Raw genomic sequence first — 72,089 nt, forward strand, 5'->3', positions numbered from 1 at the left:
TGGTGTTGTACTGTTTTGTAGAATGTGTTCCTTTCTGTTCTGCATCCTGGAAAGAGAAGATAAAGAACTGATGAAGTTAGTGTAAGATTGTTCAGCTATACACAATCTTTTTAAATAGATTATATGTGGAACTCTGTTTAATGACTGCCAAGCTGTATAATAATCATTTTCTTTACTGAACATAGCAAGTGCTAACCTTTGGTAGAATTGTTCCTAAATAACATTATTAAAAGGCATCAAACCTGAAAAATGAACATTGTCCAAGAAATAATTTAATATCATTCAAGAGAAGAAATGTACAAAGTGTGTTCCTTCAGAGTTAAACATGTCAAAGGCTTCAAAAGAAAAAAAATCTGGTACTTACTGACACCTGGAAGGTCACAGCCAGCTCTCTGTTCCTGACGCCCTAGTTGCACTAGAGATTTCTCAGGCACAGTTATAGAAGGTAGTAATCCTAGGCTGCTTTCAGTGTATTTCCCTCTTCACCATGTTTTATTCTGCCAGATTCTTCCCTCTGGGAGCTGTGCTCCAAGACACATCACAATGAATAACTCACTGAGCAGGCAGACGCATTAATGTAGCTATTCAGTTATCCATTGTGATATTTCTTTTAAGATAACTTTAAAGCGCTTCATTCTTTGTTCTATGGGGCATACGGCTGTGCACACATAGAATTATAGAATTGTAGAGTTGGAAGGGACCCAAGGGTCATGTAGTCCAACCCCCTGCATAGGGTGTATGGGTTGGGGAGGGGTAATACCTCCGCTGGTACACACATGATTCTTCTTGGGTAGTTTGGTCCCCTTTGGTCTCCACCCTCCACTCAGCTGTCACCGGTGGCTGTCAGAAGCTGTCTTCTGGGACAACTCCTGCAGTTAAGCTGGTGCCAAATGTATTGCTGTTTTCCTCTCAACCACATCAGTGAGGTTGAGAAGGGGGGGCAGCCTAGAACTTCCATTCATTTTTGCCAGTTCAGTTTAATTGTTCTCTGAGACAAAATGATGCCAACAAATATACTGTAATGGGTAAACAGTTTCTTGACCATATTATGTAACCTGCTGCAAACAAACAAGAATTCATGCTCAGTTCCCCATCATTTTCCAGTCACAAATCCGAGATTGTGTCCTTGGTCCCTCAACCCCCCCCCCCCCGCCACATGCCAGAGCTTTCTCCATGAAAACCCACTCTTTCAGGCAGAATCAGAGCAAATGTCAATTCGGGTTTCCTGAGGTTTGACATTTGCTCCAATTCAACTTTAAAGAGTGTGTTTTTATGAGAAAGCTCTGGAGGTGTTGGTGTGGATGCATTCAGAAAAGAAGCTTTAAATTGCGGACAATGTCTGGAAAGCATGGAGAAAAGGTAAGTGTGGATGATGCATAACCTTGCCACAAACTGTACAAAGAAATCTGTATGAATGCTCAATAAATAGGCAATTTAGAACTGACTTTAGTAGCAAGCTGCACCACTAAAATTCTTTTTTTTCCCAAGAGAGAGATGTGTGTGATGATAGATAATGATAGATAGATGATAGATTAGATAGATAGATAGATAGATGATAGAGAAAGGAAGGAAGGAAGGAAGGAGGAAGAAAGAAAGAAAGAAAGAAAGAAAGAAAGAAAGAAAGAAAGAAAGAAAGAAAGAAAGAAATTCTACATTGGCCTTTGAAACGACTACAGGGGTGATTTTCATGAATGACTGAGACTAGGCTTGGTTTCACCAATTAAAGTTGTTGTTGGCAGCATGTGGTATACATAGTACAGTGGTAAAAGGTACAGTGGTAGGAGTGGGGAGAACCTTTGTCCCTTTCTTTCCACTGCTGTCAGTCTGGGTGTAGGCCAGTTAAGCCAGAACTAGCAAGTAATCTCCTCTCACCCCCCCACCTCCTTAACATGCTCTGCCCCCAAATGGGTGGTTTCAGAGGATCCAAGGCAGATAATGAGGAGGGGAGACACAGAGAGCACCTAGCCTTCCTGGATCTTCTCTGACCCCAATGTAGCTTTCTCCTCTTTGGCAGACTCCAATCTTATCACATGTAGCATGACTCCAAAATGTTGTAGATACGTAAGTGGAAAATTCCCTTTGGGTCTGGCAGCAATACACACGATAATCCACACAGTTATTTTGATGAAGTTTATTAAGATCTAAGCAGAAAGTCCGAGGACAAATGGAAGACAGAAAGTTGTTTCAACAAGATAAAAGAATAAAAAATCCACCCACAGGTTATCCCATGCCTGCCAATCATAGTATCGTAGAACCGTAAACTTGGAAGGGAGACTGAGGGTCAACTGGTTCAACCTCCTGTAGTACCTATCTTACTGCAGCTACTTATAATCAGCCTTTGGGTCTCATTCTATGCAAAGAAGCAGCATTGACTGCAGACCCTCCAATATTTCTCCAATGAAAAGAGGGTCATCTTCTATTATTATTTATTATTATTAGTATCTTTAGTGTTGTTGCTGCTGCTGCACTGCTGCTGCTATCGTTATAAATCCCCTGCCCATATGACTGGGTTGCCCCATCCACTCTGGGTGGCTTCCAACATATATAAAAACTGAATAAAATGTTTAAAAACTCCCCTGTACAGGGCAACATTCAGATATCTTCTAAAGGCTCTATAGTTACTTATCTAATTGACTCGGGGGTTGCCTAACTCCATACCTCCAACATTTCTCCAATGCTAATAGGGACATCCTAAGGAAAAGTGGGACATTCTGGGATCAGAAACAGAGACATCTTCTGTAAATCCAGGACTATCCCTGTAAAAAAGGGAAATGTGGAGGGTCCATGATGGTCAAGTAATATGACCAAGTAATTGGGACAGAAGCACTAGCATCATAATCAGAAAAACACATGCAATAAACCCCACATCTGAATGCAGCTTGGCAGAAGCTCCCCAGAGTTTCAGGGAAAAATCTTCCCCAGCCCTGCCTGGACTGAACATGGGACTTTTTGCATACAATGCATTCAGTTTACCCTTCGGCTCCGATTGTATTGGATGAAGAGACAGGAAACTTTCTGTCAGAGAATGACTTTCATATCAATTTATACTAGGTTCCATGCTTAATCGAAAATGATTCCCACTTCCCCCAATAGTTTTCCTTCCATTGCCCAACTCAAATTGTTTAGTTAGGAATCATCAACCCTCACTGAGATATCTTTTGGGGGATTTCTGGTGATTTCACTAGGAGGGAACCACAATCTTTCCTCACACAAATTTATTTACTATAAATTATCCAACTGTTTGAGCTGCTGGGTAGTTAAAGGCAAGGTTAGATGACAAAAATTGCCATTTATATCAAGGGTCATATAATAAATCACAATTAACTTAATCCCATTAATTTTAAGGGGACCACAGTTCTCCTAAATCATTCTGGATCCAAGCTAATGCATTCAGAAATTAGTAGGTACAAGTCCCTACCTATTTTGGAACTCCCACAATACGTCAGTTCATTTTTATCACCCAAAAGGTCTTCTACCCCAGATTCTTCTAAAGGAATGTTTTTCCTCTTTATTCCTCAAGCTGTATATGAGGGGGTTCAAAATGGGACCAATAACAGTATAGAAAAGGGAGAGAAATTTGTCAGTGTTTGGTGAGTAAGTGGAATTGGGCTTCAAATATGTAATGCAACCAGAACCAAAGAACAAGGTCACCACAATGAGGTGTGAAGAGCAGGTGGAGAAGGTCTTCTTCCGACCTTCAGAGGATGAGATCTTCAAAATAGTGGTTATAATGCCAGCATAAGATATCAAGATCAAGATAAAAGGCAAAGTCACAAAAATCATAGCCACTACAAGGACTGCAATTTCAATCCTTGAGATGTCCCCACAAGCCAATTTCAGCAAAGGAGGGATGTCACAAAAGAAGTGGTTGATCACATTGGAGCCACAGTAGGAGACAGTAAACACCATACTGGTGTGTCCAAAGGACATCAGAAACCCACTTAGCCAAGATGCCACAGCTAAAGTAATAGAAACTTTTTGGCTCATCAGGACATGGTAGTGTAAGGGCTTACAAATGGCAACATATCGATCATAGGCCATTGAGGCCAGGAGGAAACATTCTGACCCACCAAGGAAGAATATAAAGTAGGTCTGCAGAGCACATCCGATGAAGGAGATGGATTTATTTCCAGAAAGGAGGTTTGCCAGCATCTTAGGGACATTCACCGATGTGTAGCAGATCTCCATAAAAGACAGGTTTCTTAGGAAGAAATACATGGGGGTGTGGAGGGCAGGGTCAGCCAACGTCAGAAGAATGATGAGAAGGTTTCCTGCCAGAGTGATGGTATAGAGTACCAGGAAAGTGGAGAACAATGCACTTTGCAGGTTTGGATCATCAGAAAGACCCAGGAGGATGAATTTAGCTGGTGCTGTACCGTTTTGTAGAATGTATTCTTTTCTGTTCTGCATCCTGGAAAAAGAACATACAGAACTGATAAATTTAGGACATTATTGCTTGGCTGTACACAATCTTTTTATATAGATTATATGTGGGATTATTTGTTCAAGGACTGTCAGGCTGATCAGGGAACGATCCAAAGGCACATACTGCACTCTTTAACTTTATTGGAATCAATAGGATTTAGAGGGGATCTTATAATAAAAATTCTAAATTATACCTAAATTATAGCCTCTGTGCCTTGTTCATATGGGGAGGTATACTTTTAATAATCATTAAAGAGATTTTGCTGAACTTTCCATCTATATACTCATCATTTTCTTTATTAAACATAGCTAACCTTTATTAAACAAGTGATAACCTTTGGTAGGATTGTTCCTAGCTAACATTATTAAAAGGCATCAAGCTTGAAAAATAATCATTGTCCAATAAATAATTTAGTATCATTCATGAGAAGCAATGTACAAAGTGTGTTCCTTCAGAGTTAAACATGTCAAAGGCTTCAAAAGAAAATGATCTGGTACTTACTGAATACTGGAAGGTCACAACCAGCTCTCTGTTCCTGACGCCCTAGTTGCACTAGAGATTTCTCAGGCACAGTTATAGAAGGTAGTAATCCTAGGCTGCTTTCAGTGTATTTGCCTCTTCACCATGTTTTATTCTGCCAGATTCTTCCCTCTGGGAGCTGTGCTCCAAGACAGATCACAATGAATAATTCACTGATCAGGCAGCTTCATTAATGTAGCTATTCATCTATGCACTGTGGTACTTCTTTTAAAATAATTTTAAAGCTCTTCATCCTTTGTTCTATGGGGCATATGATCGTGCAAACATAGAATTATAGAATTGTAGAGTTGGAAGGGACGTAAGGATCATCAAGTCCAAGCCCCTGCATAGGGTGTGTGGGGTGTTTGGGGAGGATTAGTACCTCTGTTGGTACAGACATGATTCTTCTAGGGTAGTTTGGTCCCCTTTGGACCCCACCCTCCACTCAGCTGTTGCCTGTGGCTCCCAGAAGCTGTCTTTTGGGACAACTCCTGCAGCTAAGCTGGTGCCAAATGTATTGCTGTTTCATCCTGACTACATCAGTGAGGTTGAGAAGGGGGTCCTGTCATCTGGGTAGCCCAGAACATCCATTCATATCTGCCAATTCAGTGGTTTGATTGTCCTCTGAGATTGATTCCAAAAAATATACTGTAATGGGAAAACACTTTCTTGACCACATTGAATAACCACCTGCAAACAAACAAATATTAATGCTCAGTTCCCCATCATTTTCCAGTCACAAATCCGAGATTGTGTCCTTGTTCTCTCCCCCCCAACCCACATGCCAGAGATTTCTCCATGAAAACCCACTCTTTCAGGCAGAATCAGACCAAATGTCAATTCGGGTTTTCTGAGGTTTGATATTTGCTCCAATTCAACTTAAAAGAGTGTGTTTTTATGAGAAAGCTCTGGAGGTGGTGGTGTGGAAGCATTCAGAAAAGAAGCTTTAAATTGCAGACAATGTATGCAAAGCATGGAGAAAAGGTAAATGTGGATGATGCTTTACCTTGCCACAAACTGTACAAAGAAATCTGTATGAATGCTCAATAAACAGGTAAATTAGAACTGACTTTAGTAGCAAGTTGGACCACTAAAATTCTTTTTCCCCCCAACAGAGAGATGTGTTTGATGATAGATAATGATAGATGATAGATAGATAGATGATAGATAGATAGATAGATGATAGATAGATAGATAGATGATAGATAGATAGATAGATAGATAGATAGATAGATAGATAGATAGATGATAGATTGATAGAGGAAGGAAGGAAGGAAGGAAGGAAGGAAGGAAGGAAGGAATTCTACATTGGCCTTTGAAACGGCTACAGGGGTGATTTTCATGAATGACTGAGACTAGGCTTGGTTTCACCAATAAAGGTTGTTGTTGGCAGCATGTGGCATACAGAGTACAGTGGTAAAAGGTACAGTGGTAGGAGTGGGGAGTGTTGGGATACTGCCAGGGAGACAAAGTCCATCATGACTCCACGTCGTCTCCGGACGTCCATCGATCTCCCGTAGACACGCAGTATCAGCAATTAGCGACACAAGCTCCAGAAATAGCTTGCCACATTCCAGAGGTGATGCACCCTCTATCAGCAGATAATGCACAGCGAAAGATGCACTCAGGAGAGCATTATTTACAAGTTTATTCAGCGTTGATCAGAACAAAGAAAACATGACTGCCTGCTTCAGTGTCTCAGACACAGAGAGAGAAATGAAAGCAAAGACACAACAGAAACATCCTGTGAACAGGAAATACACAGGCTGTGACACAAACATCCTGCTCCCTTTTAAGGTGGTATGGAAATATCCTAACATCCTCCCCCTTTCCGTGTAACCTGTAGTACCTGTGGTTCAACCCAATTGCAACCTCTGTACATAAACCTTAAGTTGTTCTCTGTTAACAACCTTAGACAACAGATCAGCAGGAATTTCATTTCCTGGCATGTAGGACACCTGAATGACTCCTTTCTGAATACACTCTCTTGCACGATGTAGCTTAATCTGCAAGTACTTGGTTCTTTGCTTGCAACTCTCTGAGTTCAGCAAAGCCAAACAGGATCTATTGTCTTGATACACTTGTATAGGACATTTCACAGAAACTCTGATGTCCTTAAACAGTTGCATCAACTGTTGGCACCGGGAAAGTTTGGAAAGATGGATTTCCGCAACCCCAAAGAGACTGTGGAGTACGCTTTGGAATACTTCTTGGTTTATAAATTGAAATATGAAGTTTGGGCAAGCGTTCTGAAGAGGATTAAAGGAGACGTTGGGAAAGAAGTTCTTTGGGACTCAATTTCAGGCTGGAAAAGAAACTTGCAGGCAGTCCAGGGAGATGATTTAAGAGCCTTGGACATAAGGGAACCGGGTTGAGGGAATTAATTCGCTGACAGGAAAGACTGATAAAATTTGTAAAAAGGACTGGCAGAATCCGAAACCAGGGGGAAGAGATGGTGGGGAAAATTGGGAACCTTTAAAAATAGTATTTAGTATAAATATGGTATGATTAAGAACTTTTGGGAGATGGTGGAATGATTCTATCTGGCTTTAGTGGAAATAAGATAAAGATTTAAGATATTAGGATATAAGGGTATATGATATTAGGATTTAAGAGTATAAGATCTAAGGTCTTTTCTTTTCTTTTTTTTTCATTTAGTGAATTGGAGTTTGGATAATTTTTTTTTAGATGCTTACTTACTTTGTGATGCTGATGAGAGAATAAGGTTTAAATGGATTAAGGTAAATAAGTGAGTAAGCAGTGAAAGATGGAAAGAATTTGCTGATCTGATTAATAACTGGAATACAAAAAGGGAGGTGGGAGGAGGCCGAAGAAATAAGTTATTGAAAGATGGAATTTGAAAAATTGAATTTTTTTCTTTTTGAATGTTTTTGTCTCTTGTTCTTTTTTGTGTGTTGGTGGGGTGGAGGGAGGGTGTTTTTTATGTATCTTTGGGTTTTTGCTTTTTTCCCTTTCCCCCCTCTTTTTACTTTGTTGTATTTGATCTTTTTGTTTCTGTAACTCTGTTTTTGTATTTGTGGAAAATCTAATAAATATTATTTCAAAAAAAAAATAAAATAAAAATAAACAGTTGCATCAACCATTCACAATACATGAGTGAAAATGACAGTGCATTGAGTTCTGCTTCACAGGAACTTAGGCTTACTGTCGTCTGCTTCCTGCACAGCCAGTCAAACAGACAGTGGTTGTACATGTAGCATACTCCAGAAGTGCTTGTACCATCTGTGGTGTCACTTCCAAAACTTGCATCTGCAAAGATTTCAAGACCTCCCTAAGAGATGTGTTTGATGATAGATAATGATAGGTAGATAGATAGATAGATAGACAGATGATAGATCAATAGAGAAAGGAAGGAAGGAAGGAAGGAAGGAAGGAAGGAAGGAAGGAAGAAAGAAAGAAAGAAAGAAAGAAAGAAAGAAAGAAAGAAAGAAAGAAAGAAATTCTACATTGGCCTTTGAAAGGGCTATAGGGGTAATTTTCATGAATGACTGAGAATAGGCTTGGTTTCACCAATAAAAGTTGTAGTTGGCAGCATGTGGCATACAAAATACACTGGTAAAAGGTACAGTGGTAGGAGTGGGGAGAAGCTTTGTCCCTTTCTTTCCACTGCTGTCAGTCTGGGTGTAGGCCAGTTAAGCCAGAACTAGCAAGTAATCTCCTCCCCCCCCCACCTCCTTAACATGCTCTGCCGCCAAATGGGTGATTTCAGAGGATCCAAGGCAAGTAATGAGAAGGAGAGACACAGAGGGCACCTAGCTTTCCTGGATCTTCTCTGACCCCAATGTAGCTTTCTCCTACTTGGCAGACTCCAATCTCATCACATGTAGCATGACTCCAAAATGTTGTAGACACAGGGGGCCACTAGGGGCGCATTGGAAGATGGCTGACAATACCATCTCTCTGACCCATACGGGGTAATTAAGAGGCTGTTATGGGAGTAGGCAGCCTCCCTTGTTGCCCCAAGGAAATGGGGAACACTGCCCTTGCCTGCTGTGCCCATAAATCACCCCCTAATTCGAAAGAAGCAGGTGAGGGCACTAGGCAGAATGCCCCCGTGTGGACCTCGGCTCTCCTGTACGCTGTCTCTGATCGCGCACTAGCTGCAGCAATTTGGAATAATTAATTACAAAAGAATCAAATGCACATATTTCAAGTGAAGAAGGGGAGTGAAGTCTGCTAATTTAAGTGACCTCTGCGAAAGAAGACGACGAGTTGGAGAAACAGGAATATTTTACGATGAAGATGCACCAAAGGCTGGATATGTTGACAACGGGACTGAATGGGGGGAGACCTTTTTTACTTTCCTTCTATGTGATTTACAAGAACCCCTCCTCATTAGAATCGTCGGTTGAACTGACACAAGCAGGTCTGTGTGGAAATAAACTTTAACCAAAGGTATGCTTTATGGAGATCGAGAAGCAATAAGAGCTTTTGGAATGGCGCAGCAATTAATTCAGAGTCGCCATCTTATAGCCAGGAGGAGGAACAGATTTATAGCCGGGAGGAGGAACAGACTTGTTTTCAGACTGCATTCCTGGTGAATCTCCTCAAAGGTTTTGAGAAAGGAGGCAGATTGGTGAAGATTAATGACGCTAAGACTGTTTTGATGTATGGAAGTGATGTTATATGGAAAACGTCTGGACATGGCTATTGGATTAAAAAAAAAATAATCCACGCAGGATTACAAACTGTTCAAACCAGCTTGCGGAGACTATCAGAGGTCACAAAGAGAAAGGAAAGATATATGAAAATAACAACAAGAGATGTGGAAAAACAATAAGAAAGGACTGGATAGTACTGTGAACATCATAAGGTTAGATTTGTGGACATTAAAACAGAAGCAAGAAGCAAGAAGTTGATTGGATCCCCTTTGGAACTTGAAATATGGGTACCCCCAACAAAAATTTAAAATTCGGCTGTGTAATTTGGAATTTATGTAATTTGGTTTGATTTGATGTGATTGATCGGTTAATAAAAAATTATTCTTAAAAAAAAAAAATGTTGTAGACACACAAGTGAAAAATTCCCTTTTGGTCTGGCAACAATACACACGATAATCCATGCAGTTATTTTGACGAAGTTTATTAAGAGCTAAGCAGATAGTAAGAGAGCAAATGGAGGACAGAAATTTGCTTTAACAAAATAAAATAAAAATAAGAAATCCACCCACAGGTTATCCCATGCCTGCCTATCATAGTATCATAGAATCGTAGAGTTGGAAGGGACCCTGAGGGTTAACTGGTTCAACCTCCTGCAGGACCTATCTTACTGCAGCTACTTACAATCAGCCTTTGGGTCTCATTCTGTGCAAAGTAGCAGCATTGATTACAGACTCTCCAATATCTATCCAATGAAAAGAGGGACATCTTCTAGTATTATTATTTTCTTTAGTGTTGTTGTTGCTGCTGCTATCATTATAAATCCCCTGGCCATATGACTGGGTTGCCCCAGCCACTCCGGGTGGCTTCCAACATATAAAAAAACTGAATAAAATGTTTTAAAACTGCCCCATACAGGGCAACCTTCAGGCTCTATAGTTACTTATCTATAGTTACTTACTTATTGGCTCAGGGGTTGCCTAACTCCATACCTCCAACATTTCTCCAATGAAAATAGGGACATCCTAAGGAAAAGTGGGACATTCTGGGATCAAATCAGAAACTGAGACAGCTTCAGTAAATCCAAGAGTATCCCTGTCAAAAAGGGAAATGTGGATGGTCTATGATGGTCAAGTAATATGAGGGATGTTGAAAGACAATGGGCTATATGACAGCAGTTCACTTCTAAGAGTTTTGATCCAGGTAGGAATTGAATGATATCTGGCATTGTCCAGACGATCACAAGGCAGTCAGTAGCCAGGGGAATGCCAATCAATGCTAATTTAGACTCTGCAAATTTTGGAAATTAATACAGAAAAAATGTGGTTTTGGGGTTCTTTATACTAGCTGATTCAGACAAATGGAAACGCCTCTGGAACAGAAGCATGCTAGGAGAAGTCCAAAGAGAGCAAATTATTGCGTTTGAGTTCATGTGACAAAATGTGGGCAGTATCCCTGCATATAATTCATTCCTGCCATTTAAAATCTAGTGCAGCATGGTGGAATAGCATTTTTTTAAAAAAAAAGAAAAAAAGAAGACAAAAACCCACAGTTCTGGAATGCAGCAGCTATTGAAGTGCAAAAGGGATGTTAGAAATTAGGACAGAAGCACTAGCTTCATAACCGGAAAAACACATGCAATAAACCCCACATCTTAATGCAGCTTTGCAGAAGTTCCCTAGAGTTTCAGGAAAATTCTTTCTCAGCCCTGCCTGGACTGAACATGGGACCTTTTGCATACAAAGCTTGCAATCTACCCTTTATAGCTGGGGCTCTGATGTTAATGGATGAAAGGACAGGAAACATTCTGACAGAGATATTGTTATATTAGGTTCCAAGCTTAATCGAGGATGATTCCCACTTACCCCAATAGTTTTCCATCTATTCCCCAACACAAATTCTTTAAGAGAAATCCTCAACTCTCGCAGAGATATCATTTCAGGGATTTCTGGTGATTTCACTAGGAGGGAATGAGAATCTTTCCTCACAGAAATTTATTTACTATAAATTATCCCACTGTTTGAGTTGTTCGGTAAAGGCAAGGTTATATGAATTAAATACCAATTTAAATCAAGGGACATATATTAAAGCATAATTAACTTAATCCCATTAATTTTAAGGGGACTACAGTTCGACTAAATCATTCTGGATCCAAACTAATGCTTTCAGAAATTAGTAGGTACAAGTCCATACCTATTTTGGAACTCCCACAATACAGATATGTCAGTTATGTCAGCCAAAACGCTTTCTACTCCAGATTCTTTTAAAGGCATGTTTTACCTCTTTATTCCTCAAGCTGTATATGAGGGGGTTCAAAATGGGACCAATAATAGTATAGAAAAGGGAGAGAAATTTGCCAGTGTTTGGTGAGTAAGTGGAATTTGGCTTCAAATATGTAATACAAGCAGAACCATAGAACAAGGTCACCACAATGAGGTGTGAAGAGCAGGTGGAGAAGGTCTTCTTCCGACCTTCAGAGGATGAGATCTTCAAAATAGTGGTTATAATGCCAGCGTAAGACATCAAGATCAGGATAAAAGGCAAAGTCACAAAAATCATAGCCACCACAAAGACTGCAATTTCAACCCTTGAGGTGTCCCCACAAGCCAATTTCAGCAAAGGAGGGATGTCACAAAAGAAGTGGTTGATCACATTGGAGGCACAATACGAGACAGTAAACACCATACTGGTGTGTCCAAAGGACATCAGAAACCCACTTAGCCAAGATGCCACAGCTAAAGTAGTATAAACTTTTTGGCTCATCAGGACGTGGTAGTGTAAAGGCTTACAAATGGCAACATATCGATCATAGGCCACTGAGGCCAAGAGGAAACATTCTGACCCACCGAAGAAGAAATCAAAGTAGGTCTGCAGAGCACATCCAATGAAGGAGATGGATTTATTTCCAGAAAGGAGGTTTGCCAGCATCTTAGGGATATTGACTGATGTGTAGCAGATCTCCAGAAATGACAGGTTTCTTAGGAAGAAATACATGGGGGTGTGCAGGGAAGGGTCAGCAAATGTCAGAAGAATGATGAGAAGGTTTCCTGTCAGAGTGATGATATAGAGTACCAGGAAAGTGAAGAATAATGCACTTTGCAGGTTTGGATCATCAGAAAGACCCAGGAGGATGAACGTTGCTGGTGTTGTACTGTTTTGTAGAATGTGTTCTTTTCTGTTCTGCATCCTGGAAAGAGAACATAAAGAACTGATGAAGATAGAGTAAGATTGTTTGACAATGCAGAATCTTTTTATGTAGATTATATACGGAGTCTGTTCAATGACTGCCAGGCTGTATAATAATCATTTTCTTTATTAAACATAGCAAGTGCTAACCTTTGGTAGGATTGTTCCGAAATAACATTATTAAAAGGCATCAAACTTGAAAAATAAACATTGTCCAAGAAATTATTTAGTATCATTCATGAGAAAGAATGTACAAAGTGTGTTCCTTCAGAGTGAAACATGTCAAAGGCTACAAAAGAAAACAATCTGGTACTTACTGAAGCCCTGGAAGGTCACACCCAGTTCTCTGTCCTGACACCCTAGTTGCACTAGAGAATTCTCCGAAACAGTTATAGAAGGTATACACTGCTTTCAGTGTATTTGCCTCTTCACCATGTTTTATTCTGCCAGATTATTCCCTCTGGGAGCTGTGCTCCAAGACAGATCACAATGAATTATTCACTGAGCAGGCAGATTCATTAATGTAGCTATTCAGTTATCCACTGTGATAGTTCCTTTAAAATAATTTTAAAGCCCTTCATCCTTTGTTCTATGGGGAATATGACCGTGTAGACTTAGAATTATAGAATTTTAGAGTTGGAAGGGACGTAAGGGTCATCAAGTCCAAGCCCCTGCATGGGGTGTGTGGGGTGTTTGAGGAGGGGTAGTACCTTGTTGGTACACACATGATTCTTCTGGGGTATTTTGGTCACCTTTGGTCCCCACCCTCCACGCAGCTGTTACCTGTGGCTCCCAGAAGCTGTCTTCTGGGACAACTCCTGCAGTTAAGCTGGTGCCAAATGTATTGCTGTTTCATCTCGACTACATCAGTGAGGTTGAGAAAGGGGTCTTGTCATCTGGGTAGCCCAGAACATACATTCATTTCTGCCAGTTCAGTGGTTTGATTGTCCACGGAGACAGACTGATGCCAACAAATATACTGTAATGGGAAAGCACTTTCTTGACTACATTGTATAACCTCCTTCAAACAAACAAGAATTAATGCTCAGTTCCCCATCATTTTCCAGTCACAAATCCAAGAATGTGACCTTGGTCCTGCCCCACCACCTCACATGCCAGAGCTTTCTCCATGAAAATCCACTCTTCCAGGCAGAATCAGAGCAAATGTCAATTCAGGTTTTCTGAGGTTTGACATTTCAACTTTAAAGAGTGTGTTTTTACGAGAAAGCTCTGGAGGTGGTGGTGTGGAAGCATTCAGAAAAGAAGCTTTAAATTGCAGACAATGTATGGAAAGCGTGGAGAAAAGTTAAGTGTGGATGATTCTTTACCTTGCCACAAACTGTACAAAGAAATCTGTATGAATGCACAATAAATAGGTAATTTAGAACTGACTTTACTAGCAAGCAGGACCACTAAAATTCTTTTTTTCCCAACAGAGAGATGTGTTTGATGATAGATGATAATGATGATAGATAGATTATAGATAGATAGATAGATAGATAGATAGATAGATATAGATAGATAGATAGATAGATAGATAGATAGATAGATAGATAGAGAAAGGAAGGAAGGAAGGAAGGAAGGAAGGAAGGAAGGAAGGAAGAAAGAAAGAAAGAAAGAAAGAAAGAAATTCTACATTGGCCTTTGAAAGGGCTACAGGGGTGATTTTCATGAATGACTGAGACTAGCTTTGGTTTCACCAATAAAGTTTGTAGTTGGCAGCATGTGGCATACAAAGTACACTGGTAAAAGGTACAGTGGTAGGCGTGGGGAGAAGCTTTGTCCCTTTCTTTCGACTGCTGTCAGTCTGGGTATAGGCCAGTTAAGCCAGAACTAGCAAGTAATCTCACCCCCCCCCACCTCCTTAACATGCTCTGCCCCCAAATGGGTGATTTCAGAGGATCCAAGGCAAGTAATGAGAAGGAGAGACACAGAGGGCACCTAGCCTTCCTGGATCTTCTCTGACCCCAATGTAGCTTTCTCCTCTTTGGCAGACTCCAATCTTATCACATGTAGCATGACTCCAAAATGTAGACACATAAGTGGAAAATTCCCTTTGGGTCTGGCAGCAATACACACGATAATCCAGACAGTTATTTTGATAAAGTTTATTAAGATCTAAGCAGAAAGCAAGAGGACAAATGGAAGACAGAAAGTTGTTTCAACAAAATAAAATAAAAATAAGAAATCCACCCACAGGTTATCCCATGCCTGCCTATCATAGTATCATAGAATCGTAGAGTTGGAAGGGACCCTGAGGGTTAACTGGTTCAGCCTCCCGTAGTACCTATCATACTGTAGCTACTTACAATCAGCCTTTGGGTCTCATTCTGTGCAAAGTAGCAGCATTGATTAAAGGCTCCCGAATATCTATCCAATGAAAAGAGGGACATCTTCTAGTATTATTATTTTCTTTAGTGTTGTTGTTGTTGTTGTTGTTGCTGCTGCTGCTGCTGCTGCTGCTGCTATCATTATAAATCCCCTGGCCATATGACTGGGTTGCCCCAGCCACTCTGGGTGGCTTCCAACATATAAAAAAACTGAATAAAATGTTTTAAAACTGCCCCATACAGGGCAACCTTCAGGCTCTATAGTTACTTAAGTATAGTTGGCTCTATAGTTACTTATCTATAGTTACTTACTTATTGGCTCGGGGGTTGCCTAACTCCATACCTCCAACATTTCTCCAATGCAAATAGGGACATCCTAGGGAAAAGTGGGACATTCTGGGATCGAATCAGAAACTGAGACAGCTTCAGTAAATCCAGAACAAATCCCTGTCAAAAAGGGAAATGTGGAGGGTCTATGATGGTCAAGTAATATGAGGGATGTTCAGAGACAATGTTCATTTCTAAGAGTTTTGATCCACGTAGATCTTGAATGATATCTGGCATTGTCCAGACAATCACAAGGCAGTCAGTAGCCAGGGGAATGCCAATCAATGCTAATTTAGACTCTGCAAATTTTGGAAATTAATGCAGAAAAAAGGTGGGTTTGGGGTTCTTTATACTAGCTGATTCAGACAAATGGAAACGCCTCTGGAACAGAAGCATGCTAGGAGATGTCCAAAGAGAGCAAATTATTGCGTTTGAGTTCATGTGACAAAATGTGGGCAGTATCCCTGCATATAATTCTTTCCTGCCATTTGAAATCTAGTGCAGCATGATGGAATAGCATTAAAAAACAACAACAACAACAAAACAACCCACAGTTCTGGAATGCAGCAACTATTGAAGTGCAAAAGGGATGTTAGAAATTGGGACAGAAGCACTAGTTTCATAACCGGCAAAACACATGCAATAAACCCCACATCTGAATGCAGCTTGGCAGAAGTTCCCTAGAGTTTCAGGAAAATTCTTTCTCAGCCCTGCCTGGACTGAACATGGGACCTTTTGCATACAAAGCTTGCAATCTACCCTTTATAGCTGGGGCTCTGATGTTAATGGATGAAAGGACAGGAAACATTCTGACAGAGATATTGCTATATTAGGTTCCAAGCTTAATCGAGGATGATTCACACTTCCCCCAATAGTTTTCCATCTATTCCCCAACACAAATTGTTTAAGAAAAATCCTCAACTCTCACAGAGATATCTTTTGGGGGATTTCTGGTGATTTCACTAGGAGGGAACAAAAATCTTTCCTCACAGAAATTTATTTGCTATAAATTATCCGACTGTTTGAGTTGTTAGGTAGATACAGGCAAGGTTAGATGACAAAAATTGCCATTTAAATCAAGGGACATATATTAAAGCAAAATTAACTTAATCCCTTTTAATTTTAAGGGGACCACAGTTCAACTAAATCATTCTGGATCCAAGTTAATGATTTCAGAAATTAGTAGGTACAAGTCCCTACCTGTTTTGGGACACCCTCAATACAGATATGTATTTTTATCATTCAAAAGGCTTTCTTTCCCAGATTCTTTTAAAGGCACGTTTTACCTCTTTATTCCTCAGGCTGTATATGAGGGGGTTCAAAATGGGACCGATAACAGTATAGAAAAGGGAGAGGAATTTGCCAGTGTTTGGTGAGTAAGTGGAATTGGGCTTCAAATATGTAATACAACCAGAACCATAGAACAAGGTCACCACAATGAGGTGTGAAGAGCAGGTGGAGAAGGTCTTCTTCCGACCTTCAGAGGACGAGATCTTCAAAATGCTTGTAATGATGCAAGCATAAGACATCAAGATCAGGATAAAAGGCAAAGTCACAAAAATCATAGCGGCCACAAAGACTGAAATCTCAACCCCTGAGGTGTCTCCACAAGCCAATTTCAGCAAAGGAGGGATGTCACAAAAGAAGTGGTTAATCACATTGGAGCCACAATAGGAGACAGTAAACACCATGCTGGTGAGTCCAAAGGACATCAAAAGCCCACTTAGCCAAGATGCCACAGCTAAAGTAATATAAATATTTTCGCTCATCAGGACGGAGTAGTGTAAGGGCTTACAAATGGCAACATATCGATCATAGGCCATTGAGGCCAAAAGGAAACATTCTGACCCACCAAGGAAGAATATAAAGTAGGTCTGCACAGCACATCCGATGAAGGAGATGGATTTATTTCCAGAAAGGAGGTTTGCCAGGATCTTAGGGACATTGACTGATGTGTAGCAGATCTCCAGAAAAGACAGGTTTCTTAGGAAGAAATACATGGGAGTGTGCAGGGCAGGGTCAGCAAATGTCAAAAGAAAGATGGGAAGGTTTCCTGCCAGAGTGATGATATAGAGTACCAGGAAAGTGGAGAACAATGCACTTTGCAGGTTTGGATCATCAGAAAGACCCAGGAGGATGAATTTAGCTGGTGCTGTACCGTTTTGTAGAATGTATTCTTTTCTGTTCTGCATCCTGGAAAGAGAACATAAAGAACTGAAGAAGTTAGAGTAAGATTGTTCAGCTATACACAATCTTTTTAAATAGATTATATGTGGAACTCTGTTTAATGACTGACAAGCTGTATAATAATCATTCTCTTTATTAAACATAGCAAGTGCTAACCTTTGGAACGATTGTTCCTAAATAACATTATTAAAAGGCATCAAACTTGAAAAATAAACATTGTCCAAGAAATTATTTAGTATCATTCATGAGAAAGAATTTACGAAGTGTGTTCCTTCAGAGTGAAACATGTCAAAGGCTACAAAAGAAAACAATCTGGTACTTACTGAAGCCCTGGAATGTCACACCCAGCTCTCTGTCCTGACACCCTAGTTGCACTAAAGATTACTCAGGCACAGTTATAGAAGGTAGTGAGTGATCTTAGGCTGCTTTCAATGCATTTGACTCTTCACTAAGTTTTATTTTGCCAGATTCTTCCCTCTGGGAGCTCTGCTCCAAGACAGATCACAATGAATAACTCACTGATCAGGCAGATGCATTAATGTACCTATTCAGTTATCCATTGTGATATTTCTATTCTATTAACTTTAAAGCCTCTCATCCTTTGTTCTATGGGGCATATGGTTGTGCAGACATAGAATTATAGAATTGTAGAGTTGGAAGGGACGTAAGGGTCATCCAGTCCAACCCCTTGCATGGGGCATATGGGTTTGGGGCAGGTGGTACCTCTGTTGGTACACACATGATTCTTCTTGTGTAGTTTGTTCCCCTTTGGTCTCCACCCTCCACTCAGCTGTTAGCTGTGGTTCCCAGAATCTGTCTTTTGGGACAACTCCTGCAGTTAAGCTGGTGCCAAATGTATTGCTGTTTTCCTCTCGACCACATCTGTGAAGTTGAAAAAGGCGTCTTGTCATGTGAACAGCCCAGAACATCAATACACACTGCTCAGGCTTGTGTCCAGGACGGCCCTTCAATTCTGCCAATTCAGTGGTTTGATTATCTCCTGAGGCAGACTGATGCCAACAAATATACTGTAATGGGAAAACACTTTCTTGACCAAGTTGTATAACCTTCTGCCAACAAACAAGAATTAATGCTCAGTAAATACCTGATGTTGTCTAAGGGTTTATCTATACTAACCTTTCCCCCATCATTTTCCGGGCATAGGTCCGAGATTTAAATCTCTGCATCCTTGTGGGATTTTTCCCCCCTACACCAGAGCTTTCACCATGAAAACCCACTCTTCCAGGCAGAATCAGGGCAAATGTCTGAAGAGTGGATTTTCACAGTGAAGCTCTGGGGAAGGTAATGTGGAAGCATTCAGAAATGAAGCTTTAAACTTTCAACCCTGTCTGGAAAGTGTGACGAAAGGATAAGTGTGGAAGATGCCTAAGCTTGCCACAAACTTTGTACAAATAAATTAGTAAGAATGCTTAATAAACAGGCCATCTCGAACTGACCTTAATATCAAGCTGGACCACTAACATCCTTTTCCCCCCAAGAGAGAGATGTGTTTGTTGATAGATAGATGATAGATAGATAGATAAATGAAAGATAGATAGATAAAGTAATGGTTTGGCTCTCCCACAGAAGCGGGACACTGATAGTAATTATCTCAGGTTTTTTGCTCAAATACATAAATCACTCCGGAGCTCCTTCACTCTGTGTCTGACTCCAAGTTCACAGTTGCCAAGTCTAAACTCCACCCCTTCCTCTTCCTCCAACAGGGGAAAAAGCCCTTTCGCTTTCGCTCTTTACCCCTCCTCTCACTGACCTTCTCGGGCATTTGAGTTTTTGGGCTGGCTATTCCCAGCCTCCCTCCCTCTATTTCTGAGCTAAGACTGCTATTTTGTGTATCTCTGCTCTGGCTCCCCTTTCCTTGCTCACTATGCTCAGGGATCAGGTTACCACTGCTATCTGCTGCCTGCTCTCTGTTTTCTGAAGCCATGCCGCTAGGCTGTCCCTCCTTCCTCTCACATTCCAGCTCACATTCCAGTGTCCTTATCTCTCTTTGTCTGTTCTCATTCCCAGTCTTTGACAGCTCTGGAACGAAGCTGACAATAGATAGATGATACATACATATGATAGGTAGGTAGGTAGGTAGGTAAAAGGTAATGGACCCCTGGATGGTTAAGTCCAGTCAAAGGTGCCTATGGGGTTGTGGTGCTCATCTTGCTTTCTTGCCGAGGAAGCTGGCATTTGTCTACTGACAGCTTTCTGGGTCATGTGGCCAGTATGACTAAACTGCTTCTAGTGCAAGGGTCACCAAGATGGAAACCAGAGCGTGCAGAAACACTGTTTACCTTCCTGCCCTAGCAGTACCTATTTATCTACTCAAGCTGGTATGCTTTCGAACTGCTAGGTTGGCAGGATCTGGGACAGAGCAAGGGGAGCTCATCCCATCACAGGGATTCGAAATGCCAGCCTTCAGATAGGCAAGCCCAAGAGGCTCAGTGGTTCGGACCACAGCACCACCCGTGTCCCTGCGGTAGATGATAGATAGATAAATAGATAGATAAATAGATAGATAGACATGCAGATTTGCATATTCTTCATTGGCAATTATAAGTCTTTGAAAGGGCTACGGGGTGATTGTAATGAATGACTGAAACCAGGCTTGGTTTCACCAATAAAAGTTGTAGTTACCACCATTTGGCATACAAAACAAAGTTGGCAAAAGGTACAGTGGAAGGAGTAGGGAGAACCTTTGTTCCCTTCCTTCCACTGCTGTCAGTCTGGGTGTAGGCCAGTTAAGCCAGAACTAGCAACTAAGCTTCCCCTCCACCTGCTTAACATGCTCTGCCCCCAAATGGGTGATTTCAGAGGATCCAAGGCAGGTAATGAGTAGGGGAGACAGAGAGAGCACCTAGCCTTCCTGGATCTTCTCTGAGCCCAGTGTAGCTTTCTCCTCTTTGCAGACTCTAATCTTAACACATGTAGCATGACTCCAAAATGTTGTAGACACACAAGTGAACAATTCCCTTTGGGTCCAGCAGCAATACACACAATAATCCACACAGTTATTTTGATGAGGTTTATTAAGAGCTAAGCAGAAAGTAAGAGGACAAATGGAAGACAGGAAGTTGCTTCAACAAAAAATAAAATAAAAATAAAAACCCATCCACAGGTTATCCCATGCCTGCCTATCATAGTATCATAGAATTATAGAGTTGGAAGGGACCCTGAGGGTTAACTGGTTCAAGCTCCTGCAGAACCTATCTTACTGCAGCTACTTATAATCAGCCTTTAGGTCTCATTCGGTGCAAAGTAGCAGCATTGATTGCAGACCCTCCAATATTTATCCAATGAAAAGAGGGACATCTTCTTCTATCATTATTATTATTATTATTATTGTCTTTAGTGTTGTTGTTGTTGCTGCTGCTGCTGCAGCTAACATTATAAATCCCCTGGCCATATGACTGGCTTGCCCCAGCCACTCTGGGTAGCTTCCAACATAAATAAAAACTGAATAAAATGTTTAAAAACTTCCCTGTACATATATCTTCAGATATATTCTAAAGACGCTATAGTTACTTAACTAATTGGCTCGGAGTTTGCCTAACTCCATACCCCCAATATTTCTCCTGTGAAAATAGGGACATTCTAATGAAAAATGGGGCATTCTGGGATCAAACCAGAAACTGAGACAGCTTCTGTAAGTCCCGGACTGTCCTTGTAAAAAAAAGGAAACATGGAGGGTCTGTGATGGTCAAGTTATATGAGGGATGCTGAGAGACAATGGGCTATATGGCAACAGTTCACTTCCAAGAGGTTTGATCCAAGTAGGTCTTGCATAACATCTGGCACTGCCCAGACAATCACAAGGCAGTCAGTAGCCAGGGGGATGCCAATCAGTGCTAATTTAGTCTCTGCAAATTTTGGAAATTAATGCAGAAAAAAGGTGGGTTTGGGGTTCTTTGTACTGGCTGATTAAGACAAATGGAAACACCTCTGGAACAGAAGCATGCTAGGAGAAGTCCAAAAGGAGGGAATTATTGCATTGTGAGTTCATGTGACAAAATGTAGGCCGTATCCCTGCATATAATTCTTTCCTGCCATTTAAAATCTAATGCAGCATGGTGGAGTAGCAAGTTGTTGTTGTTGTTGTTGTTTTAAAAAAACCACAATTCTGGAATGCAGCTGCTATTCAAGTCAAAAGGGATGTTAGAAATTGGGACAGAAGCACTAGCATCATAACGGAAAAACTCATGCAATAAATCCCACCTCTGAATGCAGTTTGGCATAAATTTCCCAGAATTTCAGGGAAAAAATATTTCCCAGCCCTGTCTGGACTGAACATTTTGCAAACAAAGCATGTGATCTACCTTTGGGCTCCGATGGTGGAGGATGAAGGGACAGGAAATTTTGCGTCAGAGAATGACCTTCATATTAAGTTAAAATAAGTTCCAAGCTTTATTGAGGATGATTCCCACTTCCCCCAATAGTTTCCATCCATTCTCCAACACATATTGTTTAGGATGAATACTCAACCCTCTCAGAGATATCTTTTGGGGGATTTTTGGAGATTTCACTAGGAGGGAACCACAATCTTTCCTCACACAAATTTGTTTACTATAAATTATCCCATTGTTTAAATTCCCGTTTAAATCAAGGGTCATATATTAAATCACAATTAACTTAATCCCATTAATTTTAAGGGGACCACAGGTCTACTAAATCATTCTGGATCCAAGCTAATGCTTTCAGAAATCAGTAGGTACAAGTCCCTACCTATTTTGGAACTCCCAGAATATGTCAGTTAATTTTTATCACCGAAAGGGTCTTCTATCCCAAATTCTTTTAAAGGCACCCTTTACCTCTTTATTCCTCAAGCTGTATATGAGGGGGTTCAAAATGGGACCGATAACAGTATAGAAAAGGGAGAGAAATTTGTCAGTGTTTGGTGAGTAAGTGGAATTGGGCTTCAAATATGTAATACAAGCAGAACCATAGAACAAGGTCACCACAATGAGATGTGAAGAGCAGGTGGAGAAGGTTTTCTTCCGACCTTCAGAGGACGAGATCTTTAAAATGGTAGTTATAATGCCAGCATAAGACATCAAGATCAGGATAAAAGGCAAAGTCCCAAAGATCATAGTCGCCACAAAGACTGCAATTTCAACCCTTGAGGTGTCCCCACAAGCCAATTTCAGCAAAGGAGGGATGTCACAAAAGAAGTGGTTAATCACATTGGAGCCACAATAGGAGAGAGTAAACATCATGGTGGTGTGACCAAAGGACATCAGAAACCCACTTAACCAAGATGCTCCAGCTAAAGTAGTATAAACCTTTTGGCTCATCAGGATGTGGTAGTGTAAGGGCTTACATATGGCAACATATCGATCATAGGCCATTGCGGCCAAAAGGAAACATTCTGACCCACCAAGGAAGAATATAAAGTAGGTCTGCACAGCACATCCGATGAAAGAGATGGATTTATTTCCAGAAAGGAGGTTTGCCAGCATCTTAGGGACATTGACTGATGTGTAGCAGATCTCCATAAAAGACAGGTTTCTTAGGAAGAAATACATGGGGGTGTGGAGGGCAGGGTCAGCCAACGTCAGAAGAATGATGAGAAGGTTTCCTGCCAGAGTGATGATATAGAGTACCAGGAAAGTGGAAAATAATGCACTTTGCAGGTTGGGATCATCAGAAAGACCCAGGAGGATGAACGTTGCTGGTGTTGTACTGTTTTGTAGAATGTACTCTTTTCTGTTCTGCATCCTGGAAAGAGAACATAAAGAACTGATTACTGTAATTTAGGATATGATTGTTTGGCTATACAAAATCTCTTTATATAGATTATATGTGGAACTCTGTTCAAGGACTGCCTAGCTGATCAGGGAATGATTCAAAGGCACATACTGCAGTGTTTAACTTGATTGGAATCAATAGGATTTAGCAGTGATCTTATAATAAAAATTCCAAATTATACCTATAGCTTCTGTGTCTTGTTCATATGGGGAAGAATTTTTTAAGAATCATAAAAGAGATTTCTCTGAAATTTCCATCTATATATGCATTTCCATCTATATAGTTTTCTTTATTAAATATAGCAAGTGCTAACCTTTGGTAGGATTGTTCCTAAATAGCATTATTAAAAGGCATCAAACTTGAAAAATAAACATTGTCCAAAATAATTTAGTATCATTCAAGAGAAAGAATTTACGAAGTGTGTTCCTTCAGAGTGAAACATGTCAAAGGCTTCAAAAGAAAACAATCTGGTACTTACTGAACACTGGAAGGTCACACCCAGCTCTCTGTTCCTGACGCCTTAGGTGCACTAGAGATTTCTCAGCCACAGTTATAGAACATAGTGATCCTAGGCTGCTTTCAGTGTATTTGCCTCTTTACCATGTTTTATTCTGCCAGATTCTTCCCTCTGGGAGCTGTGCTCCAAGACAGATCACAATGAATAACTCACTGATCAGGCAGATGCATTAATGTAGCTATTCAGTTATCCATTGTGATATTTCTTTTAAAATAAATTTAAAGCGCTTCATTCTTTGTTCTATGGGGCATATGGCTGTGCAGACATAGAATTATAGAACTGTAGAGTTCGAAGGGATGTAAGGGTCATCTAGTCCAACCCCTTGCATGGGGTTAATGGGGTGGGGAGGGGTTGTACCTCTGTTGGTACACAAATGATTTTTCTTGGATAGTTTGTTCCCCTTTGGTCCCCCCCCCCTCCACTCAGCTGTCACCTGTGGCTCCCAGAAGCAGTCTTCTGGGACAACTCCTGCAGTTAAGCTGGTATCAAATGTATTGGTGTTTTTTCTCGACCACATCAGTGAGGTTGAGAAGGGGGTCTTGTCAACTGAGCAGCCCAGAACATCCATTCATTTCTACCAATTCAGTGGTTTGTCCTCAAACAATCAGATTGATTGAGACAGATTGATTCCAACAAATATGCTGTAATGTTAAAACACTTTCTTGACCATATTGTATAACCTATTGCAAACAAACAAGAATTAATGCTCAGTTCCCCATCATTTTCCAGGCACAAATACGGGATTTAAATCTCTGTGTCCTTGGTTCCCCTCCCCCCCATGTCAGCGCTTTCCCCATGAAAACCCACTCTTCCAGGCAGAATCAGAGCAAATGTCAATTCGGGTTTTCTGAGGTTTGACATTTTCTCCAATTCAACTTTTAAAAGTGTTTTTTCATGAGGAAGCTCTGGAGGAGGTGATGTGGAAGCATTCAGAAAAGAAGCTTTAAATTGCAGACAATTTATGGAAAGCGTGGAGAAAATGTAAGTGTGGGTGATGCTTATCCTTGCCACAAACATTGTACAAAGAAATCAGTATGAATGCAAAATAAACAGATCATCGAGAACTGACCTTAATAGCAAGCTGGACCACTAAAATCCTTACTTTCCCCCCTAAAAGTTAGATCGTTTGATTAGATAGATAGATGACAGATAGATAGATATAGATGATAGATTTGCATATTCTCCCTTGCCCATTCTAAGTCATTGAAAGGGCTACAGGGGTGATTGTCCTGAATGACTGAGACCAGGCTTGGTTTCACCAATAAAAGTTGTAGTTACCACCATTTGGTATACAAAAGAAAGTTCATAAAACGTACAATGAAAGGATTGGGGAGAAATTTCGTTCCCTTCCTTCCACAGCTGTCAGTCTGGGTGTAGGTCAGTTATGCCCGAACCAGCAAGTAAGCTGCCCCTCCCCCATCTGCTTAATATACTCTGCAGCCAAATGGGTGATTTCAGAGGATCCAAAGCAGGTAATGAGGAGGGGAGACACAGAGAGCACCTAGCGTTCTTGGATCTTTTCTGAGCCCATTGTAGCTTTCTCTTCTTTGGCAGACTCCAATCTTAACACATATAGAATGGCTCCAAAATGTTGTAGGCACATAAGTGAAAAATTCCATTTGGGTCTGGCAACAATACACACGATAATCCAGACAGTTATTTTGATGAAGTTTATTAAGAGCTAAGCAGAAAGTAAGAGGACAAATGGTAGTTCAATGATAACAACAATAGAAATAATTCCACAGGTTATCCCATGCCTTGCTATAATGATAGCATAGAACTGCAGAGTTGGAAGGGACCCTGAGGGTCAACTGGTTCAACCTCCTGCAGGACCTATCTTACTGCAGCTACTTACAATCAGCCTTTGGGTATACCGTAATTCTGTGTAAAGAAGCAGCATTGATTTCAAACCCTCCAACATGTCTCCAATGAAAACAAGGACACCCTATTATTATTATTGTTGTTGTTGTTGTTGTTGTTGTTGTTGTAGTTGTTGTTATCAATCCCCTGCCCATCTGACTGGGTTGCCCCAGCCAATCTGTGTGGCTTCCAACATATATAAAAACATTAAAAAACACATTCCCTATACAATGCTTCCTTCAAAGGCTGTATAGTTACTTATCTCCTTGGCTTGGGGGTTGCCTAACTCCATACCTCCAAAATTTCTCCAATGAAAATAGGGACATCCTAAGAAAAGCGGGACATTCTGGGATCGAACCAGAAACTGAGACAACTTCTGTAAATCCAGGACTATCCCTGTAAAAAAGGGAAATGTGGAGGGTCTATGATGGTCAAGTAATATGAGGGATGTTGAGAGACAATGGGCTATATGGCAACAGTTCAATTCCAAGAGGTTTGATCCAGGTAGGTCTTGAATGATATCTGGCATTGTCCAGACAATCACAAGGCAGTCAATAGCCAGGGGGACGGCAATCAACACTAATTTAGTCTCTGCAAATTTTGGAAATCAATGCAGAAGAAAGCTAGATTTAGGGTTCTTTATACTGGATGAAATAGACAAATGAAAACACCACTGGAACAGAAGCATGCTAGGAGAAGTCCAAACGGAGGGAATTATTGCATTGTGAGTTCGTGTGACAAAATGTGGGCAGTATCCCTGCATATAATTCTTTCCTGTCCTTTATAATGTAGTTCAGCATTTTAGCAATTTTTAAAATATAAAAAACACCACAGTTCTGGAATGTAGCTGCTATTGCAGTGCAAAAGGAATGTGAGAAATTGGGACAGAAGCACAAGCATCATAACTGGAAAAACTCATGCAATAAACCCCACCTCTGAATGTAGCTTGGCAGAAGTTCTCCAGAGTTTCAGGTAAAAATCTTTCGCAGCCCTGCCTGAACTGAACATGGGACCCTTTGCAGACAAAGCTTGTGATTTACCCTTCGGCTCCGATGGTTGGGGATGAAGGGGCAGGAAACTTTCTGACAGAGAATGACTTTCATATTAAGTTATATTAGGTTCCAAGCTTAATCGAGGATGATTCACACTTCCCCCAATAGTTTTCCATCCATTCCCCAATACAGTGGTACCTCGGGTTAAGTACTTAATTCGCACGGGAGGTCCGTACTTAACCTGAAACTGTTCTTAACCTGAAGCACCACTTTAGCTAATGGGACCTCCTGTTGCTGCCGCACTGCTGGAGCACAATTTCTGTCCTCATGCTGAAGCAAAGTTCTTAGCGGAGTCTGTAACCTGAAGTGTATGTAACCTGAAGCTTATGTAACCCAAGGTACCACTGTACAGAATGTTTAGGAGGAATCTTCAACCCTCTCAGAGATATCTTTTGGGGGATTTTTGTAGATTTCACTAGGAGGGAAGCACAATCTTTCCTCACACAAATTTATGTACTATAAATTATCCCACTGTTTGAGTTGTTAGGTAGATACAGGCAAGGTCAAATGAATTAAATTCCCATTTAAATCAAGGATCTTACATCAAAGCATAATTAACTTAATCCCATTAATTTTAAGGGGACCACAGGTTTACTAAATCATTCTGGATCCAAGCTAATGCTTTCAGAAATCAGTAGGTACAAGTCCCTACCTATTTTGGAACTCCCACAATATGTCAGTTCATTTTTATCACCGAAAAGGTCTTCTATCCCAAATTCTTTTAAAGGCACCCTTTACCTCTTTATTCCTCAAGCTGTAAATGAGGGGGTTCAAAATGGGACCGATAACTGTATAGAAAAGTGAGAGAAATTTGTCAGTGTTTGGTGAGTAAGTGGAATTGGGCTTCAAATATGTAATACAAGCAGAACCATAGAACAAGGTCACCACAATGAGGTGTGAAGAGCAGGTGGAGAAGGTCTTCTTCCGACCTTCAGAGGACGAGATCTTCAAAATGGTGGTTATAATGCCCGCATAAGACATCAAGATCAGGATAAAAGGAAAAGTCACAAAAATCATAGCCACCACAAAGACTGCAATTTCAACCCTTGAGGTGTCCCCACAAGCCAATTTCAGCAAAGGAGGGATGTCACAGACAAAGTGATTGATCACATTTGAGCCACAGTAGGAGACAGTAAACACCATGCTGGTGTGACCAAAGGACATCAGAAACCCACTTAACCAAGATAGCACAGCTAAAGTAGTATAAACTTTTTGGCTCATCAAGACAGGGTAGTGTAAGGGCTTACAAATGGCAACATATCGATCATAGGCCATTGAGGCCAAAAGGAAACATTCTGACCCACCAAGGAAGAAATCAAAGTAGGTCTGCAGAGCACATCCGATGAAGGAGATGGATTTATTTCCAGAATGGAGGTTTGCCAGCATCTTAGGGACATTGACTGATGTGTAGCAGATTTCCAGAAAAGACAGGTTTCTTAGGAAGAAATACATGGGAGTGTGGAGGGCAGAGTCAACCAATGTCAGAAGAATGATGAGAAGGTTTCCTGTCAGAATAATGATATAAAGTGCCAGGAAAGTGAAGAATAATGCACTTTGCAGGTTTGGATCGTCAGAAAGACCCAGGAGGATGAACGTTGCTGGTGTTGTACTGTTTTGTAGAATGTATTCTTTTCTGTTATGCATCCTGGAAAAGAACATACTTGAACATGAATTTAGGATATGATTGGTTGTTACAAAATCTTTTTATATAGTGTATATGTGGAACTCTGTTATAAGAGTACCTAGCAGATCAGGGAATGATGCAAAGTCACATAGCATACTTCTAAAACAGAAGTTACTAAGTTCTGGTTCTAGCATTGTCTTCATATTATACCTTCTATGCATTATATTTAAGCTTTCATGAACACTTTGAAAAATGAGTGGAATATAAGTAGTTGACGTGCTTTTAACTACTGTTATCTCGTGTAAATTTTATATTATAAATAGGTGATCTAGCTACATCAGTTTTAAGCCCTGTTGTTTTCATTGCTAGAATAGAATAAAGTATTTAACTGAAATCAATAGAATTTAGAAGTGATCTTATAATAAATATTCTAAAGTATGCTTATAGCTCCCATGTCTTCTTAATATGGGGAAGTTTTATTTTCATAATCATTGAACGATTTCACGGAAAATGCAATTCATATAATCATCAATTTCTTTATTAAAAATAGGATTTATAATTGGTAGGATTTTTCCTCAATAAATGCATCAAACTTGAAAAATAATAATTGTCCAAGAAATAATTTAGTATCAGTCATGAGGAGTGTACTAAGAGTGAAACATGCCAAAGCCTTCAAAAGAAAATAATCTCATACTTACGGAATACCTGGAAGGTCACACCCAGCTCTCTGCTCTTGACTCACCAGTGGCAATAGTGATTTTTCAGCCACACTGATAGAAGGCGGGGATCTTAGGCTGCTTGCAATGTATTTGCCTCTTCACCAGCCACAATGGCCATGTTTTATTTTCCCATATTCTTCCCTCTGGGAGCTGTGCTCCAAAACAGATCACAGTGAATGACAGTTGGAGTGGCCACATGCGTTATTAAGGTTATTCATTGTGACAGTTCTTTTAAAATCCTTTGCTTGAAGGGACATACGATTGTACGGACATACACAGGTCTCTGTACACATTTGCTGGTTTGCTGCATGTCACCACTTTAGTGCATGATTTGTTTGCTTCAATCCTTTATCCACCTACCTGAATGTGAGCCTTTTTGATCTCAAGGGAATTTACTTCTGAGCAGAAATGTACTGGAATGCACTGTTAGTGTTTCTCCACCCCCCCCCCTTTGCTTAATATTGACTTATAATATTTGCTTTTAATTTTCGCATATCACTTTGAGTGATTCATACAAACAAAATGGAAACCAGCAACAGCACTTGGATGTGAACCCAGCCCATTGTTAGGAGTGTTTCTTTCCTGATATCACATAGCGATATTTTGTTTTTCTTATTTTCAGCTCCTTTGTTTATTTCCACCAAACTGAAAGGAAATTTTCTTCTAATGTGTCTAAACCATTTCGGAGTCATGCTGCGTGTGTTTAAATTGGGGAATGATGAAGAAAAGAAGGCCACATTGGGCTCAGAGTACAGCCAGGAAGGTTAGGTCTTCCCTGCTTATTACCTACCTTGGGTCCTCCCTATCTGGGGAAAATCACCCCTATCTGGGGGCAGAGGGTGCTAACCAGGTGTGGTGACAGCTTACTTGATAGCTCTGGCCTGACTGGCCTATCCAGACTGGCAGTTGTGGAAGGAAGGGAATTAAAGTTCTTCCCTGCTTCCATTGTACTTCTTACTGACTTTGCCTTATACATCACATTGGGCCAACTACACCCTTTCTTGGTGAAACCAAGCCTGGTCTAAGTCATTCATGAAAATCACTCCCTGTTGCTCTTTCAAAGAGTTATAATGACCAATGTAGTCATTATATACACACACATATAATCCCCCAGACATGGAGATTATAAGAAATCTTTTGAAATAAGAAAGTAAGGATTTAGGTGGTTCAGCTTGCTTGTAAGGTCACTTCTAGATGACCTGTTTATGGAGAATTCATCCTGACTTCTTTGTACAAAATTTGTAGCCAGGTTAGGCAACATCAGCTATTTATTGAGTATTCATTCTGGACTGCTATATGCATTGCCCATGTTTGTACCCTATGGTTGTCACTTAGGTGCTGCCAGGGATACCAATTTGAATAAAATATTGGGGGGGGGGGCAGAAAAATCCTGCCCCACATCATTGATCACATGGCATGGCATACTCACACCATTTAAATGGCAATACCAATCAACATTTTTTTGGGGGGGGGCTCAAATATTTTATTGGAGAGGCTGAAGGGACCTTGGCCCCTATGAGTTGGCTTCTGATAATTGGAACCCAAAGTCCACCAGTCCCTGGGGCAAGCCTTGATTCACTTTCACAGATTGTCCTGATTCAGTCCACCAGTCCCTGGAGCAAGCCTTGATTCACTATCACAGATTGTCCTGATTCAGTTCAGGATTGTGAGTCTTTGTGGGCTGTATGCACAGACCTAATGAATAGCTGCTGATGTTTCTAAAGGGAGAGAAAAACTTTATAGGCAATTTAATATATGATGTATTTTTTATGATTTTATTTATTTATTCAATAAAAGTTATACATCGCTTGATTGTAAAGACAAACTTCAAAGTCATTAACAAAGAGAATAAAACAATCAGGAAAAACAGTTAATATCAACTACTGAAAATATTCAAAATATGAAATCAGCAGTAAACTAAGAACAGATAAGACATACATCAGCACCCTAGATATTTGTGTAGGCTTGTCTAAACAAAAATGTTTCTTAGCAGGCACAAAATAGATTACAGTCAAGGTGCTTGCCTCATGTCAACAGGAAGGAAGTTCCAAAGTGTTGGTGCTGCCACATTAAAATATCGATTTTGATCTTTTATTTAGGCCCTTTTGTTACTTTTGTGACATGATTGCTGCTTCTGTGTAGGTCAGCTCCAACTGCAACTGCATGTTTCTGTCATGTAATTCTACTCAGTATTGATCCAGAGTAGATTCCAATGTATAGTTAGCAGAGTAACAACTTAAACATGTTGCAGGCTTCCCAAAAAATAGACAAGAGGCAATTGCAGAGCTTTACTGCTACTGAAGGCAAATGAGCATAATGGTCACAAATCCAATACATTCAGGATTGGCCCTGTCCATAAGAAATCCAGTTACAGATGACTTAAACTTAAATTTACAATAACTTATAAATGTAAACCTTAACACTAAGCATGCAGTGGTACCTCGGGTTAAGAACATAATTCATTCTGAAGGTCCGTTCTTAAACCTGAAACTGTTCTTAACCTGAGGTACCACTTCAGCTAATGGGGCCTCCCACTGCCGCCGCACTGCCGCCGCATGATTTCGATTCTCATCCTGAAGCAAAGTTCTTAACATGAGCTAATACTTCCGGTTTAGCAGAGTCTGTAACCTGAAGCGTCTGTAATCGGAAGCGTCTGTAACTCGAAGTACCACTGTCCTATGTACAGTACAGAACACCACACCAGAAGGGAAAGAGATAGAAAGTGAAAGTGAAACCCAGGCTCCTTTGGGCCTTAGTTTTACAGTCAGCATGACCTTGACAGAAGAGAGAAGAGAACCAGTTCAAACCAGCTGTACTCAGCTTCTCTGAGGGAATAACCCAAATATCATGAAGTTTCTTTCACACAGAGTAGCTTCTAGAACCCTCTTGAATTCATTAGAATAGGAAATATCTCTACACATTAAATCAATACTTTCTGCACTAAAAAATGCAGTCTCAACCTAGTGCAGGGATGAGGAGTCTGTTGTCCTTTGGATGTTCTTGGACTGCAGCTCTCATCATTCCTAACCACTGAGGCCAACATCAACCAGAGGATAAAAGATACCCTACCCCTGCTCTGGCATCACCAATTTCTGAAGGGATAAAGGACAATTGGGTCATAAGAATAACCTAGAGATTTGGCCCTTAAGAGGTGCGTAGCCATTTCCAAACAGATTGATTGTCTAATTAGTCAGACACCAAAATGAATGTTTCCCATACCTACAAATTGTCTGCTTTTGGCTAACAAACTGCTCAGGGCATGTTTCATTTGTCTGTTCCTCAGGCTGTAGATAACAGGATTGAACATGGCTGGAGCCACAGTATAGGTGAGGGAGATAAATTTGTCTGTAGGAGCTGAATAACTAGAACTTGGCCTCAAGTATGTGAACATAGCTGTGCCAAAGAAGAGGACCACAGAGAGCAAATGTGAGGAGCACGTACCAAGAGCTTTCTGCCTACCATCTGCTGCAGTGATTTTCAAAATGGCTAGAAATATGAGAATGTAGGAGACCAGGATAAATATGAATGGTGTGATGAGAACCAGGAAGACAGTTAGAATTCTCTCCACCTCGTTTATGTAGGAAGTTGGGCAGTGCAATCTCACTAATGGGCGGATATCACAGAAGAAGTGATTGATGATATCCGGGCCACAGAAGGGGAGGGAAAATACCAACCATGTCTCCATAAGCGATATGGACAACCCACTGAGCCAGCATCCAGAAACCAACAGGAAGCAAGCCCTCCTGCTCATGAGCCTCATATAATGCAAAGGGTGGCAGATGGCCAGGTAGCGGTCATATGCCATAATAGCCAGGAGGTAACACACAGCAGCTCCAAGGAAAACATAGAAGAACAGCTGCATGGCACAGCCAAAGAATGAGATAGTTTTTTTCTCTGACATTAGGTTCACCAGCATTTGCGGAAGAGTCACAGATGCATAGCACATATCCAAAAGAGACAAATGTCTAAGGAAGAAGTACATGGGTGTATGCAGAGTGCGATTTGATATAATGGCAGCGAAAACCAGCAGGTTCCCCATCATTATGAACAGGTAGATTAGCAGAAAGGCAGCAAAGAGCACAGATTGTAAATCATATCTGTGTGAGATTCCCAGGAGCACAAATTCAAATGTGGTGGTGCTTATGTTCCTTTTTGTGGTTTCTTCTGCATGCTCCTCCTGCAAGGATTTTTAAAAAGCAACTGTGATATGTGAATTTCTGATATTAGGACATGCAAAGGAAAATGTTTCAACCCAACCTTAGTTTTGGAACTGGTTATTTTTTACCTTTGTGACAAAAGAGAAAAAGACAGCTATAGGGGTTAAAATGTTGGACTAGTAGTAGACCATGAAGCTAACAGGATGACCTTGTATTGGTCATTTTCCCTCCGCCTAAGGGACTACCATATTTTTCCATGTAGAAGACACCCCCATGTATAAGATGACCCCTATTTTTGGGTACCAAAAATTTGAAATCAATACTTTTTAGTTGTTGAGCTTTTTGGGGGATATCACAAAAAAAACCCCTGATCGATCCACCACCCTGGTTGACGGAAGTGGTATCATATTTCAGTATCACTAAGATATGTGTTTTATGCACACTTTCTTTACACTTTTTTTTTTTTTTTTTTTGCTTCAGAATTATTTTTCAAATTTCAGAGAAATGCAAAGGATACCTGCATTTTGGTTTGTGATTGTTCTTGGAAAGGCAAATTAGAAAGGTAACTATATGAGATCTGAACTGAATATCTCCCCCATCCATACTGAGCAGATGTAAAACTGAAACAGATTGTAAATAAGGCTGTCCCATCTATCTATAAGTGTAGGACTTTTATAAAAAATGTGTTCTCTGAAAGCCATGGATAGAAGGGTCAGAATATTTTCAGTCTTTGCAAGAGAGGTCAGAAGTACCCTCACTTGCATGCATTATATTGTCTGGCACTTTAGTCTACGTCTAACCCAACTGTATAAAGAAAAGCTAGCGTCCATGGAAGTTAACAAATTCTCTCTCTCTCTCTAGTAAGAGACAAGTGGATCCATAAAAGTAAAATTCTGTATTTAGAATTTAGTTCTGAGTAGAGATATCACATGACTGGCTAAAACACTATTGGATTTAGTACCAAAAGAGCAGACACAGAGTTATGTTTCACACTTCTCTCATTAAACCATTGGAACATTGATTGGAAGGTCCATCATTCAGCAGCAGAGCATTGGCTTTCCATGAAGATGCTCTCAGATTCAATCCCTGGGAACGCCAGGTAGGACTGGGAAAAAATAATATTGAGCTAGATGAAGCACTGATCTGACTTACTATAAGGCAACTTACTGTGTTCCTTTTTTCTTTTTTTAGAGAAAGTGTTTTGCATTCTGTCATATATCATGAATTGTATCTAGCACACTGCTAATTCTAATATAAGGTTCATCACTTGGCATTTCCAGTTAAAAGGCCTGGGCAGCAATTGATGAGAAATAGACCTCTTTCACTGTTACTTCCAAGTGACAGTCAGGCTGATTTGATGGGTATATTGCCCAAAGCGATAAGTTGTAAAGTATAAAAAAACTAATAGGTTTGCCAGTTGTCTGAGCTTGGCTTGTTCCTGTGCCTGTTACAGTCTCTGACAGCTGTTTGCTCTGCACAAATCACAAGTTCTTGAATGACAAGAACATATTTGCCTGGCCAAAACTATTATGCAAGTAGAAAGTTATCATTGCAAGCATCCAAATAGGGGTGGAGAAGAAATTTGGTTGAGCTCTTATTATAATGCAAAACCACCCAATTTACACTTCCCAAGACATTGTGTGAACCAAAAGGCACCCCTACCTCCAAATATTAAATCAGTAATATAATTAATAGTTGTGGATATCCAGGCAACAAGTTGCAGTTTTAGAAATAATCATTCCACACTTACCTGTGGAAAGCCAAACATGTTGTGAATGTTGTAAGCGAATTCCGGAAGCTCCTGCAATCTAGATAGTTATGATTAGAATGGTAGTTAATTGACTTCTGTAACCTGCTTAGATTGTTTCCAGCAATATATAGAAGAAAGAAAATAACTGGAAGCAACAGTTGTTAGCAAATCATCTTGACACATTCCAATTAATTCCCAGCTAGGGCATTAGAGCCTTGATTCATGAAAGGAGCGCTGAAGTCCTCAGAAACTTTCATAACTAACACATTTGTACATAAGCTTTTACAGTTTTATCTGCCCATTTTTCTATTTAAGCTTTTACACCACTGTTCAGCCCAAAACAATTCCAGAGCAGTCTTCTTCTTCCTCTTCCCCCTCCTCCTCCTCCTCCTCCTCCTCTTCTTCTTCTTAGATAGCACCTGTCGCAAGGTTTATAATTACAAAAATACAACACCAAACAAAAAAAAGTTGGGCATGGAAAAGCAAACTCATCAAGCATCAGTTCTTAAAGTTGTCCAGTCCTTATAAGGACCAGCTAGAATGGAAACAGTTTAGGGAGAGGTGGGACCAAAAGATGCTGGTCCCTCATCAGAGCTAATGTGGTAGCTCTGCTACCAAATACTCCCTCTTCTGCAGCCTGATGGAATGATAGTCACTTAGTGTCAGTTGAGAAAGAGGAAAAGTCAGAGGTAGCTTAGTCTCTCAGCAAAGCCAATTAAGTGACCCTTCTTCTCTTCTCTCCTGCTACAGTGATGTCAGCTGGATTTCCTGGGCCTGGTACATTGTCTCCAACACCATGACAATCTATTGGCAGAAACTGCAGTTTATGAACCTATATTAACTTAATCTAGCCTACCTCACAGGTTTAAGGGTTAGAACAACATAAAAATTACGATTAAAAACAGTTTTTAAAATAAATTATAGTTACAGAAATAGGGTGAATCCCAGTGCTTTGTTTTCTACAAAAAATGTTTAGGGGTACTTCTCATTTTGTCTCAAGAAAATCACCATTTTATAGTTCAAATCGGGGAAAATAAATACAGTAAATGGACAAAAGTACAAAGATTCACAAATGCTTAAGGGTATGTGTACCCCTGCATCCCCTCAGAAAAACACTGGTGAATCCCATTACAATGACAGAAGTGGCAGACAGATGATAATGTACACAGCTTTGATGTTCTGAATGGAACAGCAAGATACAAATATGTCATTTAGAGTAGTCCCCTTGCTTTAAGTACAACATTTCATAGTCCAGACATTTAAATCAAAATACCAAAATCCAGAAGAGGAAGAAGTAGCAGTTTTCAAACTCTTGTCATTGTAACTTGTGCAAGTGTACAGGGTTTGCTGATTCATTTTGTAGTTTGTATTCTTGTTTATGGTTACTATATATTAATAAGTAAGAGATGATGGTAAGCAGACCAGTAGTGGCTGGGTGGGTGACATTTAAAATCTGCTCAATTACAATAGCACTGTTTTTTCAATGTAGCAAAGGAGACTTACTTATTTCAAAGAAATTACTTTTGAATAAAGCATACCAAAACCTACCAGTTGTGTATTATTCTGCAAAGACAGCACACCTGGGGAGTGAATGAAATAACAGGGACATGGAGGGAAGTGTCTTAAACTAAAAGACTAAAACTAGCCTATCTGAGCTTCTCTTTAAGTTGCAAAGTGTTGGCACTCTGCTGAACTCACAAATGTGAGGAAGGAAGGATAATATCTAATATATACTCTCTTAACATTTAATCACACCCCAACAAATTGGTCCAAAGGTTCCCTCCTTTTCCCACCTATTCCACACTACTGGGACTATTTTGATTGACAACTTAAGGAGTGTGACTGACTCCTACCAAGGTGCAAAAGTGGAACAAGGTGGGTGTGGTGGGTGCGGCCTGGCCCGGGTGTCATCCCTGAGGGGGGTTGACATCGCCGCCCCACCACTCGGGACACTCGTGGTAGGTGGCACACACCTCCGGGACACTTGCCCCACCCCCCTGGGACATTTGCCCTGCCCCCCTGGGACACTCACCCCCCAAGATGTTCATCCCACCCCCATGGGTGGCTAGCCCTGCCCCCTGGGTGCACGCTGCTCTGGGTGTCAGAGCAGCTAGCTCTGCCTCTGCCTAGGTGAGGAAGTGAAAAGTAGAATTGTAGCTATATTAGGGTATGATTGGGTTTAGGACACCTTTTAGGAATATGTCAGAACTTTATGGTGAATGGTGGACAGTGGGTTCTGGGTGTACATGTTGGGTTTTTCATCCAAGGCTCCCATAGCAAGGAGGGAGTCGTTTCCTCTAGAACCTTTGCTGCATGCACAGGGGCCTGGAGGGATGTTTCTCTGCTAGAGTTAAATTATATCCTCCCCTGTCTATACTTTCTGAATTTGGTTAATTTATTGGCACTTCATCAATTTTTGTTATATTTCAAAAAATATAACCTTCATCCCAAAGTTTGGTCCCATGAGTCATCTTTATGGCTTTTCAGTTGCTATGCACATTAACTGCTCAAATTAGATTCCCCTTATGAGAACTTAGCATCTGTTAAGAAACAGTTATAGTCATAGAACAATTCTCTTAAATGAGTCACACAATTGGCCCATCTAGTTCAGAATTGACACCAGCTCTCTGGGTTTTCAAACATGAATCTTTCCCAAACCCACCCATTTGAGACACCAAGGAATGTACCTGGGGGCTTCTGCACACAAAGCACTGAACCCCGGGCCTGCCCCATATAAAATACAACAGAAAACAACACTGCCAACACATATACTGTTATCTCTATAGACAAGAAACAATTCACCAGTGGCCTGTTCTGTAGAGTGCTTCGTCCCCATTGGCATGCTTTCAGTCTGCCCATATGTATAACTAATCTCTTCTTAACCACCAGAGTCTGCAGGGGAAACCTCCATAGAATCGCCATGCATTGTGTGATATAGTGGTGTTTCATGAGAAGAAGCATCTGCTTCAGGCACCTGGCACAGATATTTGTTCTCATCTCAGAGGTAAGTCTTTCTTTTGAAATGCTGACTAAACCTCATTGTGGTTGTTTCTTTCACAAGACAAAAGCACACTGGTATAGGAGGAATGAAGAGTACTTGACTTGAACACATGGATCAAATGACCAAAAAGCATGCCTTTCACAAGTATTTTAAAAAACTTTATCCTATATATTTCTATACCAACCTTCAATGATATCCCCAGAACAGTTTATAAGAACTGAGGGGCAAACTGTAGGGATTGCCAGTAGAGAAGGATGGTGAACTTTTGTCCCCCCACATGTTGAACTCCAATTCCCATCAGCCCCAAACAACATAGTGCGTGGTCAGGGATGATGGAAGCAGTAGTACAACAACATCCAGACCACTGCAAGTTCATCATCTCTGTGTTAGGGTGATCCATATAATTATAAATGAACTGAATTGTCTGGAAAGTAATTTTTGTTTTTCCATTTCCTTTTTTTTCAGATGACTTATATTCTGGAATATAAACTGGTAAATCATTCCCTGACACCTGATTTCATTTTCATTGAATTATCCAATAGCTCTGGAACACAAGTGTTAGTCTGTGTTGGGTTCCTTGCTATGTATACTCTGACACTTTTGGGAAATGGCCTTATTATCACCCTCACCCTGGTTGACTCAGCCCTTCACACACCCATGTATTTCTTCTTAAGGAACTTGTCCTTCTTAGAGATCTGCTACACCTCAGTGACCCTCCCCAAGATGGTGGTCAATTTAGTGTCTGAGTCCAAGAGCATCTCCTTTGCTGGTTGTGCTGCTCAGATGTATTTTCTTCTCTCGCTTGGAACAGTTGAGTGCTATCTGTTGGCTGCCATGGCCTATGACCGCTACATGGCCATCTGTTCCCCACTGCATTATCCACTGATTATGAATCAAAAAGCTTGTGCTCAGATGACAGTTGCCTCCTGGCTATGTGGCATTGTGATGCCTCTTGGCAACGTAGTTTGGATATTCACCTTGCCCTACTGTGGTCCCAATAAGATTAACCACTTCTTCTGTGATGTGCCACCAGTGCTGAAGATGGCTTGCACTGATACCACAAGGAATGAGATGTCAATTCTTGCATTCAGTGTGCTAATCACATTATCTCCGTTCCTGCTAGTGCTGGTTTCCTACATTCGAATCCTTTTCACTGTACTGAACATGCCATCAGCTGAAAGTAGGCACAAAGCCTTCTCTACTTGCTCATCACATCTCATAGTGGTTACCTTGTTCTATGGTTCTGCCAGTGCCATGTACCTGCGTCCCAAATCCAGTCACATTGAGGACATAGACAGGTTAGTTGCTCTATTCTATTCCATTGTTACACCCATGCTGAATCCTATGATCTACAGTCTGAGGAACAAGGAAGTGAAAGATGCCCTGTGGAGGTTGAGAGGGAAGAACATGCTTCTCTGTAAACTTGGTAAATATATTTGTTGGAAAAGAAGTTGTAAAAAATGAATAATTCATATTTTATTTTGTTTTATTTTCCTTTTGTTTCTCTGGGACCCCTACAGTAGGTTTTTCAAGACTATTTATGCTAATTTCGAAAGGAAGATCCTGTTTCTACTTATAGAGGCACATCAACTCTTTTCCCAAAATGTGCCCTGACCTACTTCCCAGACCTACTTTTTCTTCCTGGTCCTTCACATATTTTAATTCTCTGCACAATATTTCTATTTGATTGAGTGTATATTTAATGTAGCACAATGCAGTACATATTTAATGCCAGAAGAACCTCTAAACACAGGACCTGCTCTGAGGTCTGTTGCTGTCATGTGATGAGTGGTTAGTCCTAATTAATTGTCAGGATTGAATTAAGATTGTCTAGGTTTATATATATATATTAGTTGGGAACATAGGTGTTGTGAGTAAAGCAACAACACTTGGAATAGGTTACCTTAACCAATGGGGGCCTACAGACAGAAAGGAAACCTTCCTTCTCACTGATTCCTTCTCTTCTAGGAACTAATGCTGGTAAAGTGGATTACTTCATTTCATGCTTTTATTTCCTTCTTGCTTATTCTCCAAGTTTAGTGAGTCCAAACCAGGTACAGTATGAGTTAACATGTGCTAGTGTTAGCTCCATCTTGGTGACATGTGAAATCTATACTTACTATAGAATGGCTTTGTTTGCCTTGAGTAATAAACCTCAAGTGTTCTTTATTCTTTCAACCAGCAGTCTTACCAGACTAGTTCTTTCTGCACACTGCTTCAATATGTTTACCAAACTCCAGCAACAGGAAGCTCCCTTACCTTGAGTGAGACCATTAGTCTGTTTAGCTCACTGACTAGCAGTGACTCTCCAAGGTTTCAGGTAGGAATCTTTCCCAGCCCTACCTGAAGATGCCAGTGATTAAACCTTAGACCTTCCACTTTACCACTGAACTGCAGCCCTTTCCCATAATAGCTAAAATTCAGCAAACCAGTACAATGTCAACCTGCTACTTTACACATTTGTCAATAGCAATTCTGCTGCACTTTAAGCATTAGAACTTCACTTTTCATAAATGAATATAATTAGTTTTATAGACATTAGCTGGGTAGTACCAATTTACATCCCAGAGGGTATGACTCTGATAAATTAGTTTGCTCACATGGGAATCCTAAAAGATCTCATTTAATGGTTGTAGTCAAACAAACCCTTTCAGTTTAACTGCCCTCCAGAAAGACATATGCGTATACAGTTTCCTCATGATATGGACCAAATATTGTGCAGGTAAAAATGGTTAACTTTCAAGAAATAATATCATAAATTCTCCTACATTTTTAACAAGTCCCTTGGTGACTAGTCAGTTTGCATTTTGGAAATACTGTCATTTTAAATAAAGCCCCTGGGGCATATTAAAACCTCATAATTACACTTCATGAATAGATGGGCTTTTGAGTAAATCAAACAATATAATTCCATTGGGGAAATTTTTCCAAAAATGTATTTCTTCATTTTGATCTCAAAATGAGATGTTTCAGTGATGCAGAACAATTTCTTAACCCTAACAAAATCAAAGGCGCTTCAAATTTCCCATTAATTACTATTATGGAAGGTTCCTATAAAGTTAATTATCCCAAATACATGGTATCACAGTTGGTTTGAAAACCTATTACTTGAATACTACACATGTTGCCATAATATGAGGAATGGTTGCAGATGAAATTTTGTCTCTTTCACATACCATATCAAGAAAACAGTCAATTGCTCAATTTCAGTTTGTAGGACTGCACCAGCAAGCAGTCAGGGCCATCAATACCATGCATGATGTAAGATGTGGCATGTCACCATCACCCTCGTAAGCTGTTGCCTCTGGCCATGAATGAGATCCAGGCACTCTTGGAGGAAACTGATTTTAATCATCTGAAGCCCTTCTTCTTGTGCCCCTCCACAAGACGTCTGGAGGGTGGCAACCTGAGAATGGGCCGTTTCTGTATTGGCTCCACATTTGAGGAATGTTCTCCTCAGGGAGGCTCACCTGGTATCTTCACTGAGTATATTTAAGTGTCAGGAGAAATTGGGTCCTCCCTTAAAGAGGGCACGTATTGTGGTAAGACCTGGAAAACCAACACCCTGTGTTGTGGGTGGGTACGATTGGTCAGCCACAACACCCGATTGGTAGGTCCCTTGAAGATGGGTGCAATCTGGCCAATGAGATGCAGTCCAAATGGATCAAGGGACCTTTACATACCCATGCACGTGACCCAGAGCTTCCTCTTTCGGCGCATGCATTAGGAACATCCACCCTCCTCTCCCTACTTTTAGGGCTTTGCACTTGACCTTGCTATGCCGTCGTGTGTCATCAGTCATTGGGACAGGGGCATGGCAAGAATTTCCCCCACTTGGTTGATTGGCTGTTGCCATTTGGGTTTCGCCTGCCACGTTAGCAAATCGTCACAACTTGTAAGGTTGTGGATAGGCTCTGGTTCAGGTGAAGGGTATTCCGTTAAAGGAATCCAGGGACTCAATGGTTTGGTCAACCCCTGAGAGGGGGTTGTGCCCATGCCTGAGTCCAGGGGGACAGTTGGGTGGCGGAGATGCCCATTCCCAGCTTTCCGCTTATCCAGGTGTTCACCCTTGGCTGACCTATGCTGGTGCCCTGGGTCAGCGCTACCTGCATGGCAGGGAGCTAGTCGAACCAGAGCCTATGCAACCAGTCACTTTCTGTAATCAATAAAGTTGTGGCCTAAATTCTGCCAAAAACCAAAACCAAAATTTGAGTCAAGTGTGAATTTATTTAGGGGGGAGGTTTCTGGGTCTGAACACGCAAAACCTTCTTCTTCTCCCATGCCTTTGGATAATTAAATAATCAATGGACTTTTAAACTGTGTGTCTATGGGGATGTGTGTTATGCATTTTTGTTTTTTCTACTGTAAACCACCCTGTGATCCTTGAATGAAGAGAAATATATAAATTTAATAAATGGATAATAAATAAATAAATACTGGTCTTTTAGGTGAGAAAATTGCTAATTGTTAAAGATGCTGAAAATTAAATGATGAGATGCAAGTAAAAAAAGGGGAAAATTGGAATTCAGAATGGGGGTGGGGGAAAGTCCACATTGTATTTGGTGTTTTGGAAATGCATTGAATATTTGGAAAATTGTAAATATAAAAACTTGAAAATAAAATTTATTAAAAAAGGAAAAAAAATGCTAATTGTCTGTGATCTCTTGAAACACCAGGCCCATATTAAAATAACGAGCATTCACACTTTATAATGTGGGTGCCCTTTGCGGGATCGCGCAGGGTGCTACAGTTCCCAGGGAACTTACTAGTAGAGAGGGAGCTGGCTTGCCTTTCAGTGTTATTATTTGGAGTTTCACGCCCAGCCTCAGTAATCAAGTTTCTTTCTGGGAGGCGGGGCCAGCCCCATTTATAAATGGGGGTGGAGCCGTGAATAGCCAGGCAGTTGGCTCTGGAGATTCACCCTCCCTACCCTCCCTTTGTTTAACGTTTTCTTGTTTGCGGGTTAATTTTTTCTTCCTGTTTAGTAGGTGCTGCTAAGGTCTTCGACTGGTTGCTGTTGAAGTACTGGGAATAAATTTTCCTGCATTGGTAGCAATTTGTCACAACTTTGGCGGTTATGGCCTTGGGTGGAATCCTTTAGTCTTTTATTCTCTATAAGGTGTGTGTGTGTGTGTGTGTGTGTGTGTGTGAAGTGGTGACTCACCCCCCTGCTGTGGCGATTCCAGGGTCCCCCTCTTAAAGGGGTTATATAATGGGTGTCACTGGCCATACACCGAAAGGCTGTCAGTGAACCACCCTGTGTGTAGGGATATGGGCTGGGCTGCCTGCTACACATACATCTCACAGTGCACCCCATATCCCATTTACCCTGATGTTCCCCAGTTCCCCCAGCTGGGGGGCTGGGAGGAGTACACGCCCAAGGCCTAAGCCAAGGTCTTCCTACATTCGGAAGTTTAATAAAGTTGTGGCCTAATTTTTAATTCCATAACATTGTCAGGAAGACCAAAAATTCAATAAAGAATGGGGGAAATTTATATTATATTTGGGAGATCACTGTAAAGAATTGAACTCTTTAGCAGGACTGGCTACTTAATAAATGGCTACTTAATAAATTTTGACATTTTGAAATACAGTGGTACCTCGGGTTAAGTACTTAATTTGTTCCGGAGGTCCGTTCTTAACCTGAAACTGTTCTTAACCTGAAGCACCACTTTAGCTAATGGGGCCTCCTGCTGCCGCCGCGCTGCCAGAGCACGATTTCTGTTCTCATCCTGAAGCAAAGTTCTTAACCTAAAGCATTACTTCTGGGTTAGCGGAGTCTGTAACCTGAAGCATATGTAACCTGAAGCGTATGTAACCCGAGGTACCACTGTATCACTTGACCATATAACACAGGTCCTGAAAGAACTACATTGGCTCCCGATACGTTTCCGAGCACAATTCAAAGTGTTGGTGCTGACCTTCAAAGCCCTAAATGGCCTCGTCTCCAGTATTCCTGAAGGAGCATCTCTGGTCCCATTGTTCAGCCCGGACACTGAGGTCCAGCTCTGAGGGCCTTCTGGAGGTTCCCTCACTGTGATAAGTGAGGTTACAGGGAACCAGGCAGAGGGCCTTCTCAGAAGAGGCACCCGCCCTGTGGAACACCCTCCCGTCAGATGTCAAGGAAATAAGCAACTATCTGACTTTTAGAAGACATCTGAAGGCAGCCCTGTTAGGGAAGGTTTTAATGTCTGATGTTTTCTTATATTTTATATAAGCCGTAGTCCACAGTTTAATCTGGGGACTGGTTCCTATATTATCTGGTGCCTGATGTCAGCAGCAAGCATGAGTTTGTGACAGCTGGCTTGCATCGTTTGTTTTATTTGTATTAATTCTTTCCAAGACAGTGTCACAGGCCATGCTATTATGCTGATTGTGAATTGTTGGTTTGGAAGGATGTCTACAGGGGTGGGGAAGTGATGGAGATCAAATTGCCCCCAAGCTAGTTGTTGCTCAGTATCATGTGAAGTTGGTGGAAAGCAGTTTTTCACCCACAGAGTAGCTATTTTGAATATGCTTGCGTACTCAATGCGTGGTGTGTGTGCACTTTCCCCCCCAGCTGGATAAATGGCTCTCTACCATGAAGGCCCATATTTTGCTGATTTTGCTTTCATGCTTTTAACTGTATTTAATTACATTATGTGTAAATTGCCTTGAGATGGTGGTTTAGTAGGTGGTCCATAAACTAATGGCAACAACAACAACAACAACAACAACAACAACAACAACAACAAATACAGAGATAGACATGTCAGTGTGATGTGTGAAACACACAGAGAGGTGGTGAACGAGAAGGAGAAAGGGTGTGAATGTGTGGCATGTGAGAAATGTACCAGTGTGTGTTGACAGGCTCAGGCAGAGTTCTCATGCAGCTTCAACAAGCTTCTTTTTCTCCTGCTAAATCTATTGATTAAAGCTCCTCCTTTCCCTTTTTAATCCAGTTCTCAAATCTAGCTATACATTGTCTTGGTGATACCATGGTTTATAAATTTCCAATGCCTACTCATTGACCTTGATATTTGATAATGGGCTGCATATTTGTGAGTTCTTGCTTGATCATAGCAGTCCCATTTCACATTTGGATCCTATTAACTTTAAACTTAGGGGACACACACTAAAAGGTGCTTGTGCCAAAAATATGTTTTCTTTCCTAGAATAGCAGAAGTGGAGAAATTGCATTATATTATCAGACATGACAATTCCTATGATGAATGAAACCCATATTCTGCCAGGCTCTAGACAAGCCTCTTTAATTATTGCTCTTGCTTTTGGCCCTTATTATCCAAATCACATGCAGGTATTATTTCTCTTAAGATATAACAAGTACGTGTTCTTCAAGAATTGCTCAGAGGATACACAATAGAGTACCTGCAATTAGCCAGAGGACTGTAATGGGAAAATTCTCCTAGGAATTCCAGTGGCCAATAAAAAAACAAATCACGTACATTGTGAAGGATGCCATAAATATGCCACTTATTCAACACCAGGACTAGGGAGTAGAGAACAACAAGTCTATGTTAGACTGATTTCTGCCAACTCATTTTTTTGTTGTTCTTTTTGGCTGTGGGCAGATCTGCAAATTAGTCTTTAGAATCAGGCTCTTGCAATCACAGAGATTCTAAGCCTGTGCTGAAGTTAGATTTGCACACAGAATGGTGACATTAGTAATTTTGGAGATATAAATAGATCAACTGAATTTAGATTTGCATTGATAATGCTGATATTCATAATTGTGTTGCTGCTGCTGCTGCTGCCTCACATAGCATGCAAGGCTCAAGATGTTCAGTGTAGGAAGTGGCATTCCAGACGGATTCATCCCAGGTTTTATCAACATGGAGATTTCACCTATGGAGCCATTGTTTTTCAGAGTGCCGTTTCTCTGTCTCCAATTACCTTGAACAGACATCCTGATTGGGAACAAGTACCTAAAGTGTTTGTATAAGGAATCATTTCTCCTTCCTACTTTGTCTCTGTTATGTTACATTCAGCAGCAGAAAATAAAGAGACTGAGCTTTGGTTCTTTGCAGCCCTGATTCTAAAAGAGAAACTTTGAACAGACTAGGGAGAGGTAGTGGAAGGTCCACAGGAATCTGAAGTTTTCAGCCTCCAGACAATGACATGGTCTTTTGTGCAATAGGAAAATCAATTAATAAATTAAAGGCATTTTATTTTCCACCTCCCCACATACAAATATCCACTGAATATGTACTGGGGCTTTGGAAATGTCACCTGACTTTTATAGCATTTCCATCCTCTTTCCATTTGTATCTCTCTCCATCACCATGCTGTCTTCCAAAGCAGGATTCTCATGTTGTGGAAGAGTGATGGACAGCAGTACCCAGTTAAGTTATGATATTGAATTCTGCTTCACAAACCAAGCTACTATTCCCACCAAATAAAGGGTCTAAACAGCTGAGCTTTAGCACCATGTATAGAGCGAGGAGCATCCCTCTCCTCAGCTCCCAAAACATTACTATATCTCATTGGGTATGTTGGTAGTTATTCAATATAGGAATTAAATATGTCCTTGCCCAGAGACAATCTTGCTTGCAAGTCCTGGATGATCTGCTCCTTTCCATACAGGCCATTTACCCATCTGGCCTGGGAGGGCAGTGCCCTACTGAGTGACTGACTGACCTCAGCTACAAAAGCTGCTGAACAGACTCTTGGGCTGGGGTCTTGTTTAGCAGTTTTTGTTGGGCTGTTTCATTTATTTATTCCTGTTATTTATTTATTTATTCTGAATTTTCATCTTTCGATCTGCTTATGAATCAGATTTTTGTCTGATTTATTTGGAAATGATTTCAGTTTGGTAATTTTTGATGTATTTTATTTGTTCATCGTGACTTAACCAGAATGCTGGTGCTTTGAGCCCACCCAGAGATGCCTGTGGAGTAGATTATACATGAGGTTCCTTCCTAATCTTCTAGGATTCTATGTTGTAAACTGCCTTGAACATAATTTTAACTATAGAAAGGCATACACATAAAATGATGGTGGTGATATTGATATGGTAGCTTTGCCTTACTCTTGTGTAAGAACATAATATCTAGTAATGAAGCACAATAACTATTTTTTTTGGGGGGGGGACCACTCATATGCACAATAAACTGGATGAGACCAGGGCAGTGTGAATTAAGCTGAGGTATAGATACACCACATCCAAGCCACGTTCAGCAGCAGAGCTGCTGCTTCTTCTTGGACTAAGCCTGGACTGTGGTGGATTTTGGGGTCTCAGATTTCATGGGCACCCTCAGCCTCTCACCTTCCATTATACTTCATACACTCCGGCTCCATGTGCAGTACAACTGAACCTGTTGAGATGCCCCAAATCTGCCTCTAGGCTTGCCAGGTAATGTCTCTTAGTGGACTATCCTAAATAGCCCCCACTTTGATTCTGCCCTCATACTTCTAGAATGACGATTTTTTTCAGCTTCAGCTCAGCGACCCTCAGCTCAGCCAGCTTCAACTCAGCCACTTCAGCCAAGGCTCAGGTAGGATGAGCCAGCTGAGACAGGAAGCAGCCCTCTGACTCACAGATCTGCTGTATTCTAAGATGCTCATCCAAGGGGATCTTGCAAAAGGATTGCTACTTTAGAAAATAACAGCTTCAAAAAGAGCAGAATATACTTGTGACACAATATGCAATTCTCTTTGTAGTGGAGTGACAGAGAACTATCAGCATCTTTTGGCTTTGGCTTTTGCGGTAAAGGAGGTTAATGAAAATCCCCAGATTTTACCCAATATTTCACTGGGATTCAATATATATGATAACACTTTGCAAGCTAGGTGGACCACTCCTGCTGCAATGCAATTTATTTCACCAAAGGACAGACTTCTCCCCAACTTTATGTGTGGTATCCATGAAAATTTATTGACTATTACTGAGGATGTTACTTTTTCTTACTTTCCCATACCACAAATTTTTGCTATCTACAAGATTCCTCAGGTAAGAGTTTATGTGTGTATGGAAACAGAAGAAATATATACAATTTAAATACTGCTTTCCATTTTAGAAGTGGTTTTGGATCCATCACAAATTAGTTTTTTAAAATATATTTTTATATTTCATCATGTTTTTCATCAGAATCATAATTATCTCAATCCAACTTAATTTGCAAGGTTGCTTCTAATGTGATTTCAATTAATAAGACAGTGGTGTGATTTGAGATTTTCTGGATAACATGTAAGATTTAAAATTATGTTTGATGTAAAATTTAGTGAGACCTTGAAAATCTTCAAAAAAAAGGTACAAAGTACGAACAATGATTGAGATATATACATGATGTTTTATTAAGAAATACAGCACTGTACAAATGTGTTTGCAGTTCCACCCCACCCCCAAACATAGAAACACCACCAATGTAAACTAAACTAAACTAAAATATTTCCACACCCTCAAAATATGTTTAGCTCATATATGATTCTGCTTCAGTCATACTGGAGAACACTGACCTCCCTTCTTTCTACAAAATGGTCCCAAAGAGACTTGATCAGTTCAAAGGGATTCTCAAATTACTTGACTATTTCCAATGGAGGTGGATTGGATTATTTGCTACAGATGGAATGACTTTACAATGGTTCATACAGAAGATGGTTCCAGAATTTTCCAGTCATAGCATTTGTTTTGCATTCCTTGACTCATTCACCAGTTTTGAATATGATATTGAGAAAGGAAATTATGACAGAAGTGCTATGTTTTTGTCTAATAAGATCATAAACAGCAAAGCCAATGTCCTTGTCTTCCATGGAGAGGTTACAAAAATGATGTTTTTGAGATGTCTTCTACAACAAAGAATCAAGCCCAAAATGCCAAATCCAAAAGGAAAAGTCTTCATTCTGACTATCGGGATGGAGTTAAAAACCTACCTCTTCAATCGTATCTTTGATATACAAGATTTCTCTGGTGCCTTATCATTTGCACTTCAGTCTAATGAACTTCAAGGATTCCAACACTTTATTCAGAACAGAAACCCTTCTAATGCTGAGGGAGATACTTTTATTAAAGATTTCTGGACAGATCAATTTTGCTGTATATCTCAGGATATTATTCTGGACCATTTTGTACAGGGTAATTACTCTGGGAGAGCTTATTCATCTCCCTGCACTGGAGAGGAGAAACTAGAGAGCCTTCCTGAGCATGTCTTCCCAAGGAGTGTAACAGGCCACAGCTACAGCTTTTACAATAGTGTCTATATTGTGGCTCATGCCTTACATGCCATGATATCATCCAGATCCAGAAGCAAAGCAGGGATGAAGAGAGAAAGATGGAGCCTTCAAAATCATGAGCCATGGCAGGTGACAAGAGTCCAAACTTGAATCAGGGGCTGGTTGTTCTACTTTTATTATCAATTCCAGTAACATTTAACTGTACATCTGAATGCAATTTGTGAAAAAGAAATGAAGAGAGGGATATGTGAAAGGGCACATGAAAAAGAGTGGTATGTTTGAGAGATGTACATGGTGTGTATTTCTGTTTTCTGTCTTAGTTTCAAGGATTCCCTCTTTGCTGACATAAGCACCCAGTCTCTTTGTTTCTTTGTTGCCCACTTCTCATGTGGTGATATTGATGGGAACAAGCTTTGCTCTGTGTAGAGAGTTTCCTCCCATATTTTCGGGAAGGGGGAATGATGGGAACCATTCCATCCACACAGCTATTTTTTACATATCATATTTGGAGCTGTTGGCCAGCATGTTTTCATCCATTCAGCAACTTTTCTGACTGGTTGTTTGAATGCTCTTTGTGCTGTTGTTTGAATGGTCTTCGTGTGTGTGTTGGTGTGAGCATGTTCATGTGCATTGGATGGAATTCATTTGGGCAGAGACAGACAGTTAGGTGGAAGTGTGGTGTGTGAAAGAGAAATGAAGAGAGGGAAATGTAAAAGGGTACAGTATATGAGAAAGAGTGGTATGTTTGAGAAATGTACATGGTGTGTGTTTTCAGAGTCAGGCAGAGCTCTAATGTTGCATTAGCAAGAAACATAAGGAGAATAAGTCCTATATAGTAGCACCAGCTTCATCTGAATTGTTGGTCTTACCCACATTGTGAGATACTGCTTTAATTAAGGAGACCCAGCTATGTCCCTTAGCTTTATACTATGATGGAGAGGGGGAGCCCTGGTCTGTGCAAACCTTTGGCACTGTAGTCCTCCAAGTCCAAGAACAGCAATATTACATCTCCAGGTCAAATTAGAAGTAGCAGTGATTCATCTGATGGAGACACTTTTTAGATTGGTCCTGTGCAACCTTCTGCTTCTGTGTTGCCTTCATTCCCTATAGTTAAGAGGTACAAGGTTGGCAACTTTTCATAATGTTTCTTAATGTTTGTGAGATCTTTGTTCGTGTGATTGCTCAATATTCATATTCAATATTCATTAAGCCATTAAGCAGAGAAAGAGAGAGACAGTGAGAAAAGTGTACATGTAGTGTGTGTGAAAGAGTAATGGAGAAAGGGAAATATAAAATATGGATATGAGGTGACTTATCTATGAGAGTATTAACGACACTTTTAATTTTTGATCGTTTCTTCAGTTTTTATTAATTTTCTGATCATTTTTTAAAACAAACATCCCTCTCCCTGCTCTACCACGGTTTGAGTACATTATATACTTTATAATACTATATATATATGTATATACATATATATATATATATATATATATATATATACATATATATATATATATATATATATATGTATGTGTATGTATATGTATATGTATATATATACACATGTATATATATACACACACACATATATATATGTATATATACTATATACATTTAGCCTGTCTTTTGGCCATAAATAATAAACGTCTGACCTAGATCTTGCTTTATTAACATTATCTCCATCAAGAGGGCATTGTCCACCACAGTGGCCTTCATGCCTTGTGTGTTTTTTGGTCTGGCTGGACCATTTTCTTAAATAGCTCCTTTTTCTGTTTTTGTTCCAGCTCTACCATTTTTTGAAAGCTGTGTCATTTAACAACAGTGTTAAGGAGAAGGTTTCCTTTGACCAGAATGGGGAGCTCATTCAAAAGTATGACATTATTAATTTGGTCACATATCCAAACCAATCTTTCAATAAAGTGAAAGTTGGAAGGATGGATCCCCAAGCTCCTCCTGACGAACTCCTGAGCATCAACGAGGATGCCATAGTTTGGCACAGCTGGTTTAATCAGGTAGGACCTCAATGCAGATATTTGGAAAGTGTCCCAGTTCTCAATGAGGGTGAGTCTTTTGTTCAAAGCCCAACCCTCTGCACAATTTTGTCCTTGCCTATGCTCATTCTCCAACCACACCAACCTTCTGAGGAGAGATTTCATGGAGGGTTCCCCATTACATGAAAATGTTACTTTCATTCAAGCAAAAATTAAAAGCAGTCCTATGCAGACTTACCCCAGTGAGTAAGACGGCATAGTGTGTGCTTCAAAATGTTTATATTGACAGAAATTACTTTGCAAAAATGTCAATATTATGCTGGTGTCAGGGAGTTTCAGGACACTGGTGAATGTGCAGTGGGGGAAGTGGGGCTGGAGTCTGTTTGGGAAGGATGGGCAGCAAGGAAGCATGAAGCAGCTGAAGCTGCAGAGTTGGAGGGTGAAGGATTCAAGGAAATGGGGGAAGAAGCAGGTCAGTGAAGTGAAGAGCCAGGTGCTTCCCTCCCCTCTCCTGCATCACTGTCTCCCAGAACCACGAGAGGATTGAAGCAGGAAAAGCAGAAACAGCTACCATGCCAGTATACGGTAGTCTCCAGCTGTGTGTATACAGTCCATAAATGGAAGTTACACGAGCTGGTGAAGGGCGTGAGGCTCCCTGTTGCTGCAATTGAGCCATCAACAAGGGGTATTATGGTATTGTAAGTGTCAGCTTAGACAAGTGCCATCTGCACTTGTTAGACTGGGCCTTCAGGACTTATTCCACAGGTAAACAATTAAAAATGTTGTTTGTGTTGCTTAGGAAGCTAGACTACTGTTTAGCATATTCTTTCCTGAACCTTCATGATTCCAAGATGATTCTCCTGATAATTAACATCTCCCCCTCTCATTTGTTGATAGACACAGCCTGTTGCTTTGTGTAATCCCAAGTGCCCAACCGGTTATATGAAAAAAAGCAAGGAGGGGGAGTCCTTCTGCTGCTATGATTGCATTGTATGCCCCAAAGGGTGGATATCTGATCATGAAGGTGAGAGTTTCAGCATACAGATGCAAGAAAAATATCTACACTTCACAGCCAAATATAAGGAAGAATAATGGGCACATTATGCAAATGCAGTTAATGAGTACTATGTGGGCAATGCCATTTTATGTGTCCAGCTATGGAATGTTATGTGCCTTCCATGTTTCAAATGAGATTTTGTAGTATCTATGAACATATGAAAATGTAAACCTTTGCATCGAGCACCATCTATCACAGCAGCACACTCTTTGAGCTTGAGGGAGCCCTGGCTGATGATGTGTCTCAGCACCAACTGAAAAAAATGTCAAGGAAAATGAAACAGACCTGTCAGTTCAGCAACAGAATGAGGCCATTCTGCCTATTCTTTCCTTGTCATATTTAAAAAAAAAAAAGTTCAATAAAAGTTTGTGGACTTGAGCTTGTGGACATCTAATTAAGCTGAATATTAGCAAATTCAGTACAGTTAAAAAAAGGCAGTTCTGTGCACAGCGCATAGCTAAATGATGGAACTAAATGAGGGCCATCAGTGGCTACTAGCCATGATGGATATGCCTCCATGCTCAGCAGCAGGAATGCTTCTTAATACCATTTGCTGGAAACCACAGTGGGCGGTAGAGTAGTCTTCTGTTTGGGTCCTGCTTATGGGTTTCCTACAGGCATCAGGCTGGTCACTGTGAGAACCAGATCATGGACAAGAAGGGCAACTGGCCTGATCTATAAGGCTTTTCTTTAGCACATTATGGACTATTCCTTGTCTCAACCTTAATTTACATTTCTGCCTTCAATGTAGTTCCACATGTGTACAAGCTGAACATCTACAGTGAGGTTTTTGAACTTCTGTGAAGTGGCTATAGTTCCAGTTCCTTGTTTGTTTTCCCTACTGATTCCTAAAAGCATGAGAGTTTGCTTTTGTAAAATAAGAACAATCAACATTTGCTTCACACAATGCAGTGTTACTAATAAATATGAATTTTGTTTTCTCCTACCGCGTTGAGGCACCCATAACATTTGTGGCAACTATGTGATAGCCTGGAAATACAATGTTCTAATGTCCATACAAGAAATACATAATACAATACATTATGGGGAGAAATATGAACATAGAATCCAGTTTAATGTTCTGTCAAATCACATTGTTCTTCCTATGTTTTAATGAGCCCTTTTTTAGCCATTGAATGTAACACCACATTTCCCACCATAAAAATAGAATGAAATACATGAGTGAATGCAAGGAGAATATTTCATTTTTCAGTTATGACATATTATACTAATAAAGTAAATGTAAAGGACAGTTAAGTCCACTCAAATTCGACTATAGGGTGCGGTGCTCATCTCTGCTTACAGGATGAGGAAACTGGTGTTTGTCCACAGACAGTTTTCTGGGTCATGTAGCTAGAATGACTAAACTGCTTTTGGTGCAACGGGACACTGTGATGGAGGCCAGAGAGCATAGAAACACCATTTACCTTCCCGCTACAGCGTTACCCATTTATCGTATTAGACATGCGTGGCGCTGTTGTCTAAACCACTAAGCCTCTTGGGCTTGCTGATTGGAAGGTCGGTGGTTCAAATGCCCACGATGGGGTGAATTCCCATTGCTCCCTCCCTGCTCCTGCCAACCTAGCAGGTCAAAAGCACACCAGTACAAGTAGAAAAATAGGTACTGCTGCAGTTGGAAGGTAAACGGCGTTTCTGTGCGCTGTTGCTTCTGTCACAGTGTACCATTGCACCAGAAGTGGTTTAGTGATGCTGGCCACATGACGTGGAAAGCTGTCTGTAGACAAACACTGGCTCCCTCAGCCTGAAAGCGAGATGAGCACAGCAACCTGATAGTCACCTTTGACTAGACTTAACCATCTGTGAGTGCTTTACTGTCAGGGAAAGGGAAGCAGCCAGAGAGGGGGGGCATGGAAGCACTTACCGAGAGCCTAGAGAGCCCTTTTCCAGTCTGTCTTCTGAATCGGAGACTGAATTAGGGAGGGGCCAGTCTGTCCCCAGAACTAGCTATATTCAGAAGAGCTATATTCAGAATTTACCTTTTATTTTTTACTCATGCTGGCATGGTTTGGAACTGCTAGGTTGGCAGGAGTTAGTAATGGGAGCTCACCGAGTTCTGCAGATTAAAACTGCAGATTAAAAGTGGCTCGTTGGTTTAGACCACAGTGCCACCGGCAGTGTAGCTGAACGAGAGTAACAGCTATAGCTAGTTTGTGTTACTTATTCATGACTGTATTCCTGTCACGTCAGAAGCAAAGGGTTAAAAATAATTCTAACCTGGTATTTTTTGTGTTTTCTATTTCAGATATGCCTGTGTGTTCCAAATGTCCAGATGATCAATATGCAAACAGGTTGCCAGAATGCATGTATTCCCAAGACTATAACCTTCTTATCTTATGAAGAACCTTTGGGTATCAGTTTAACACTTTCTGCTGTCTCATTTTCCATTATCACAGTTTTGATGCTAAGAATATTTTTGAAGCACCATGATACTCCCATAGTTAAAGCCAACAACAGGGACCTGACCTACACTCTCCTCATCTCCCTCCTGCTCTGCTTCCTTTCTGCACTCCTATTTATCGGCAGACCTGACAAGGTGACATGTTTTCTGCGCCAAACTGCCTTTGGCCTTGTGTTCACAATGGCTGTGTCTTCTGTGCTGCCCAAAACCATCACCGTGGTTCTTGTTTTCATGGCTACACAGCCTGGATCCAGGATGAAGAAGTGGGTGGGGAAAAGCCTGGCCAGCTCCATTGTCCTTTCTTGCTCCATTCTCCAAGCGGGCATCTGCCTGGTGTGGCTTTCCACCTCTCCTCCATTCCCAGATACTGACGCCCAGTCAATGACTGAGGAGATTGTACTGCAATGTAACGAGTCATCCCCAATCATGTTTTACTGTGTCCTGAGCTACATGGGCTTGCTAGCCATGGCCAGCTTCATTGTAGCTTTCTTTGCCCGGAACTTGCCTGACAGTTTCAATGAAGCCAAGTTCATCACTTTCAGCATGTTGGTGTTTTGCAGTGTTTGGTTGTCCTTTGTTCCAACTTACTTGAGCACCAAAGGGAAATATATGGTGGCTGTGGAGATCTTCTCCATCTTGGCCTCCAGTGCTGGGTTGCTAACTTGCATCTTCTTCCCCAAATGCTACATTATCTTGTTGAGGCCTGAGCTGAACAAAAGGGAGCAGTTAATTAGGAGATGAAAACACTGAAGAACACTATAATCCTCAAAAGCTGCTGCTGCTGCTGCTACTGCTAATAATAATAATAATAATAATAATAATAATTCTTTTTTATTTATAATTCATTCAAAGCTTTTCTGACTTAAGTATAAATAAGAATTAGATTTCATTGTACAAAGAACATCTTAAAATGACATAATTGTGAATGTTCATAATTCATTGGTTTTTCTCTCCATGTTATCTTCTCAGCAACACTGTAAAGTATGTTATGTTGAATGATAGCAAATGAGCTTAATTTTCTCCTTCATTTGAGTACAATGCTATAAGAACAACCTAGAATAAAAACCATACTAAATATTTCTATTTTTTTTTAAAAAAATATTTATTACTTTTTGAACAATTTAAACACTACAAAACAAAACAAAAAGAAAAAGAAAAAAAAATAATACAATACAAAGACACTACACAACACCAACACCTTAAACTAACAAAACCAAACAAAAACAATAAACACTCAAACAATTTCAATATCTTGTCTTTCCTTCACTTATTTCACCGACCTCCTTGCACCTCCCTTTTTGTATTCCACTTTTATCAATTGTTTCAGCGATTCCTTTCCATCTTTATACTGAATATTTCTAAATACCCATTTCGCTTGAAAAAGTAGAAGAAGTTAATAAAGCCTGAAAGGTAAGAAAGACTCCCAATATCAATGGTTTTATCAGGGACGGGTAGTGCTTTTTCTCTTTAAAATGTTTAGGGGTACTCTCATTTTGACTCAAGAAAATCACCACTTTATAGTTGAAACTGGTAAAAATAAATACAGCAAAAGGACAAAAGGACAGAGAATCAAAAAGTACAGAGAATCAACCCAACCAGGGTGAGTTGTTGATAGGTGTGGCCCAAACCTTAACTGTTCAGCCCTGGGAACGCGCCAGGCTGTTTTGGCGTGATTCTCGGGGCCTATAAAAATGGCAGCGCAACGCGATTGGAGACACACTAAACCAAAGGATATTTAATTGTCACTGGTGTCATTTTATGCCACAAAGGCATTTGGCAAATTGAAATGGTCCAATCTGTTCAAAATTAACCTTTCATTAAGTGGCTATGTGCTTCCATATCACTTCTTAACATTTATTGGCCCGATAACATTTCCTTTTATCATTTAAACCATTTTTGCTTCCAAACCTAAGTCAGGAAAAAGATGGAGACCAAGTACGAGTTGAGCTGTTCCCCTTTGGCATCATCTCCTTCCCATAGAATGTCCGTGTATTTCCCCTTTTGCCAAATGTTTGTCTATTTCTTTTCATCCCTCTCTTAAAGGGTTTTTAAAAAAATTGTTTAGAGTAAAGATCAATTAGAGATATGCAAAGATATCTTAAGAGGACTCAGCAGATGAATCAAGTCAATGGTCCATAGGAATATCTCCAATGCCTACTCATTTACTTTGATATTTGATAATGGGGTGCATATTTGGGAGTTGTTGCTTGATCATAGCAGCCCCATTTCACATTTGGATCCTATTAACTTTAAACTTAAGGGACACACACTGAAAGGTGCTTGTGCCAAAAATATGTTTTCATTCCTAGAAGTGGAGAAGTGGAGAAATTGCATTGTATTATCAGACATGACAATTCCTGTGATGAATGAAACCCATATTCTGCCAGGCTCTAGACAAGCCTCTTTAATTATTGTTCTTGCTTTTGGCCCTTATTATCCAAATCACATGCAGGTATTATTTCTCTTAAGATATAACAATTACATATTTTTCAAGAAATGCTCAGAGGATACAAAATAGAGTACCTGCAATTACCAAGGACTAGGGAATAGAGACCAAACCTATGTTAGACTGGTTTCTATCAATTCATGTTTTTTGGTTGTTGGGCTTGGGTAGATTTGCAAATTATTCATTAAAGTCAGGCTGTTGCTATCATGGAGATTCTAAACATACAGTGGTAGATACAAATAGAGGGATCTGTGTGCTAAAGTTAAATTTGTACACAGGATGGTGACATTATTAATTTTTTGGATATAAAAAATCTGCTGAAGGTAGATTTGCATTGAAAATGGTGATACTAGTAATTTTGTTGCTGCTGCTGCTGCTGCCTCACATAGCATGCAAGGTTCAAGATGTTCAATGTAGAAAGTGGCGATCCACACCGATTCATCCCAGGTTTTATCAACGTGGAGATTTCACCTATGGAGCCATTGTTTTTCAGAGTGCCGTTTCTCTGTCTCCAATTACCTTGAACAGACATCCTGATTGGGAACAACTACCTAAATTGTTTGTATAAGGAATCATTTCTCCTCCCTACTTTGTCTCTGTCTATATTACATTCCGCAGCTGTAATTAAAGAGATTGAACTTTAGTTCTTTGCAATCCTGATTCTAAAACAGAAACTTTGAACACACTAGACTAGGGAGAGCTCGTGGAAAGTCCACAGGAATCTTAAGTTTTCAGCCTCCAGAAAATGACATATTTGTTTTTTCAATAGGAGAATCAGTTAATTAATTATAGGAATTTTGTATCCCACCTCCCCATATACAAATAGCCGCTGAATATGTACTGGGGCTTTGGAATGTCACCTGACTTTTATAGCATTGTTTTCTTGACTTATGTGCATTTCCATCTTCTTTCCATTTGTATCTCTCTCCATCACCATATTGTCTTCCAAAGCAGGATTCTCATGCTGTGGAAGAGTGATGGACAGCAGTACCCAGTTAAGTTATGATATTGAATTCTGCTTCACAAACCAAGCTCCTTTCCCACCAGATAAAGGATCTAAACAGCTGAGCTTCAGGACCATGTATAGGGCAAGGAGGATCCCTCTCCTCAGCTCTCAAACATTAATATATCTCACTGGGTATGTTTGTAATTACTCAGTATAGGAATTAAATATGTCATTGCCTGGAGACCATCTTGCTTGTGAGTCCTGGATGATCTGCTCGCCTTTTACTCATTAGGCCTGGGAGGGCAGTGCCCTGACTGAGTGACTGACTTCAGCTACGAAAGCTGCTAAACAGACTCTTGGGCTGGGGTCTTGTTTCACATCTTTTGTTAGGGTGTTTCAATGTTGTTATTTATTCTTTTTTATTTTCATTTTTAGAACTGATTATGAATCAGATTTTATCCTGATTTTTGTGGAAATTATTTCAGTTTGGCTGTTTTATTTTTGATGTGTTTTATTTGTACATTATGACATTCTCATGTTTGTGATTTCTCATGTATATAAATATTGTCATGTCTTGTGTCTAAGGTAGTGCAATGGGCGAGTGTTTTCAGGCTTTTAATGAGAATGCTGGTGGTTTGAGGCCAACCAGATATGTCTGCAGGGTAGAATACACATGAGGTTCCTTCCTAATCTTCTAGGAGTCTATGTTGTAAGCTGCCTTGAGCATGGTTTCAACTGTAGAAAGGCATACACATAAAATGATGGTGGTGGTGTTGATATTGTGACTTTCCCCCACTCTTGTATGTGTGTAAGCACATAATATATAGTAATGTATAGTAATGAAGAACAATAACTAAAAAAATTGAGGAACACTCATACGCACAATAAACTGCATTAAAGCAAACCTGTGTGAATTAAGCTGAGGTAAAGATACACCACATCCAAGCCACATTCAGCAGCAATGCTGCTGCTGCTCCTTTGCCTAAACCTGGCCATTGGTGGATTTGGGTGTCTCAGATTTCATGGGTGACCTCTGCCTCTGACCTTCATACTCCATAGTTGCGGCACACACTGTGGCTCCATGTGCAGTACAAGCGAACCGGTTGAGCTGCCTCAATTCTGCCTCTGGTCTGGTAGTGGGAACATATTCTATTTTAACATATTTTTGGATGCCGGCTTGCCAGGTAATGTGTGTTATTGAAATATTCTAACTCACCCCCACTGTGGTCCTGCCCTCCCATTCCTCTGGAACAACCATTTTTTCCAGCATCAGTTCAGTGACCCTCACCCAGCTTCAACTCAGCCACCTCAGCCAAGGATATTGCTATAGGACTGCCACTTAGAAAATAACAGCTTTAGAAAGAGCAGAATATACTTGTGACACAATATGCAACTCTCTCTTTTTTAAAAAATAAAATAAATATATATATATTTTTATACAATCAACCACAAAAGACACATATAACAAAAACCGTAATAATAATAATAATAATAACAACACATTTTGACAATTCAGATTTGAATACTCTAATATACCTATGACTACACATTTTTAACAATATTTTCCCACCTCTCTCCGCTCCCCCTACTTCTCACCACTATCCACTTAAATATCCATTCCAGATTTCTTCATATTTATCCATTCTTATTTTGCATCGACATGCAATTCGTTCGTATGTAGCAAATCTGTCCATATTATCAATCCATGTGCTCAACCGAATCTTTTTGCAGCTCTTCCAATTCATCAAAACAAGTTTTTTTGCTTCTAATATAGCATGGTACAACCATTATTTTTGACCCCTTGAAATGACCCAATTTCCAGAATATAATTTAGAATTAAAATCAGTTCCCCTAAATAAAATAAAAAAATTATTACTCTTGCTATAAATATCCTCACCTCGCAACAAAATGAGCTTATTATCTTGCAGTTCATCAACATATGTACTAAGTTCGCATTTTAACTCACACATTTCCAGCAGTTGTCTGCACTTGTTATTTTCTTCTGGTATAATATGAAACTCTCTTTTTAGTGGAGTGACAGAGAACTATCAGCATCTTCTGGCTTTGGCTTTTGCTGTAAAGGAGGTTAATGAAAATCCCCAGATTTTATCCAATATTTCACTGGGATTCAACATTTATGATAACTCTTTGGAAGCTAGGTGGACCACTCCTGCTGCGATGCAATTTATTTCACCAAAGGACAGACTCCTCCCCAACTTTATGTGTGGTATCCATGAACATTTATTGACTATCACTGCGGATGTTACTAATTCCTACTTTCCCATGCCACAAGTATTTGGTATCTACAAGATTCCTCAGGTAAGAGTGCATGTGTGTAAGGAAACAGAAAAAATATATACAATTTAAATACTGCCTTCCACTTCAGAAGTTTTTTTGGATCCATCCCAAATTGGTTTTCTGAAAATATATTTTTATTAAATTTCAAATGAAAAAAGGAACACTATTCGTATTGTATAGAATACAGAGTTATCAAACAAGGTGTGATGACATGATGAGTAATCCATATACAATTATAGATGACTGATCAACAAAGCAGAAATAAAATAAAACAAATCAGGAATTTGAACACATGGAAGGTAGAAGCTAGAGCTTTTAATAGAATAGGCATAATGCCTAAAAAACACAGAATTACAATTATGCAAGGGAAAGCTGATTAAAGTATTCAAATGTCCTGACCCAATTTATCAACCACATTCATTCAAAATAATAGGACATGTTTCATCAGGGTTTTTTTCCAACCTTTATTAAACATAGTGCTAGGAGGGGGGAAGAGGAAGGAGACTTTCTCATTCCTCCCCCTGTTGATCAAAAGGAGGGCTAATTCTATGGGCTGTTCGTTTGCCAGAATCCCAAGCAGAAGACGGGATTGGTGCAAGCACAGAAACGCTGCTACACAGACAGGCAAATCCTTCCTAGAGAAGGAAGGAAGGAGAGTGGGCACAGTGTGCTCCTACCTTCTCCTGATAAACACACCCAGCAATCAGGATAGGTCTTAGAGTTTTCACAAGACTTTCCTTCCCGCTGCCTGTTTTTCTTCATGTATTTTGCCCCACCTAATGAATAATAATAATTATAATAATTTTTATGCTGGCCATCTGACTGGTTTGGCCCAGCTACTCTGTGCAGCTTCCAGCAAATTATAAAACCACAGTAAAATGCCAGACATAGAAGCATTCCTTATAGAGGGCTACCTTCAGATGTATTCTAATAGTCAGATATTTGAAAGGAGAGTGTTACACAGGGCAGAGCCACTACCAAGAAGGCCCTCCCTGGTTCACAATGAGGGAGCCACTAGAAGGCCCTTGGAGCTGGATCTCAGTAGCTGGACAATGGGGGTGGAGATGCTCCTTCTGGTATACAGCGCCAAAGCACCACCAATGTAAACTAAATAAAAAAATCTTTCCACATCTGCAATATATGTTTAGCTCATATATGATTCTACTTCAATCATACTGGAGAACCCTGAAGTCCCTTCCTTCTACAAAATGTTTCCAAAGAGACTTGATCAGTTCAGGGGGATTCTCAAATTACTTGACCATTTCCATTGGAGATGGATTGGATTGTTTGCTGCAGATGGAATGACTTTACAATGGTTCATACAGAAGATGGTTCCAGAATTTTCCAATCATAGGATTTGTTTTGCATTCCTTGACTCATTCACCAGTTTGGAATATGATGTTGAGATAGGAAATTTTTACAGAAGTGTAATGTATTTGTCTGATAAGATCATGAACAGCAAATCCAATGTCCTGGTCTTCCATGGAGAGGTTAGAAATATGATCTGTTTGAGATATTTTCTACGAAAAAGAATCAAGCCCCAAATGCAAAATCCAAAAGGAAAAGTCCTCATTCTGACTATCGGGATGGAGTTAAAAACCTACCTCTTCAGACATATCTTGGATACAGAAGATTTCTCTGGTGCTTTATCATTTGCACTTCAGTCTAATGAGCTACAAGGATTCCAACACTTTATTCAGAACAGAAACCCTTCTAATGCTGAGGGAGATAGTTTTATTAAAGATTTCTGGACAGATCAATTTCACTGTATATCTCAGGATATTGTTCTGGACCGTTTTGTACAGGGTAATTACTCTGGGAGAGCTTATTCATCTCCCTGCACTGGAGAGGAGAAACTAGAGAGCCTTCCTGAGCATGTCTTCCCAAAGAGTGTAACAGGCCACAGCTACAGCTTTTACAATAGTGTCTATATTGTGGCTCATGCCTTACATGCCATGATTTCATCCAGATTCGGAAGCAAAGCAGGGATGAAGAAAGAAAGAAGGAAGCTTCATAATCATCAGCCGTGGCAGGTAACAGAATCCAAACATGAAACAGGGACTGGTTGTTCTGTTTTTATTATTAATTCCATTGGCATTTAACTGTATATGTGAAGGCATATTGGTTTGTGAAAGAGAAATGAAGAGAGGGGAATGTGAAAGGGGACATGAAAAAGATCGGGATATTTGAGGGATGTACATGGTGTGTGTTTTCAGACTCAAACAGAGCTCTAATATTGCATTAGCAAGAAATATAAGGAGAATACGTCTTTTATAGTAGCAACAGCTTCATCTGAATTGTTGGTCTCACCCACATTTTGAGGTGCTGCTTTAATTAAGGAGGCCCAGCTGTGTTCCTCAGCTTCGTACTATAATGGAGAGGGGGAGCCCTGGTCTGACTAAAACTTTGGCACTGTAGTTCTCCAAGTCCAAGAACAGCAATATTACATCTCCAGGTCAAGTTAGCAGGAAGAATGATTCATCTGCTGGAGACACTTTTTAGATTGATCCTGTGCAATTGTCCACTTCTGCGTTGCCTTCATTCGCTATAGTTAAGAGGTACAAGGCTGGGCATTTTTTCTTAATATTATTTTGTGAGCTCAAGTGTTGTCTTTGCGAGCAACATATATTTGGCCAGAGAGGGAGAGAGAGAGAGAAATGTCTGTATGTGGGTTGTGTGAAAAAGAAATGGAGAGATGGAAGAAATAACAGGCTGTATGTGATATATATACAGGGTGCTACCTATCTACGAGAGTATTAACGGCACTTTATTATTTTTTTTATTTCAGTTCCTTCCTTCAGTTTTTATTAATTTTCTGTTATTGTTTTTAAAAATATATATAGTCCTCTCCTGGCTCTACCACTGTTTCAAATCTAGCTGTACACTGATATGATGTCCTGATTTGATTATTTTCTTTATTCCTTTTTTACCCATTGCTTCATATTCTTATCCTTAGGTCTTATTTGTATACATAGTATACATAGTGTTGTATTGTATACATATTATTGTATACATGCGCTTTCTTGCTCAGCTTGTTCGGAGCTTCGGGCTGGGCTGTCATCAATACGCTGATGACAGCCAACTTTATCTGTTGATGGACGGCCAACCTGACTCAGCCCCAGACACACTGACCAGATATTTGGAATCTGTGGCTAGATGGTTGCGTGGGAGCTGGTTGAAGTTAAATCCTTCGAAGACAGAGGTCCTTTGGCTGAGTCAGGATGACACGGGGATGGGGGCCCAACTCCCATCTCTTGCACAGGCGCAATTAGTGCCAACGCCTTCTGTCAAGAGTCTGGGTGTAACCTTCAACATCTCCCTCTCTATTGAGGCGCAGTTTGCAGCTACAGCAAAGGCGGCATTTTCCCACCTCAGTCTTGCTAAGCAGCTGGTCCCTATACAGCCTAGGACCCTCATACCTAAAGGACCGCCTCCCCTGATATGCTTCACGGAGAACCTTACGGTCTGCAAAACAATAACACCTTGGAGGTCCTGTGTCTCAAGGAGGTTAGACTGGCCTCTACCTTTTTGGCCCTGGCCCCAGCCTGGTGGAATGCTCTGTCACAAGAGATCATGGCCCTGTAGGACATCTTTCCGCAGGGCCTGCAAGACAGAGCTGTTCCACCAGGCCTTTGGTCGGGGCCCATTCTCTTTATTACAAGCAACTGTATGAAAGTGGCTTCTCTAACTCTTCTCACCGGGTCATATAAGACCAACACAAATAGTTGGGCCTGGTGAGCACTTAATGTTTCCAACGCCTATAGTTATAATTTGTGGGTTGCCATCTGATTTGATTCTGATTTTAATCTGTATTTCAATTGATTGTTTGTTCTTTTGTTTTAATGTATCATATATCCTGATTTTAGCCGTCTTGAGCCAGGTTCTGGCTGGGGAGGGCAGCATATAAATAAAATTTACTACTACTACATAGCTTCCTTGAGTCCCCTCATGGGAAAAGGCTGGATATAAATTAATAATAATAATAATAATAATAATAATAATAATAATAATAATAATAATTCTAGCCTTTGTTTTTGTCATTGTAATTGGTTTATACTTCTAAGCCTGTTTGAATTTTTTCAAAAGCTTTTGACCATAAATAATAAAAGTCTGACATGAATCTACCTTTAGTAACATTATCTCCATGAAGAGGGCATTATCCACCACAGTGGCCTTTATTGAAAAGTTTTGGGGGTTTCTTTTGGGTTGGCTGAACCATTCTCTTAAATAGCTCCTTTTTCTGTTTTTGTTCCAGCTCTACCATTTTTTGAAAGCTGTGTCATTTAACAACAGTGTTGGGGAGAAGGTTTCCTTTGACCAGAATGGGGAGCTCATTCAAAAGTATGACATTATCAATTTGGTCACATATCCAAACCAATCTTTCAAGAGAGTGAAAGTTGGAAGGATGGATCCTCGAGCTCCTCCTGACGAACTCTTGAGCATCAATGAGGATGCCATCGTGTGGCACAGCTGGTTTAATCAGGTAGGACTTCAATACAGATATTTGGGGAAGTGTCCCAGTTCTCAATGAGGGTGAGTCTTTTGTTCAAAGCCCAACCCTCTGCACAATTTTGTTCTTGCCTATGCTCATTCTCCAACCATTCCAACCCTCTGCATGAAAATTTTACTCTTATTCAATTAAAAAAAAAAAGCAGCCCTATGCAGACTTATTCCAGTGAGTCAGAGGACATAGTGTGTGCTTTGGATTGTTTATATTTGTAACAGAACTATACAGGCTGTATAGGGCTTTGTAATTTTTGACAGAAATTACTTTGCAAAAATGTCTATATTATGCCTAAGCCTAGTATACCCGAAGGAGCGTCTCCACCCCCATCATTCTGCCCAGACACTGAGGTCCAGCTCCAAGGGCCTTCTGGCAGTTCCCTCATTGCGAGAAGCAAAGCTATAGGGAAGGGCAGCCAAGAGGCAAGAGGCAGAAGAAGCTGCAGAACTGGATGATGAAGGACTGGAGGAAGTGGAGGAAGAAGCAGGTCAGGGAAGTAAAGAGCCAGGTGCTTCCCTACCCTCTCCTGTATCACTGTTTGTCAGAACTAGGAGAGAATTGAAGCTGGAAGAGCAGAAATATCTACCATGCTAGAGTCGTCTCCAGCTGTGCGCATGCAGCCCATAAATGAAAGTTACAGAAGCTGGTGAATGGGGTGAGGCCCCCCATTGCTGCAACTGACCCCTCAGCAAGGGGTATTTGGGCATTGTAAGTGTCAGCTTAGCCAAGTGCAATCTGTACTTGTTAGGACAGTGAGCACTCCTGACAGCTGATTGCATACAAGCATCGCAAAATGAGGAGAAATTCAAACTAAAAGGCTCGTGAATTTTCATGGAGATTTTTTTTAAAAATGCATATACAATTCTGGATAACTAAATTTTACACAGAAAAGAAAGAGAAATGGAGTGAAATCAGGCACACCAGGTTTCACTCAACATTGGGGGTGGGGTCAGTGAGTGTGATAGCACATGCACAGCATGGGGTTGCCACAGCTGCATTTACATCCGACACGGCCTGTCACACCCTCTAAATGGCCATTCAGAGCCTATTGCAGCAAGAGGAGGGCCCAACAGAGATCCAAAGGTGCCCGTTACAGCTGCGGCAGAGCCTGATGGCACCTACCTATTGAGGGGGCCCATCCAATGATTGGTTTTTTTTTAAGGGTCCATGACCTCTCCGGCCCCCCATAGATGGCATGCCTGAGAGAAACTGACATTGAGATAATCACTCAACATGAAGGTGTTACAGATGCAGTATGGATATGGAAAAACCAAATTATGAAAATTGATGTTTATGCATTATAAGTGTCAGGAATGAGCCAGCTCCCAGTGAAGGTTTGCAGTGAACTGAAGAAAGCAGCCAGGAACACAGAGGGTTAACTTTCATGCAGGGTGAGCAGCAGAGAGAGCTAACTCCCTTGGAATGCCAGTTGATAAGGGAATGACTGAGAGCGGGCTGGTACCCAACCAAAACTCTCAGGAAGTGCAATCAGGCAAGAAAAGGGACGGAAGTAGTATGTTAGACTGGGAGGTTGGAGCTGATTCCATCCATTCTAAGAATCGACTAAGGGGAGGGCTGTTAGACGAGAAATAAAGCAAGAGATGCAAGGTTCAATAAATTCTTATCTTCTGTAGAAACCGGAAACAGTCTTCAGAAGGGTCATCCTGATTATTGATGCTGGAGGCGATTTTACAGCTGTCTGGAGCTATCTGTTTGTTTTTTGCAATAAATGTTCCTTTTTAATTAACAATGCTTACTGTGTTATTAAGCCAGGAACTTGGACGCATGACAATAAGCAGCAGTTAAAGGGAAGGGAAGGGAAGGAAAGGAAAGAGCATATGACTAAAGGACTAAAGAAAGGACTGTGTATGAGGAAAATGGCCAGAAAGTACAATGAGATTCCAAGATGACTGTACTGAAGATCAACATCTCCCCCTTTCATTTCTTGATAGACACAGCCTGTTGCTTTGTGTAATCCCAAGTGCCCAACCGGTTATAGGAAGAAAAGCAAGGAGGGGGAGTCCTTCTGCTGCTATGATTGCATTGTATGCCCCAAAGGGTGGATATCAGATCATGAAGGTGAGAGTTTCTGCATACAGATGCAAGAAAAAATATTTATACTTCACAGCCAAATACAAGGAAGAATCATGGCCACATTATGTGAATATAATTAATGAGTACTATGTGGGCAATACCATTTTATGCGTCCAGCTCTGCAATATTAGGTGCCTTCCATATTTCAAATGAGATTTGGTAGTGTTTATGAATCTGTGTGAACCTTTGCATCTAGAGCCATCTAGCACAGCAGCCCACTCTGAGCTAGAAGGAGCCCTGGCTTATGATGTGTCTCAGCGCCAACTAAAAAAGTGTCAAGGAAGGTGAAGCAGACCTCTCAGTTCAGCGGGAGAATGAGGAAGCCAGGTCATCCGATTCTGCCTATTCTTTCCCTGACCTGTGGAAAAAACAAACTTTCAATAAAAGTTTGTGAACTAAAGCCTGTGGACATCCAATGAAGCTGAATATTAGCAAATTCAGGACAGATAAAAGAAGGCAGTTCTGTGCACAGTGCATAGCTATAGTGCCATAGGAGACAGAGATTTCCTCCAACTTGGATTGCTTTAAGAGCCTTGACAAATTAAAGGAGAGGGCCATCAGTGGCTACTAGCCATGATGGATATGCCTCCATGGTCAGCAGCAGGAATGTTTCCTAATATCATTTGCTGGAAACCACAGTGGGCGGTAGAGTAGTCTTCTCTTTGGGTCCTGCTTATGGGTTTCCTACAGGCATCAGGCTTGTCACTGTGAGAAGCAGACAATGGACAAGAAGGGCAACTGGCCTGATCCCAAAGGCTTTTCTTATGTTCCTGTGTTCTTGTTTGTGGAGGAGAAGCCGTATTGAGCAAATCTGGACAGTATGCAAAGATGTAATTTCTTCATTTAGGAGTTAAATATCTTAATGCTTGATCCCCCAGTGTTAGAGAGAGTTTCCAGATGAGACTCACTGGTATTTCTTCCCACATTTTCAACTTCCAGACTGAATGACAGTCTGCAGCGTGTTTAGCACATTTTGAACTGTTCCTTGTCTCACCCTTAATTTCCCCTCCTTTCCTCAACGTAGTTCCATGTGTGTACAAGCTTAACATCTACAGTGAGGTTTTTGCAGTTTAAGTGGCTACAGTTCCAGTTCCTGGTTTATTTCCCCCACTGATTCCTAAAAGCATGAGAGTTCGCTTGTTTTTGTAAAATAGTAATAACAACCCAGCTTTGCTTCACACAAAGCAGTATTACTAATAAAATTGAATTTATTTTTCACCCAACCACGTTGAGGCACCCATAACATTTGCAGCAACCATGTGATAGCCTGGAAATATGTGCTAATGTCCATACAAGAACTACATAATACAATACATTATGGGGAGAAATATGAACATATAATCCAGTTTAATGTTCTGTCAAATCACATTGTTCTTCCTATGTTTTAATGAGCCCCTTTTTAGCCATTGAATGTAACACCACATTTCCCACCATAAAAATAGAATGAAATACATGAGTGAATATACAAGCAAGGAGAATATTTCATTTTTCAGTTATTACATATTGTACTAAAAAAGTAAATGTAAAGGACTCAGGGACACTTAAGTCCACTCAAATTCGACTACAGGGTGCAGTGCTCATCTCTGCTTACAGGACGAGGAAACTGGTGTTTGTCCACAGACAGTTTTCTGGGTCATGTGGCTAGAATGACTAAACTGCTTTTGGTGCAACGGGACACTGTGATGGAGGCCAGAGAGCATAGAAACACCATTTACCTTCCTGCTACAGTGTTACCCATTTATCTGATGGGACGTGCGTAGCTCTGTTGTCTAAACCAGTGAGCCTCTTGGGCTTGCCTACTGGAAGGTCGGTGGTTCAAATGCCCACGATGGGGTGAGTTCCCATTGCTCTCTCCCAGCTCCTGCCAACCTAGCAGGTCAAAAGCACGGCAGTACAAATAGAAAAATAGGTACTGCTGCAGTTGGAAGGTAAAATGTGTTTCTGTGCGCTGTTGCTTCTGTCAGGGTGTTCCATTGCACCAGAAGTGGTTTAGTGATGCTGGCCACATGACCTGGAAAGCTGTCTGTAGACAAACACTGCCTCCTTGGCCTGAAAGCGAGATGAGCACCGCAACCCGATAGTCACCTTTGGCTGGACTTAACCATCTGTGGGTGCTTTATCTTTTATTTTATACTCACGCTGGTATGGTTTGGAACTGCTAGGTTGGCAGGAGTTAGCAATGGGAGCTCACCCGGTTCTGCAGATTAAAACTGCAGAACAAGTGGCTCACTGGTTTAGACCACAGTGGCACCGGCATTGTAGCTGACTGAGAGTAACAGTATAGCAAGTTTGTGTTACTTATTCATGACTGTATTCCTGTCACATCAGAAGCAAAGGGTTAAAAATAAATCCAACCTGGTATTTTTTGTGTTTTCTATTTCAGATATGCCTGTGTGTTCCAAATGTCCAGATGATCAATATGCAAACAAGGGCCAGAATGCATGTATTCCCAAGACTATAACCTTCTTATCTTATGAAGAACCTTTGGGTATCAGTTTAACCATTTCTGCTGTCTCATTTTCCATTATCACAGTTTTGATGCTAAGAATATTTCTGAAGCACCATGATACTCCCATAGTTAAAGCCAACAACAGGGACCTGACCTACACTCTCCTCATCTCCCTCCTGCTCTGCTTCCTTTCTGCACTCCTATTTATCGGCAGACCTGACAAGGTGACATGTTTTCTGCGCCAAACTGCCTTTGGCCTTGTGTTCACAATGGCTGTGTCTTCTGTGCTGGCCAAAACCATCACTGTGGTTCTTGTTTTCATGGCCACACAGCCTGGATCCAGGATGAAGAAGTGGGTGGGGAAAAGCCTGGCCAGCTCTATTGTCCTTTCTTGCTCCATTCTCCAAGCAAGCATCTGCCTGGTGTGGCTTTCCACCTCTCCTCCGTTCCCAGATACTGACGCCCAGTCAATGACTGAGGAGATTGTACTGCAATGTAATGAGTCATCCCCAATCATGTTTTACTGTGTCCTGAGCTACATGGGCTTGCTAGCCATGGCCAGCTTCATTGTAGCTTTCTTTGCCCGGAACTTGCCTGACAGTTTCAATGAAGCCAAGTTCATCACTTTCAGCATGTTGGTGTTTTGCAGTGTTTGGTTGTCCTTTGTTCCAACTTACTTGAGCACCAAAGGGAAATACATGGTGGCTGTGGAGATCTTCTCCATTTTGGCCTCCAGTGCTGGGTTGCTGACTTGCATCTTCTTCCCGAAATGCTATATTATCTTGTTGAGGCCTGAGCTGAATAAAAGGGAGCAGTTAATTAGGGGAGGAAAACACTAAAGAACATTGTAATTCTCAAAAGCTGCTTCTGCTTATTTTTGTTGTTTTTTGTTATTGTACTTGTTATGTATAGCTCATTCAAAGCTTTTCTGATGTAAGTATAGATTAGGATGTGGATTTCATTTTACAAAGAACATCTTAAAAGGACATCATTGTGAATGTTCTCTCCGCCCCCCCCCCCCATTATTCACTTTCTATCCATATCATTCATCTAGACAGAGCATGGAGGAATTCCTTGATTTGTCTCTCTACCATCTCAGCAACACTGTTAGATATGTTATGCTGAATTATAGCAAATGAGCTTAATTTTATTTTAAGGTGGGTCTCCTTCATTTGAGTACAATGCTGTCATAACAATGTCATACTGACTTCAAAGGGCTTTGAGGAAAAAGTGAAGGATAAGCATGCATGAATTTTGAAAAATCTGTAATTCCTTACGTACAGCATCCTTGAGTGACTCTCTCAGGTAAATATGAGTGCATAGGTAAACGGTGGTCACATATCCTCTTTGAATTAATTTATTTTTGAATCCAGTCCTTATGGTTCTTTGAGAGTAATATGGCAGCTTGGGTTCTTTTTGGGTTCTCATTTGGTAACGGAGTCGCGAGAGTAGGTCAATTTCCCATCCATTTGTCTGTTCCCTTAGTTGTGTGATGACAAACTGGTATGGAGGCCTGTGCAGGCCTCTATTTAACTCCCTGGTAGCAGACCCAAGTGACGCCTATTGTCTGGTTGGGCCCATCCCCTGTGAAATTCCTGCACCTAAGCCTTCCTACTATTGGCCAAGTTTTGCAGTTAATATGGCTGTGTAGTTTGTTGGGCCTTTGGCAGTTACATGTTGCAGGTGCTTGTGGGTTGGCCACTATAACGTTATAGGATTTAATTTGTCAGGGAACTACAGGAGGCTACCTACTTCAGAAAGGACACTACAGATGATAGTGTAATCCCTTTGGTCATCAACATAACCCCATACATACACTAAGTAGATGAAGAGAAGCATAACTAGCCAATCCCACCCCCCACTTACCATTTTCACCTCCATGTCCTTCCCCCTCTTTTCTTCCTAACCTAACACTGTATGTTGTCTCACAACAAATGAAAATGATCTGTAGAAACAAAACTTGGAAAAAGAGACAACACATGTATTTCTGTAAACTAGGAAATCTTTAATAAAAATATATTTTAAAATATTAAATAAATCTCTTCAGGTTGTGACGGTTGCTATGAGGTAGGTGAAAACGTGCAAGCCAGCCAATTTGCTAGCAGGAGAAAATTGCTCCCTGGCCCCAAAACGACAAGCATAGCAAGGTCCATACACAATGCAACTGCTCTCCACTAAGCAGGCCCTTCACAAACTGGGTGGGAAATCCCATGAATGTCAGCCAAGAAGGCAGACTGCCCTCAGATCCCTGGCCCTGATTTGCTCAGTGGGCACCTCATTCTCTGATTTGGCAGAGGTAGGTGGGTCCAGGTGACCGTCCTCTTCCAAACCACATTGAGGATGGCAGCCTGGCCAGACCCAAAGCAACCATGCCATGTAGAAAAGCCCCCCACACTAATCCCTAGGCAAGCAGATATTACAGGCAATGAACAATTTACTCATATTCAAAGCATGGGCACAAACGCATCTCAGCGACCTGGAATCAGCACCCAATGACCCGGAAAACAACCCAATAGCAAATTGGGGATTGCCTGTATCTATAGTAACAATTATCTTTAAACTGGAATAAAAAAATGCAAGAGAATGGGAGATATAAAAAATAGTTACCAAACATAAAGCTGACCTGAATACCTCCAAAATAACCAAAAATTGTGGAGCATTACAATACTTCAATGGAGCATATTATGAATT

General features: G+C 40.6%; 5 protein-coding genes across 5 annotated transcripts in view; 1 reads left to right on the forward strand and 4 right to left on the reverse strand.

Annotated features, from left to right (window-relative positions):
- Positions 1–45, reverse strand: part of LOC310663371 (olfactory receptor 10A7-like) — a gene marked incomplete at both ends in the record, with an annotated part of 954 nt that extends 909 nt beyond the window's left edge. Inside the window, one exon of the mRNA XM_083411184.1 lies at positions 1–45. This exon is cut by the window's left edge and continues 909 nt beyond it. Within this exon, the coding sequence (XP_083267310.1) occupies positions 1–45 (45 nt within the window).
- Positions 46–3,456: 3,411 nt separating this feature from the next.
- On the reverse strand, positions 3,457–5,006 carry LOC310663368 (olfactory receptor 10A7-like; the record flags this gene model as incomplete). The annotated part of the gene is made up of 2 exons (XM_083411181.1): positions 4,928–5,006; positions 3,457–4,411 (listed from the first exon to the last, which is right to left on the reverse strand). Exon 2 carries the CDS (start codon positions 4,408–4,410, stop codon positions 3,457–3,459), a length of 954 nt encoding a protein of 317 aa, XP_083267307.1. The 5' UTR covers position 4,411; positions 4,928–5,006.
- A 6,790-nt stretch (positions 5,007–11,796) lies between these two features.
- On the reverse strand, positions 11,797–12,750 carry LOC310663372 (olfactory receptor 10A2-like; the record flags this gene model as incomplete). The annotated part of the gene is made up of 1 exon (XM_083411185.1): positions 11,797–12,750. One exon carries the CDS (start codon positions 12,748–12,750, stop codon positions 11,797–11,799), a length of 954 nt encoding a protein of 317 aa, XP_083267311.1.
- A 3,895-nt stretch (positions 12,751–16,645) lies between these two features.
- LOC310662678 (olfactory receptor 10A7-like) lies at positions 16,646–54,204 on the reverse strand (the record flags this gene model as incomplete). The annotated part of the gene is made up of 2 exons (XM_083409623.1): positions 54,125–54,204; positions 16,646–17,600 (listed from the first exon to the last, which is right to left on the reverse strand). Exon 2 carries the CDS (start codon positions 17,597–17,599, stop codon positions 16,646–16,648), a length of 954 nt encoding a protein of 317 aa, XP_083265749.1. The 5' UTR covers position 17,600; positions 54,125–54,204.
- A 7,733-nt stretch (positions 54,205–61,937) lies between these two features.
- Positions 61,938–70,075, forward strand: LOC310662679 (extracellular calcium-sensing receptor-like; the record flags this gene model as incomplete). Its single annotated transcript, XM_083409624.1, has 3 exons — positions 61,938–62,384; positions 64,607–64,834; positions 69,333–70,075. 3 exons carry the CDS (start codon positions 61,938–61,940, stop codon positions 69,408–69,410), a joined length of 753 nt encoding a protein of 250 aa, XP_083265750.1. The 3' UTR covers positions 69,411–70,075.
- Positions 70,076–72,089: the final 2,014 nt, after the last annotated feature.

Source organism: Podarcis tiliguerta (assembly GCF_965153285.1).
Source record: "Podarcis tiliguerta genome assembly, chromosome: 13".
Taxonomy (NCBI): domain Eukaryota; kingdom Metazoa; phylum Chordata; class Lepidosauria; order Squamata; family Lacertidae; genus Podarcis; species Podarcis tiliguerta.